General features: G+C 32.4%; 3 protein-coding genes across 8 annotated transcripts; 2 read left to right on the top strand and 1 right to left on the bottom strand.

The window, feature by feature from the left end:
• Window positions 1-10,930: 10,930 nt before the first annotated feature.
• On the bottom strand, window positions 10,931-23,499 carry LOC148601441 (uncharacterized). 2 transcript variants are annotated; one of them, XM_088555382.1, is made up of 4 exons: window positions 23,263-23,499; window positions 21,090-21,182; window positions 15,286-15,378; window positions 10,931-11,195 (listed from the first exon to the last, which is right to left on the bottom strand). In XM_088555382.1, the coding sequence occupies exons 2-4, from the start codon at window positions 21,178-21,180 to the stop codon at window positions 11,002-11,004; spliced, it is 378 nt and encodes a 125-aa protein (XP_088411508.1). In that variant the 5' UTR covers window positions 21,181-21,182; window positions 23,263-23,499; the 3' UTR covers window positions 10,931-11,001. The 2 variants fall into 2 exon arrangements, with proteins under 2 accessions (XP_088411508.1, XP_088411509.1); XM_088555383.1 differs by having other exon boundaries at window positions 23,366-23,498.
• A 2,654-nt stretch (window positions 23,500-26,153) lies between these two features.
• On the top strand, window positions 26,154-32,300 carry LOC148601440 (uncharacterized). The gene is made up of 4 exons (XM_088555825.1): window positions 26,154-26,441; window positions 27,871-27,991; window positions 30,209-30,296; window positions 30,645-32,300. The coding sequence occupies exons 1-4, from the start codon at window positions 26,269-26,271 to the stop codon at window positions 30,662-30,664; spliced, it is 402 nt and encodes a 133-aa protein (XP_088411951.1). The 5' UTR covers window positions 26,154-26,268; the 3' UTR covers window positions 30,665-32,300.
• A 6,104-nt stretch (window positions 32,301-38,404) lies between these two features.
• Window positions 38,405-59,803, top strand: LOC148601439 (uncharacterized). Of its 5 annotated transcripts, none has more exons than XM_088554371.1 (18): window positions 38,422-38,554; window positions 39,645-39,833; window positions 40,158-40,288; window positions 41,082-41,491; window positions 42,707-42,875; window positions 43,661-43,741; window positions 44,554-44,969; window positions 46,192-46,360; window positions 47,160-47,366; window positions 47,747-47,845; window positions 48,310-48,369; window positions 48,624-48,989; window positions 49,284-49,393; window positions 50,548-51,795; window positions 52,859-52,889; window positions 53,432-53,715; window positions 56,232-56,259; window positions 57,181-59,803. In XM_088554371.1, exons 3-18 carry the CDS (start codon window positions 40,255-40,257, stop codon window positions 57,480-57,482), a joined length of 4,014 nt encoding a protein of 1,337 aa, XP_088410497.1. In that variant the 5' UTR covers window positions 38,422-38,554; window positions 39,645-39,833; window positions 40,158-40,254; the 3' UTR covers window positions 57,483-59,803. The 5 variants fall into 5 exon arrangements, with proteins under 5 accessions (XP_088410496.1, XP_088410500.1, XP_088410499.1 ...); XM_088554372.1 differs by having other exon boundaries at window positions 38,429-38,554; window positions 39,651-39,833; XM_088554370.1 differs by lacking the exon at window positions 39,645-39,833 and having other exon boundaries at window positions 38,405-38,554.
• Window positions 59,804-72,089: the final 12,286 nt, after the last annotated feature.

Below are 72,089 nucleotides of genomic sequence, written 5' to 3'. Positions count from 1 at the left end.
TTGAAAAAAAACAACGATATGAATTAATGGCATTGTTAATGGCATTTTGCCTTATACTATACATTTTCTAAATTTAAAAGCCTCACGATTCATTGGCTCATTCATTAATTCTCTTTGAACATTGTGTTTTATTTTAAATATTTAAACGGCTAAAGAAATCAGAATTTTTAAAACTGTTTTATCGAAAATTAATATTACATTTTTACACATTTAATAAAAATGCAAATGTTATTATCCCCTAACGGAAAAAAAATAACATGAAACAATAATAAATGTTTCAAATGTAATAATGACTTTTAGTATAAACAATTTAGCACGTAAACAATAACAGAATAACATAGCAAACTACTCTTTTTTAAATTAAAAAAAGAAATCAAAGAAAGCATCCCGATTTAATATAAAAGTTAGAAGTGCAAGTCCAGTGGCAAATCCAGGGGGAGCCCGGGGTGGGGGGATTTCCCCTTTTGAAAAAAAAAATTGTTGAAAAATTGTGTGTATTAATCATGAAAAACAGTCACTTCGTGATCCTCACCGGTGATCCTGACAAGAATTCCCCCCTCCTTACCTTAAACTCTGGTTCCGCCACTGAAATCAAGTATTCAGAAATCACATAAAATGACAAGAAGTTGTGAATGAAGAAACGAGAAGTTGTTTATAAAATATTTTTAATTAATTAATGACTCCGATTTTGTGTTTGAAGTATATCGAAATAAACCAAACAAATAAACCAAAATTCTCAATATCCCCCATCCCCCAAGAAACCCCCCCCCCAAAAAAAACCCAAACAAACAAACAAATAAACAAAATAAAAAAAATAATAACACAATAAAAACAAAATAAAAACAAAAGCAGTTCGAGTTGTATCAAAACTTTTTAAGTCTGGGATTTTTTTAGCAACACTTTGTTTAAATGGTCGTCGAAAAAAGAAAAAATCCATTTCAACCATTTTTGATTGATTAAATTTTTCTTAGCCGTTATATCTTAAGGGTTAAATGTATTTTATTTTTAGCGAATACTTTTTCGGCTAAAAAGTTTGCTTATTTATTACAGAATATGTTAACTTCAAGTCCGAGATTGTTCTGACGTCCAATGGCTGAATTGCCAGACAAGCAGCGGCCGTGGGTATTGTCAGACAAGCTGGGGCCATGAGACGTCCCATGGTCCTTGTTTGTCTTGCAATTCGGTCGCTGGACGTCAGTGCAATCTAGGACTAGTAAATTTCCAGATTCTTACATGGAGTCGTACGTAAGTAACAAGGTCGATAACCATTTGTGATCTATTGCCTTATTAAAAGAAGAGAAAAAATCCTGTACGATTAATTCAGTAAGCAATGATATTTTCTGACTCGATGGTTTTTTTTTTCTGACTGACTATAAACGAGACAAAGGAATCAAGAATTGTAATGACACTGAATACCAAAGGCAGCCACCATATAATTAATATATATTATTATGATTTTAAAAAAAAAAATTTCTATTACAAATACTTTCCCACTTTACACGACATACAAACATTAAAGAGTAATCAAGGGAAACAAGGTTATAGCGGTAATCAAAAGAATGTATTCCAGGGACAAAGACCAGATATGAAAAACAGACATACACAACAAAGAACACAAAGTAACTAAAATCATACATACAAAGTAACAAAAGTAAATGAGCAACTCGGACTCCACTAAAAACTGAGAGCATGGACCAGGTGCACTGGTAGGGTAAGCGTCCTCTGCTTTTCTAGAAACACCCGCCGAGTTGCTCATAAAAAGTCAAGTCCGGGGTAGAAAAACACTGATATTATGCTACTTGCAATATTCTAGTTTGTTTCTCTTACTAGTATTTCCCCACCATACAATGTACCCGCCAATTTTTAAATTTGCAATTGGCCCTCGTCTTGGATCCGCAAATAAGTCAAAAGGAATAGTCTAAAAGGAAAGTCGGAATAACAAATGACAATATCAAGGCAAAATTAACGGAAAGTTGGAAAATCATCCCAATGGTCCTGACTTGGTACAGGCATTCCAAAACGAAAGGTAGGATAAACCAGGTAATAATTATACTGGTTCATGTGTAAGAGCAAATAGCTATTGATATAATACACATAAAAACGATAAAAAATGGAACGCTCCCAAATCTAATAAAAATAGGAGTATGAACCGATTGTACCGAGCATTAGAAGTATTATCTACTCTGAAATTATTTAACATAAACTGTGTAACTGATTGGTTGGTTCTGTTGTTTTTGTATAACCAGGTTTGAAACAATGACGGCTCTTTTAATTCTTATCGTAACCTCTTTTTGGTCTAGAATCGATTTCCCTTTATTTTATGGATTTAAAAATGACATGAATGAAATTAAAAGGTTGGTATTCATTATTCAAGTGTATACTTCCAGAACTATTGTTAGAGCAACTTTCTCTTGTTAATTATCCACTCCTGATCAATGAACAGTTCCAATGCAAACTTTTTCTCCTTAGATTTCTTTTTCTCCAAAATTGTAAACGAAACGATCCTTGTATATATGATAATGCTACTAATGCATGGTTGGTACTTATCTGTCAAAAACCAGAAAACATGTTCAACATGTTTTTTTTTTCGAGAACGAGGCTACACGTTAAGTTGTCTTTTAAGATTGAAACGAAGATATTCAAGTAGTAAAAATGAGGACTACGTCATATTTACTATGTGTAACGATCAAATTCATATTTAACAGGATGCGTTTGAAATTTATTTGAAGTCTTCAGCATGTGTCAGTTCCGATCTTTCAAACTTTCAAATTGCGTCCAATCAGAAGCTTTCTAGCATTTTTCCCTTAGGAAATCTAAGAGTTAATTACCTCTGCACTTCAAATACACCTGCTCTCAGGAATTGTTGTGTTTATTTCCTATCTTGATTCCTAGAGCTATAATTGCCTAGCACTTTTTGTTGCACTGTTCTCATTGTTATTTTCATCCTTAAACAACATTTGAATGCCATGGAAATTGTACAGCCGAAACTTAACAAGATCAACTTTACAATGTACAAGTATGCTAGAATGTCAAGTGTTATTCCGTTTTCATTCCGTCTTGCAATTTGTATACCCAACCTGTATGCACGATTATTGTTGCTCGTTTTGTGTAAATTAAACAAAATAAAACTTGAAATACCGTGAGACAAAATACAGACCGATTATAAATCCCCGCCTTATGTTGACTCAAATCATCAATCCCTATGGTTTAGATATCTCTTTGTAGGCATCGGGCAATATAAATCTTTTTTTTTTGCATTCATTTCTACATGTATAATCTCCATATATAATCTCTCCTAAATACATTAAGCAGTTTAAAATATATTGTTGCGCTTGCAAAGTATGTGGATAGTCTAAAAGACAGACGGACAGACAAAGACAAACCAATCAACAGACCAACAGACAGACAGACAGACTGTCAACTGTCAACCCCTAAATCTAAGGGTATGTCACTAGAATGACAGTTAATACTAATGATTAGTTAACCAATAATATTTAGCTTGTTATTTCCTTCCGATAGTAGACTCTTCTACGTTTTTACTCGGTATGTGGCCATCAATAGTTTCGATAACTGAACTACTAAGGCACCAACCATTTTATACTGAGAGGCTGCGAGAGGTTTTGTGAGGAACGGGGTAGTTTTTTTTTTTTTTTTTTTTTTTAAATATTCCAAATGTTAGCAAAGAAAGTGTATTCACGCATCCATGGATGGGCAGAAAAAAATATGATTCAATATTTCCCCCCATTAATTAACAATGTAAATCTCCATGCTGCTCCAATAAAAACATTCCAACTAAACATAAAATCTCAGACAACTAATCGTGAATAAAGTGGTATGTACCCAACACATACAAATGTAGAATACTAAGTGCAAAATGTTATACGGATTGTCCATGTATCATTGAACTTTAAGGAGGTAGACCTAGGGTAAGGGACATAACTCATGAAGTCAGTAATATGTTTGTATCATATTCAATATCACCAAAGCTTATCACGCTTTCATTTGACACAGAATGAAATCAATCAAGTTAGTTTGATGATGACATGACATTGATGTAAAATGCTGAATACAAACGTTCTAATGATTTTTAAAGTTGTGTCCCTTCCCCTAGGTCTACCTCCTTAAATGCATTTTGGTTGCTAGTGATACTTTGATTGCAGAATGAATTGCACTACAGAAGTTTTATGGTCGTCATCATGAACTCGTGGATCGTTATGGTGTATCCATCTGCACCATGAAAACTGATTTATTCAACGGGTCATAGTTTTCCTTTCCTTGTTTGTCTACCCCGGATGCCCGTGGAGGTCCGGGTGTTAAAAGAATAGGCCTGCAGCAGCGCTAAGCTTGTCGTATAAGGCGACTAAATAGTGCTCAGAAACCTAGCCGGGGGCTAGGCGCTCTGCCCACAGAGCAACTGGGATGTGTGCCCCAGGTGGTGGAATGGGGTACCCCTGGCGTGTTACATGCTGGGGTTGTCAGGCTATAATACGGAAAACCTGACCGCAAACCATTGTGGTGCACCGTGTTGGGAAGGATGCCACGTTCCTTGCACGTTAAAGAACCCTGCTGTGGTATTCGATAGGAGTAGGAACCTTTGCGCTCGGCCACAGGAGGCTAAATTGCCCGACCTTACCCATCCCCCCTTTTTCCAGTGGCAATCAAAATTTGTCGACCCTATTATTCTTGTGACCCATCCTTTTTATTTTTTCATATCATGTTCATTTTATCATCCATTTAATTGTCTGAATATAGCTGAAATATTGCTGCTCGGACGTTAAACCCCAACAAACAAACAAACAATCTACCCCGGACTTGACTTTTTATGAGCAACTCGGCGGGTGTTTCTAGAAAAGCAGGGGACGCTTACCCTACCGGTGCACCTGGACCATGCTCCCAGTTTTCAATGGAGTCTGAGTTGCTCATTTGCTTTTGTTACTTTGTATGGATGATTTTAGTTACTTTATGTTCTTTGTTGTGTATGTCTGTTTTCCATGTCTGGTCTTTGTCCCTGGATTACATTCTTTTGATTACTGTTATAACCTTAGTTCCCTTGATTACTCTTGCACAATCCAGTATAATTACCATATAACTCCCCATGATCTTACTGCCCACGCAATCAATATAAATCCCGATGAAACAGTTGTGGGATTTGTTAAGCAACAACCAGATGTCTTGTATCTAAATGAATCAAAGAGGACCGTCTTCAGATCAACAGAATTTGATCTTGCATCTGAATGAATACCATGTTTTGTTGCATCTCTACAGATGAAATTTCTAGGCTGTAGTCTGCTCCAGCAATGCTATAAGTAGGCTGGCAAGCTTTTTTCGGACTTGGTTCAATCCCAAAAGCGCGGAGGAACGGAGTTCTAATCCTTTCGTTGTATTGGCAGTCTGTATTTATACATGTTGAGGATGATCTAGCGTCTTTCCATTTAATTGTTGTTTACCCTGTGAATATTTTCTAAGTAAATTTTATTGGTCTTCGCAATACTTACATGTAGCGCATGTATCTGGTTTAATCTATGCGCATATGTCCAGATCCGTGAAATTGCTTAAAATCTTCTACTTTTCAGCAAAGAAAAAAATCCTTTGAATGTATCATATATTATATATATATAATATGTTTACATGCTTTTGAATCAAAATTGATAATTTTGTATACATTACTAATATACATTCAACTTTAATTACATGTATTTTCGAAAGTTCACTGTTTTAAAAAAAAAACCGTCATTTTTCATGTACGTTAATGAAAGGCAAAAACACAATTACCAAACTGATAAACTTCAGGCAATAGTCAAAAGGAACCATTAAGCAAAATATGTTAGCATACTGAAGCTCTAGTCCATGCATATACAATGTCATCCAATTATTTTTTCGTCATATTCGTTTTACAACATGTTTACAATGTAACAACATGACTGTCTCTTTTATGTCTCTTGAGATTCAAAGTATTTCAGATGTCATATCAATGTTTTAGTGGCAGCAATTACAATATCTGTAAACTACATTATCAAAATATAGTTTGTTTTTATAAAGAAAGTGTTCAGTTTATACAGGTTCAAAAGTACTGCAACTGATTTAAATTGACTTCAGACGATGAACAGTGGTTTAGACTGGATACTAGTTTTTCCATGGTTGGGTTTATACATGTTACCAGTTTATCCCATGTTCGTTTTAGACAGGTTATCAGTTATAACACGTTCGGTTCAGACAGGTTATCAGTTTTTCAAAGGTTCGGTTAATACAGGTTACCAGTTTATCCCAGGTTCGGTTTAGACAGGTTACCACTTTATCCATGGTTCGTTTTAGACTGGTTACCATTTTGTTTTCAGTATAAATCCAAAACCAAGGTTTGGTTTAGACAGGTCACCAGTTTATCCAAGGTTTCACTGTAGTGTGTTGTATGATATCTGTAAGATGAAAATTCAATATCGTAACTTCATTAATCTTAAGTCTTTTTGATGTTTTTTTTTTTTTTACACTATAAAAAAATCAGAAAATAAATAGTCGTATAGCTTTTTTGTATTCTCATAAACTCTTTTAATGTTGAAAAAGTTGTCGAAATCCATTTGCAGATGTTCTTATAGTTTTAGTTGACAACTAATATTTCACTGTTAGAATCTTCGTTCTAGAATATTTATTTCAATTATGAACATTCTGACATTCAATTTACTAATGCTCGTGAAATTGAACATTTACAGATAGAAATAAGTGGTTTTGTGCTCAAGATATTCCCCTCTCGATAGAATAATATGACGTCAAAAAATTACTTGCTGTGACTACATAATTTTTCTGCTAGATATATGGCTGCATTCGACAAATATTGAGGCAGATACAACGGGATGTCTTTAAAATAAGTAAAATAAAAGACATGAGCTGGTTTTTTAGGAAAAGACATGTCAAAATCATAAGATTTAGTACTCATAAAATGTAAGACGTTGTAATTTCGTTCGGTCATATGCAAATTGAGAAGGCAGACACTACATGTCAGAAAAAAGGTTGATATTAGCATGGAGTAGGATTGAACTACGTTAGAAAATAGTTTGCCAGCATGATTTAGGATATGGCATCGTGCGCGTGTCAGAAAATAGCTTGCTGCAAGTAGCATGAAGTAGGATTGCACCATATCAGAAAATAGCTGGCCAGAATGGTTTAAAATGTCATAGTCATAAAAAAAACTTGCCAGCCTCAATTAGGACGATACCATGTCAAAAAATAGCTTGGTAGCATGAAGAAGGGTGGTACTATGTCAGAAAATGGTTTGCCAACAAATTTCTTGCTCACCCCAAGCTACATAAACATGACATCTATTCTAGTCCGAAAAAGAAAAAAAGATCAATAAGTGTGCGACCAGAAGGGGGAGTTTTAGCTACCGTCTAGCCTACTATGCATGGGACTAGATACACGCAATGGTCGTAATCAGTGTGTATAATCCAGAACATACGGGCACATTGTTATCAAGAATTATTTGCATTTTACCGCTTTATTTTTAGCTTCTGTCATTACAAAATTATGGGTAGTAAATATTGGGGATTATACGATTATGGTTCAGGTATATTCTGTCGTAGTCCTGATTCCAATGCACAGACCAATTAAAGACCATATAGGTACATGTATTTGGAAGTGATACAGACCATAGACATAAGATACATGGGACCATATTCATTATACTACATTGTAGTACCAATGTAGCTACCAGGCTGAGTGATAGTTTCAATGACAAGCATTGTCGTCTGAGATACAATATCATAATATGAGAAATGATAAGCAGGTAGGCCTAAGGTAAGAGACATATCTCTTTAAATCAGTGATATGTTTGTATCATATTCAATTTTATCGAAGCCTCTCAAGCTTTCATTTGAAACTGAATGAAATCAATCCAAGTTACTTTGATGCTTACATGATATTAATGTAAAATGCTAAATACAAACGTTCCAATGATTTGTAAGAGTTGTTTCCCTTAAAGTAGGTCTACCTCCTTAAGCCCTTGGTGAGAATTGTCGGCAGTGTCCAACGAATCTGTTTTTAGGGTAATTTGTATGGAAATGTTTTTTTTATAGATTAGTTTTCGTTCGGTTATTTTTTTTAAGAAACTTAAGAATGACACGTATCTTAGAACAAATAAGGAACAAAACATTAGACTCCCTCCATATTTTATCAAATGACCAATTAAGTAGCACTCCAGCTAAGAATCATGCAAATTGTGATTCATGGGTAAAAAGCCTACATATTTTCGTTTTTTTGATATTTTGTTTGAATTGCCATAGTAAACAGAAATTAACATTCAGTTTTTCATATAATCCGTGTTCTTAAGTGGTAAAAATTATAAAGAATGCACTGTAGATTTCAAAATTAAGGGAGATAACTCTGTAAATGGCACTCAAATACAATAGAATCTACTAGATTTTCAATGTGGATTATCTCTTAAGAACAGGCAGATTTGAATGAATAATTACACATTTCATAGTATAGACCCATAAAACAACCTAATTACAAAAATAAAAATATGTAGCCTTTTTTGGGGGTGTTCAAATTTTTCAGATTTTGCATGATTCTTACAAAGACAGCTACTTAACTATTATTGTTCACTACTACAACTGTACTGACAGTCAGCCACTTGCAAATTATAATATAAAACCCCTTCAAGTTGTCCGACTATGTTTTTGTTCCGATTCCACTTTATTTTGAAAACATATATTATGCTTGATCTAGCTAGCCGTAATTATAAGGTAATTATCCGATAAAGCATTTTCTATGGAGGGGCATATTATTGATTAAGAACGTACTGACGGTCAGTACTACTTTTTGCAATACTTTTAATACTCTATGTCAAAAAGATGCAGGTGCACCGGTAGAGCAACGTATACTAAACATACAATAATGACGTATTCTGTACTACTTGATTGACTTGATTAGTAGGTCATAACGGGTCACCCTGTGTTGAACTTTAAAACAAGCGAACTTAAATTAAATTACAAATAATTCATGTTAGCTAAAACAGACATCTTATTTCATTTCCAGTACAATGAAACCGATCTTCAGTGAACTTTTTTTTGTACCGAAAGCCGTGTTAAGATAAATGCATGTATGCGCTTATTTTATGGAGGGCGGGGTTGAAATACATAGAGCTAAACAAGGGACTTGGAAAGTGGTCTGATCTAACCTGAAGGATTTCAGAATATGTAAGTTTCATTGTTGATCCTGATGATCGCTTGACAAAAGTACATACAGCCGACAAATATACACTGTTCGGAGTTGGAAAAAAATATATATAGTTCATTTAAGGCACCGAATAAGGTCATTTGTTGACTGAAAATTTTGCTGATTATGTATTATATTATAGTGTATTAACATCTTTATCGGTATCGTTGTACAATCCTTTAGACTTATAAATAAATATATATATTTAACGAAACGTATTTTCAAAATCTGACATCATATTTTCACATATAAAAAAAATCAACTCGAATATGTTTATTTTTAGAGAAAAGAATAAATGGTATTCATCATCTAGACCAAGTGTAAATTGCAACCTGAGCATAAGTATTATCTGCCCTCGAGGTATATTCCTATCTTTTGTAATAGTTTTCAAATGTTTTTAAAATTCGCCTTGTTAAATAGTTTTCTGGACAAATTTTGTATTTTTTGTTTACTATACATGAAGAGCTTAGACTCATCCATCCATGCTGATGGTTTATCTCTCATCTCACGTTATCTACAATTTTTTTCGATTTTTTTATTTCTTTTATCTTAATTTGTGTAGTTTTTCCGGTCAAATTCAAATTCACGAAAAATGTTAAATGCGAATGCACACCAATAATATAAAATTATCCCTTTGTCATGTAATTCCTTGTTAACTTTGTTGAAAGAGAATTTATGTTTTCTGAGTAAATTCTCGCAATATACATTATCGTTCTTTTTAAAACAATGACATTAGGGAAACATCCCAAATTTGGGTTTTCATCAAATTTCGAGCAGTTTGAGCCTCATTTTAGAGAAAAAACATATTTTAGATATTTTAAATCAATAGGGAGCACACTTACCTAGTATGAAACAATATCCAAAATTTACATTTGAATAGGATACAAAGATTTTGAGTTATCATCCATAAACTTAATTTTTACATTTATCTGGTATGTAACAATGTCTAAGAGTTCTGTTTCAATAAGATGTAAACTTTTTAAGTTGGAATCCCAATTTTTATGCAAAAAATGTAAGATTTGTTGGCATACTTGCCCTTATCAAACTTTTCCCATATCAATAGTGTTCCAAGTTACCTGGCAAATAACAATATCCTAATGATTGGTTTGATCAGAAGTAAACTTAAAGAATTATCACCTGGAAACCTCATTTTTTCATAAAAAAATTATGTTTTTTTATGACTGTGACCTTGACCTTGAATGACATTTCCCCAAAACCTAAAGTGATCTAGACTACCTGGTATCCAGAAGTTTGGTTTGAATCAGATGTAAACTTTTCTAGTTATCATCATGAAACCTCAACTTTACAGAAAAATTCAAATTGTTCTACCATTGTGACCTTGACCTTAAAAGAAATTTCCAAGAAATCAAAAAAAGATCTTACTTACCTGGTATGCAACAATATCCCAAAGTTTCATTTGAATCAGTTATAAACTTTTCCAGTTAATGTCCGGAAACCAATGTTGAGTTCAACTTCATATCAACTTGACTAATAAATTTATAAATAGGGGGTCCAATCAATCATTTCCTGACTTTTGCCTTCATTTTGCACAAAATAAACATTTTCAAACAAATGGGAGGGGGGATTCCAATAGTAGGCTCTCCCCCTCCCCCTCTCATGATGATGACCAATCTGAATTCACTGAAGAACATATCAACATACTCTAACAGTACTGTACATGTATATGATGTATGTACTCTCAGTTTTAAAAAAAATACTATAACAATATCATTTTACAAAATTTTATTATAAAATACTTTATTATATACAATTACATTTACAAAATAAAGTCAAAGATTAAGGTTGTAGTAGTTGTACTATTTCTGGGAATCCATTTTCACGTAAAAATTGGGCAAATTTACAAATTTGGGCTAGTCCATTTTCCTGTTTACCTTTCCATTTCAGCAAGCCTGAATACAGAAAATCAGATCTCATTGGTCTATCCCTACTTAACATATAGTCAAGTTTATGTTTTCCATAAATTTCTTCCACTGAAATAGAAAACAAATTCAAATACTTAATATTTTGTGGTATGATTTTTACAGGAAGAGAACACTTTTTAGGATATCAATGTGTACCTGTTACCAATAAATATTCTTAGGGTTGTTCCATTAAAAGATATGAGGTACCCTGGGAAAGCACTTTTAGAAGATCGTTTGATGTTTTGTATTTAACTTTATATTTTGTCAAGAGACCTGAACCCCCAACCATATACAAAAAATAAAAGTGCCTTCCCCGTCCCTCATATGTTTTACTGGAACAGCCCTTAGCTACATGTAAATGCTAGCATGGATATTTTCCATGAATTATATAAAATTCTTTTCAAAAGTTTCAATACCATAACCATTCTTTATAATGTCAGCAGTTTATAACATCCACAGGCCTGTATATATAAATATCCATAGGCCAATTTCCTTAGTCACGTAAAAACTGTGTTTAGCTAGTGCTAATTATTTGGCACTTGGCATGATGACAAGTGATGATTTCCAAACAAGGGCATGTATTCTAAAGCCTTGACAACACAGTTTTATTTATCTTAAATATTCCAATTACAGAATTACACACTGTAATAATTTTTTTTCATATGATTTCCGTGCTCAATGGTGTTGCCATCATGACTTCAAAATGAGTTCTCACAGTTTAACAGCAGATACTGATATATAAATTGGAGATAGAGTAATAAGAAGCGAGTTAAAGAGAAGAAACATTTTTATTTAACATATCATATTACTTTCAAATTAAACGTTATTTAACTTTCCTAGTTGAAAACATAATTTCAGTCGGTACTTTCTTAATTTCCCATGTCCTTTGCCAATTCTTTTTATATTTTGTTTTAAAAGAAGAACTGAAAATTGAAATGAATTACAAAAATGCAGTGATCCTATACTGCAAACCATTTCTTGAAAACCAAGCAATTAATGCAGGAAGATTTGTGTAATAATATATAACAGACAGACGGACAAAAGCCTTTATACAGTCTGAACAACTAATATTTGTTTGTACCAGGTATGATAATTATTTGAAACTGGATTTCCAATTATGACAGCATCATGAAATCCAACTCGACTTGTCACAATGCATGCAAAGAGAAATAACTCTAGTACAAAACAAATTTGAATAAAATATAAAATTTCAAAATTTTGAAAATTGTGTTCTCTTGTTGCTTCAAAACATTTTCTTGCATATTTTAGATTCAATTACATTCAAAGGGCATTTTAATCAATGAATAAGTTATGGTCATGCTTTACACTGAAGTTCTGTTTCAATTTGGCTACTTAATAAGAATTGGCAATAATAAATATTTTGTCCATTGAAAAATAACATAAATTTTCCATGTGCATATTGTTTATTGTGTGAACTGCAATAAACAAAATATGCACATGGAAAATTTGTTATTTTTCAACAGACAAAATTTTTATCATAGCCAATTCTTATAAATTAATTTTTAAACATATTTTTATCTTTAAACATGAGAAAAGTAGCTCTGAATTTAAGTGAATAGGGGCGTGTCAATAATTTTTTTTCCATTGAGATATAACAAAATTATTTTAACCAATCAGATTACAATATTTATCCCAAATTAATTTACATCTTAATAGTTTGGTTTTCTGATAGGACATTTAGATGAGTTGAAATAAAAAAATGAACAATGGAAGTGTTTAGTATTGTTATTTGCTTTTGTTGGTTTATTTAAATGTTAATTTCATTCCAGTTAGACATTCATTATATCTGAGGAACTCAAACAATCACAACAGTCTTATTTCCCATGTTTCTTAAAAATTATGCACATGTAAATAAAAATGTAATGTATTAAAAAGGGTATTCAGTATAATATAATATATATTGCCTGCAGCATAGGGTGATACACAGAGCAATACACTCAGAAAATATATCACCCTTGACAAAGTCTCGGGCAATATATCTACCTTGTGTGTTTCTTCAGTATATCACCCTCTACTGCAGGTAATACATGTATGTGTATAGTATTACTGATGTCTTGAACAACAGGAACATGTGAGATTTCCTATTATACATGTTGTAAGTCTGCATTAAAAATTAAAACAATCACTTCCTAACTGCACTTTAAGATTACATCATTTCTGATAGAATGATTTTGAGCCATTGGCGTTTCAGAGTTTCTACATATATAGGATGCATAAAGGCCAAGAAAACAAGAATGCTACACATAGCCATATGGCCCCCACCACTGTAGAAAGAGTTGAATTACAAATGTTTGACACTTGCATAAACAGCAGATTCAAAACTTATGTGCTTTCATAAGTCCATGTGGCGATTCAAGGTTATTGTATCTTAATGAATCAAATTAAGTTAGGTTAAGAAATCTTCATACAACAACAAAAAATCCGCAACAAAAGAACGTGAAAAATGAACAAAGTCCCATAACTCCCATAAAAATTGACGAATCAAAATGGCAGTTAAGTATAATGAACTACATATGGTGACAAACAATCCTACCAAATTTGGTCAAATTCCGTACAGTGGTTTCAGAGGAGTTGCGTCCACAAGGTGTTCCTATTGCGAATAATGTGAAAAATGAACAAAGTCCCATAACTCCTATAAAAAATGTCGAATCAAAATAGTGGTTAAGTATGGTTAACTACATATGGTGACAAACAATCCTACAAAATTTGGTCGAATTCCGTTCAGCGGTTTCTGAGGAGTTGCATCCAGAAGGTGTTCCTATTGCGAATAATGTGAAAAATGAACAAAGTCCCATAACTCCCATAAAAATTGTCAATTCAAAATAGCAGTTAAGTATGATCAAATACATATGGTGACAAACAATACTACAAAATTTGGTCGAATTCCGTTCAGCGGTTTCTGAGGAGTTGTGTCCAGAAGGGGTTCCTATTGCGAATAATGTGAAAAATTAACAAAGTCCCATAACTCCCATAAAATTGTCGAATTATAATAGTGGTTAATTATGGTGAACTACATATGGTGACAAACAATGCTACAAAATTTGGTCAAATTCCATTCAGCCGTTTCTGAGGAGTTGTGTCCACAAGCTTCGGACACAAAAAATATGTCAGTTTAAGGTTACCCTATCTATGATCTTTTTTCTGCCTACACTAGCACATTTTTCTGGTATTTTTTTAATGAAATAAGCTTTAAGCTAAACTATAATTTTTAATTAAGCACTGGTGAAGTCAAGAAATCTTTCCATAAGTGTCTATATAAAACAATTTAAAAAAATAAAATGATTTTACGTACAAACCTGCCCTATTCTGTCATCCAATGTAACATGAAACAAACATACATTTCACTTGGCCTATTGTAGTGATAAATTTTTATTACTGTTCTTTATTTAAGAATTGGCTATGATAAAAATTTTGTCTATTGAAAAATAACATAAATTTTCCATGTGCATATTGTTTATTGCGCTAAGTGCAATCAACAAAATATGCACATGGAAAATTTATGTTATTTTTCAATAGACAAAATTTTTATCATAGCCAATTCTTACAAATTAATTTCAAAACAAATTTTTATCTTTAAACATGAGAAAAGTAGCTCTGAATTAAAGTGAATAGGGGTATGTCAATATTTTTTTATCCATTGAGATATAACAAAATTATTTTAACCGATTACAGCATTTATATCAAATTTATTTATTTGCCTTTGTAAATAAAAATGGCAAATACAAGATATGTATTTGATGTTTTGAGTGACTAGTAAATTACAAAAGTTATTATATTTTAAAATTTGTTTTCTGTGAAATTTCTAAAATTCAGATGAATTGATTATCAATGGTTTTACATAAAAAATACTGTAATCAGATCAATCATGAGTTCTCGATCCATTAGCAATCAATTTTTTTTACAGTGGTGGATTTAGAGATTTTGAAAAAGGTAGGGAGTGGAGAGGTTGCCCTGGCCTGTTTTTTGCTTATTTATACCAAATTTGTGTGAAAAAATAACCAAATTTACCATCAAACGTGAGGAGAAATTGTTATCCCTCGACCCCTTGTATTCACCACTGTAATAGGTCATCAGTCCATCAAATAATTTGGACAGATTCTGGGACTGTACATGTACTCCCTGATCACCATAAACTTACTTTCTTTCCTAATTTTCCACTGGTTATCTGGCTGTTCTGCAATTTTCCCCGCTACAAAAGCTAATTCCCAGTTTTGAACTTGCCTTGTTGAATCTAAAACAACGGGACAAATATAAATTGTAAAAACACATGATTGAAACTGCCAAAAAAAAAAACTGATAGTTTTAACATCAAACACTGTTATGCCATTTAATAAAACAGAATTGGTTAGGCCATAAATATTTATTTGATATTGTTTTACATATTATGTTCTGTCAACAATTTTAGAGTCACGTTTTCTTCATTAGACCTTAGTTCCGATAGAAACACGAACATTAGCCATTCATACATATCATTGATGGATTTTCTAAAAAGGATTCTTATCCATTGTCAGAAAACAATGGTTGACTAATTATTGAGATAAGTCTAACCTTGTATGTAAAAAATCAATTATCAAAACTACTGAGGTCAAGTCATACTGTTTGTAAGCTTAAGGGATTAACCGTTTATTTTTTATGGTTTGAGGAAGGTAGCAGGAAAAAAAAATATGAAAATTCAGAAAAAGAAATTAGGCAAAACAAGAGGCTCCCAGGAGCCTGAATCGCTCACTTTCTTGACTTTTGCCTTTCAATGGCAATAAATTAAACAAGAAGTTATCCAACAATTTTGACTAAAAAAGTGTTTGGTAGGACTATCACAAGATCTTTTCTACGATTGAAAGTTTCTTTTAATCTATCAGTTTTCAAGATATTGACTGAAAACTATTTAAAAAAAAGTCATTTTTCCCCTTTCAAGGGCAATAACTCTTACAAGGAGTCTGATGACTTTTGTAGTCCTAATAATATGGATCATGTCATCTATTGAAAGAATTTGGATAAACCTAACAGTTTAGGAGATATATGTGAAAAACTACTGTCTGACCCTTATGTTCTATTTTTACCACTATAACCTTGGTTCCCTTCATTACTCTTAGTAATGGTGGCCATGTTTTTGACAAATCAAAAATCCCCACATCAGTTCTATGCAGTATACCCCAAGGAACATTCATACCAAGTTCGGTTTCAATTGGTCAAGTAGTGTCCGAGGAGAAGATTTTGGAAGGAAATAACATTAAAAATAGCAAAAATCGTTGAAAAAGAGCAATAACTCTAACATGGCTTAACAGATTAAAGCCAAAATTTAACTAGAGATAGATCTCATCATGCTGAACACTTTTACTCACTAAGAATTCAGCTAAACTTAACACTTTAGGAGATATATGTGAAAAACTACTGTCTGACCCTTATGTTCTATTTTCACCACTATAACCTTGGTTCCCTTCATTACTCTTAGTAATGGTGGCCATGTTTTTGACAAATCAAAAATCCCCACATCAGTTCTATGCAGTATACCCCAAGGAACATTTATACCAAGTTTGGTTTCCATTGGTCAAGTAGTGTCCGAGGAGATGATTTTGGAAGGAAATAACATTAAAAATAGCAAAAATCGTTGAAAAAGAGCAATAACTCTAACAAGGCTTAACAGATTAAAGCCAAAATTTAACTAGAGATAGATCTCATCATGCTGAACACTTTTACTCACTAAGAATTCAGCTAAACTTAACACTTTAGGAGATATATGTGAAAAACTACTGTCTGACCCTTATGTTCTATTTTCACCACTATAACCTTGGTTCCCTTCATTACTCTTAGTAATGGTGGCCATGTTTTTGACAAATCAAAAATCCCCACATCAGTTCTATGCAGTATACCCCAAGGAACATTCATACCAAGTTTGGTTTCAATTGGTCAAGTAGTGTCCAAGGAGAAGATTTTGGAAGGAAATAACATTAAATATATCAAAAATCGTTGAAAAAGGGCAATAACTCCAACATGGCTTTACGGATTAAAATCAAAATTTGACCAGAGATACCTGTAGATCTCATCATGCTGAACACCTTTACCCATAGCAGAATTCAGCTATACATAATGGTTTAGGAGATATATGCAAAAAACTACTGTCTGACTCCTATGATCTATTTTTAGTAACGGTGGCCATGATTTTTGACAAATCAAAAATCCCCACACCAGTTCTATGCAGGATACCCCAAGGAACATTCATACCAAGTTTGGTTCTAATTAGTCAAGCAGTTTCAGAGGAGAAGAGTTTTGTATTATTGTTAACGACGACGACGGACACCAAGTGATGGCAATAGCTCACATGGCCTTTGGCCAGGTGAGCTAAAAATCAGGATGGAAAGTGATTCAAAAATTCAGGAACAAACCAAGTGAAAAATAAAAAAATAGCCAGGAAGAATTTTGATTATTATTACAGCTTTTTTTCTTTTGAATGATATACCCTTAATTTTTACTGTAACATTCCCATTCCAAGTCAGAACAATCTTTAAAAAAGGCCAAATCTGTTCAATTTCAGCAGTGCTCACCTTTACCAACTAGCCCGAAGCCCGGGGCTAGTAAAAACTGATTCAAGCTAGTGAAATGATGCGTACATTTGTTATTTCTGACTAGTTGAATCATAAACAGTCCTCTATTATTTGGGCTAGTCATTGAGGATTGTCCTGGCTAACCATACAGTAGAGAAATTAGAACTGACTCTAATTAATTTGTGTATCAAAATATGTACAGTTCATCAACCATTCTATGCATTCAATTGGTGAATTGAAGTTGACTTCTGACCAATCAGATCATGGATTTATAAGGTGAAATGACAGATTGAAAATTCATGACAAAAACAAATTAATGTAATTTTTACTTAACTTGAAATTCAAAATTCAAACTAGACCAATATATGTTGGGACCTGCCTCACTGTCATATACATGTATAATGTACTTTTCAACACATAAATGTCTTGAATATGTACGAAAACGCTATGCAAGATAGAAAACTACAGTGTGTTATGTCCTATTGATAGCATATACTACTGAAAAAAAAAAGGCTATGATCAACTAAAAATGTTGGAATTAAAAATTAAACTTCTCCATGATAAGAGGTGCACGTCTTCAATATGTGTATATTATATAATCACTTTGAAAAGTTTGATTAATATACAGAAAACACAAACTAGGTACTGGTAACCCTAAACATGCAGGTGGACAGATGGGTGGATTTAAAAATACTACTAAATCTACTTTTACTGCAGATAACACACGTAAAAATCAGGGTTTGATTTATATATACAAAAGCAAATTATACAGAAGAAATGTTCTTAAAATATTTGTTTCTAACTTGAGTAAAGCTGAAAATGAAGCAATATTCTGTAATCTGTACTGTTTTCCTTTGATCTTTGATATTTTTTTCTATCTCTCGTAAATGACAAGATATTAAAAAATTTCCGTAAAAAGTTGGGAGTGATTGTGATGTCATCATCTTTTGAAAGAATGAAAATGATGTCACACAACAGTGTGTATGTACTCTCATTTTTTGCTTGACAACATGCTACATTTGAAAAAAGGACTAAAAATGCAATAATTGTATTTATACCAATAAACAGAACAATAGTTACTTTTGATTTTAATACTGACAATATCATGTGAAATATCTCAACTGGTGCTCACACACTCTCATGCTCTCATCAAGATATTCTATTTCTATTTAATACTGACAATATCATGTGAAATATCTCAACTGGTGCTCACACACTCTCATGCTCTCATCAAGATATTCTATTTCTATTTAATACTGACAATATCATGCGAAATATCTCAACTGGTGCTCACACACTCTCATCAAGATATTCTATTTCTATTTAATACTGACAATATCATGTGAAATATCTCAACTGGTGCTCACACACTCTCATCAAGATATTCTATTTCTATTTAATACTGACAATATCATGTGAAATATCTCAACTGGTGCTCACACACTCTCATGCTCTCATCAAGATATTCTATTTCTATTTAATACTGACAATATCATGTGAAATATCTCAACTGGCGCTCACACACTCTCATGCTCTCATCAAGATATTCTATTTCTATTTAATACTGACAATATCATGTGAAATATCTCAACTGGCGCTCACACACTCTCATCAAGATATTCTATTTCTATTTAATACTGACAATATCATGTGAAATATCTCAACTAGTGCTCACACACTCTCATCAAGATATTCTATTTCTATTTACAATATCCTGTGAAATATCTCAACTGGTGCTCACACACTCTCATGCTCTCATCAAGATATTCTATTTCTATTTAATACTGACAATATCATGTGAAATATCTCAACTGGTGCTCACACACTCTCATGCTCTCATCAAGATATTCTATTTCTATTTAATACTGACAATATCATGTGAAATATCTCAACTGGCACTCACACACTCTCATGAAGATATTCTATTTCTATTAAATACTGACAATATCATGTGAAATATCTCAACTGGTGCTCACACACTCTCATGCTCTCATCAAGATATTCTATTTCTATTTAATACTGACAATATCATGTGAAATATCTCAACTGGCGCTCACACACTCTCATGCTCTCATCAAGATATTCTATTTCTATTAAATACTGACAATATCATGCGAAATATCTCAACTGGCGCTCACACACTCTCATGCTCTCACCAAGATATTCTATTTCTATTTAATACTGACAATATCATGCGAAATATCTCAACTGGCGCTCACACACTCTCATGCTCTCATCAAGATATTCTATTTCTATTTAATACTGACAATATCATGCGAAATATCTCAACTGGTGCTCACACACTCTCATCAAGATATTCTATTTCTATTTACAATATCATGTGAAATATCTCAACTGGTGCTCACACACTCTCATGCTCTCATCAAGATATTCTATTTCTATTTAATACTGACAATATCATGTGAAATATCTCAACTGGTGCTCACACACTCTCATGCTCTCATCAAGATATTCTATTTCTATTTAATACTGACAATATCATGTGAAATATCTCAACTGGTGCTCACACACTCTCATGCTCTCATCAAGATATTCTATTTCTATTTAATACTGACAATATCATGTGAAATATCTCAACTGGCGCTCACACACTCTCATGCTCTCATCAAGATATTCTATTTCTATTTAATACTGACAATATCATGCGAAATATCTCAACTGGTGCTCACACACTCTCATCAAGATATTCTATTTCTATTTACAATATCATGTGAAATATCTCAACTGGTGCTCACACACTCTCATGCTCTCATCAAGATATTCTATTTCTATTTAATACTGACAATATCATGTGAAATATCTCAACTGGTGCTCACACACTCTCATGCTCTCATCAAGATATTCTATTTCTATTTAATACTGACAATATCATGTGAAATATCTCAACTGGCGCTCACACACTCTCATGCTCTCATGAAGATATTCTATTTCTATTAAATACTGACAATATCATGTGAAATATCTCAACTGGTGCTCACACACTCTCATCAAGATATTCTATTTCTATTTACAATATCATGTGAAATATCTCAACTGGTGCTCACACACTCTCATGCTCTCATCAAGATATTCTATTTCTATTTAATACTGACAATATCATGTGAAATATCTCAACTGGCGCTCACACACTCTCATGCTCTCATCAAGATATTCTATTTCTACATGATATTGTCAACATCTAAATTGAAAGTAACTATCACTCTATTATATCATTTTGTAAATCTGTCATTTAATGTAATCTGTCACCTGTCATGTAAATTAAAAAGCAAAAGATCACTGGTTTAATGAAACTGTTTGAAATATTGATGATTGTACATGTAACTGATCAACAATCCATGACGTATTATAATCAAAGCTGCATGGATCAGTACTTATAACATACCCCAAATGACAATATTAGGAACTTGTACATCCTCTGGTCTAAAAGAGGACCCTGTTCTACCATCTCCTAAAGTTTTTGTCTCCCTGACCATATCTGCAAGAAATAATATATTCAAACATATACACACAGTTTATTATACAACAAAAGCCATAACATATTTAATATCAATGTTCAGAAAAAGTCAATAAAGTGTTTTTTCGTGCATTTCTGATATGCTCCCATGCTGAAGGGACTTTTTAATTATCAACTGGCTCCACTTTACTTATATCTACATACTACAAAAATTATCAATATCCAGTTTTCACCTTCATTCAAGAGCAAAAAAAATGCATGAAAATAACTCAGTGTTTGTATACTGCTAGGGATTACTGTGTATGCTATTGAGAGCCAAACCAATTATATTAGGAAACTGTCAATTGAATATTCAGCTTTAGCATTGTTTCTTTAATAACCAAAGATGTCAATGCATCACAGCCACAAACACTTACCTAACATGTTGTCTAAGACAGGTGTAGAAACAAGATTTAAGGATTGACTGGCCCAATTCAAACTTAAACTTTACTTATCCTTTCCTATTACTTGCAGTCCAACAAATGTGGACGGCAAAGCCATATGTGTTGACCCTCCTGTTTTTTGCAGGAGTATACTGTAATTTTACCTTTTGATCTGCAATAAAAAAGTCTCCCATGTGGGAGGCATTGATCTCCTGGTTTCAAGAATTCCTCCCGTAAAAACCTCCCGTAAAAACCTCCCGTAATTCAATTTACAAAAAATTTTCGTCAATTTTGGTCCGCCCGCCATTTTTGTTTGTCAACAACCGTTTGTGTTGCGAAAAGGCTTTATTTTCAAAATACATTGAACAGCTGATGGACATACGAGGGAGTCTCTCTAGAATTATCTTCGTTCATATCGACAAATAGCATGATTTACAATTTTGAATGGATAGTTATGTCAAGATTTTATGACCTTAGACTTTGTGGCCGTACACAACTTGTTGTTTCGTGTGTCAATCATTTTACTGTCTGTGAGAGAGAAAAAAAACATTCCGTGACAATAAAATTGCAGTAAAATTTTAATGTTAAAGAACTAAATGCACCCAAGTCATAAAGCAGGTTATCGTACCAAGTCTTGAGGCTACAAACGTAGTGATTGAAAACTGTGAACATTTAGTATTTTATGTGATGAAAGCAATGGTAGGGGTGCCAAAAAGTTCTTTGCTACTCTTGTTCGCATTTTTAAAAGATGGAAGAAGGTCTATTAAAACCATATTCATTGACATGCCAGTGATGAACATTGGAACAGGGCAAAATCCATTTTATGACATACACATGTACCAAGCATCACTTCTGTGAATAAATGCATAATTCATTTTGTTGATTCATTTGTATATATCATGTATTTATGGTTTTGAAAAATATATTTAAAATCATCTGTTTCATTTAATTTATAACATAATTAAATATGTTGATAATGTGATCACACAAAATCTCCAGCAATTTTATGGACTGCAGGAGATCTCCCACAATTAGGTTTAACTAGGTAGATAGGAATGGGCAAAGCCCCAAATGGCCAGGGTCTGAATGATAATTAAGTTGCTAAAATCTCAAAGCAGAAAAGGTCTGAAAAGAAAGCACCCATTGGCATATTTGTATGATTTGACCAATTAAATTAACTAAGAGAAAGCATGATTGGAAAGAACATGTCAACATTCAGTTATTCACAAAAATATAAACAAAATGTAAACAAATATTCACTAGTCTGGCGGACAAAGTAGCCATGATATTGACTTGTCTTGAGCATATTTCACTTGTCTTAGCTGAGCGGCCTATGACTTCTTAAAAAAAAACCTAAATCTCATATTTTTTCTCTCAAACAAGTGCCTATGCAATGTGTTATAGTAATAAGATAAAGAAACCATGGGCAAATCCCAGGAGGGAGGCTGGGTGGGAGTCAGCAGTCTCCCCTTTAATGAAAAAATAGTAAAATTTGAAAAAAAAATTCTTGTCCAAAGTATAGTGATCCACCCCACTCGTTGGATTACAGGATCAGCACACTTTTTGCCATTCCCTGTACAGCTTTAAAACTCTCATTATATCGTATCGATCGCGTCGGTCCTTACACCAACATATTTGTAAACCAAGAGATTTTAATCTAACAATTGCAATTAACTTACTATTAAATTTCTTAGTTAATATAAGAACGCTAGCTTGTAGTTTTTTTTTACATATACTCTGCGACTCTGACGAGATAAAGCAGCATAACCATCAAATACACACCAAATATAATAACGGAGACCTGAAAACGAATAAATGTGCACAGAAAATTCGATCAGTTCATAAATTAACTTTCAATTTTAAAGGAATTATCCTTTTTTAAAAATAGAATTGTGCATACCGGAAATATTGTAATAAACAGTACAATGGAGGAAACGACTTTAGATGAATTCCGATTTTTTGGTGATGAGACAGATCGTGTTGGTGTATACTTAGGACGTAATTATAAAACTGTAATTCTTATACCTTTCATATGCAAACTACTGATGTATTGAGTTGAGAAGCTAATCAATTTTGCTGCCCTGGGTTAAATGACAGTAAAGCTGGTTGTCGTTCTATTTCTATTTTTTTTTTTAAATATGTCCATTATATTCGTTAAATTTAAATATGTTTTTTTTTCTGAACAGTAGGTTATTAATAGTTTCACCTCATTTATTTTGAGGCCTTTTACAACTTGCTTTATGGTATGGGGTTTGCTTACAATAGGCTTTTGGTGGGTGGCTGTCTCTTTCGCAATCCTATCACATCTCCTATGTTTGTATATTTTCATAGGTTAAAAAGCTCTCTGTATAACTATGCGGATGATAGTACACATTTTTGGGCAGCCCAGATTATGATAAACTTTTTTCCCGGGAGTCTAACCCAAACCAACTTAAAGAATGGTTCAAAATTAACGCTGGGTTATTTTGACAATTTCCAAGTTTTGGCTGTGGGTAGTAAAACTCATGATAAACATCCCTTAATAAAAATTAAACTTACCTGCAAAGACAGTATTAAATTATTGGGCATTGAGATTGACTTCAAATATCCACTAGACATTATATCATTTGAATTACGAGAAAAAGCAGAAAATAGTTTCCATATAATGTTATAGTGGCCTATTACAAATAAAAAATAAATAAATAAAATTTAAAAAAAGTGCAAGAAAGACCGCTTCGGTTTTTTGTTTGAGGAGTACGGGAGCACATACGAAAATTTATTTCTTAAAGCAAAGATGCCTTCATTGCAGATTCCTAGAATGAGAAATATAATAAAATCCTGGACATTCCATAGTTGAAAACACCAAGGTATGAAACAAGCCGTTCAAATTTGCAGCAGCTACATTGTGGAAAGCCTTCCAGACCATTTCAGGACAGACAATAGCTTCTCTCAGTTCAAGAGCTCAATGCAGTCTTGAAATGGTGCGGACTCTCGCTGTTCAGCATGTAGTTGATTATTTTTCTGCTTCTGATTCTGCTGTTTATTGGTTGCATTTGGCTTTAGATATTGTTTTGCTCTGCTTTTATGATATATTTGGCTGTGCTATTAGGATATACTTGGCTCTGCTTTTAGAATATATCTGCATGGCTCTGCTTTTAGTATTTATATTTATAATCTTTTGCTTTTTGTGCTGGTTGTATGTAAATGTGTATATGTGACAGCCCAAAGTCGCGCTTGGGCCCCTACCCTCATCAATATACAGCACCTCATACATATAGTTGATAACTTTGCAGGTTTTACCAATTTGTTTAATTTATTGGTACAGTGTTTTGATAACGAAAAAATATCCAGCGAGGCGTTGCCATCTGAATGGCCGTCGTCATTAAATACAAATTATTTGCTTTATTTGCTAAGCTTTGCTATATCCTGATATGCATGTGTTTTTGTATGCATTGTCTCTTGTCTTAAATGTTAATCGTGTATGTTTTATATACTGATATTGCATGTTCAAATCTGGCTCACATACGGTATCAACCCGAGACTCCTATATTACCCAAGGGCCAAAGGTCCGCGGGGTGATATATATCGACGATTATTATAGATTTGGACACGCCATGTTCATTATATCATATGTATTTACATTACTTCCAGTATGGTCCGTCAAAGGGTTTAATATATGGTATGCGATATGGGTCTACAAGTGTGATATAGGGTATGCGATATAGGGTAAACAATATAGGGTTTAAGCAAACACTCATAAAACATATACTAAAAAGGTATATTTTAATACAAATACAGTCCTTGAGACATCCACGTTACCTAAAGGCACGATAAACGCTCACCAAACGCACGATAAACGAACGCTCCGCTCCCATCGTGCGCTCTCTCTCTTTTATATTTAAAGAAACCCAAAAAAGTGGTGTAGTGCTACATGTTTCTTCGATACATGCGTGCCTTTATTGGAAAACAACATATTGTTATAATATTTCTTATCATTTTGACATAACGGAAATTTACGCTCACAGAATTTGCGTCTTGTAGATATTCTAGTTTACTTCATTCATGTATACATATATAATCAAGTCAATCGATGCTCAACGGTTACATGTACATGTAAATTGCAATGGTAATGCATTTATATATATATTATCCAATAAATAGGCATGGTCTACATAATATAGGTAATAAAATAAACCCCATTTAACAGTCCTTTTCTCGTTGCTTTTGAATAAAAAGTACCAATTATAGTACATGTTTTTTTTCTTATTTCACATTAATTGCGCCTGGAATTTCCATCCGCAGTAATTGATTTCTTTGAAAAAAAACAAAGAAAAACAAAACAAAACATAACAGCTCCAATAATTCTGTTGAACTAAAAAATAACAACCCCTCCCCCTAAAAGAAACGTGTATTTCCATCCTCTGCTATTGATTTATGTTTTGTCATTTATTTTTTTCTTGTTCAGAAAATAAAACTAAATGCTACAATAACTCTGTTGAATTATAAAGCAACGTTGAATATCGATACATAAGTAATAACTAGGAATTAAAAATAAACATCTTTAGTTTCGATCAGGAGTCAGCTAATTTCGTTTCCAATGGTATTACCTGCATCACTTAAAGCGATCGATATACCTGCCATATCAAAACCATTTTATTAGTTTATTCAACATATTGAAATTCAGTATACGAGGACAGGAAAATAAAATGGCTGTTGAGAAACAGTTTTTGCTTTCCTTGGTATTTATGGTGCTTATGGAGAACATTTTTTGTGGTGTTACTATCCCTAACGACAAGCGACTGGATGGAAATGTTTTCTTTACAGTCACAAACATCAAGACATCGACACTATGCGGACGTATTTGTTTACTAGCCTCAAGGTGAGTAGGGTCACAAAGAATGACAGATATTGAAAGTTTTTTCATTAATAAATTATTTCTTCGAATTAGCGGGGTGATTGAAAAGTGTATTGCCCATTTCCTTAAATATTGATCCCTTTTTGTGCTTCTATGTAAACTTCATATGTTTTCAAGCCAAAAGGTGAATTGTATAAAATGGAAAAATGAGATTATATGTTGAATTCCTCTAATTATATATTTCTTCAAACATTTGTTTAATGCACCAGGGTGAATAGTATTGTAATATTCTCAAGATGACTGGTGTCGGAAAAGGTAATAGACTGAGTGTTGTTTTGTTAATATTACTACCAGTCAATATAAAATTCAGACATTGCCTATGGTGGAGGTGAAATATGGTGTAGACAAACCCACTGAACTAATGGTGTTTTTTTTCTCGGTCTACATGTTATATTTTAGTAACGATAATCTTTTCTAAATTCAGATCATGTTTTTTTTTTTTAGAAAACCTTCATTTCCCACTACAAATCAACGAAATCGAAGAAATCGAACCAAATCAAGAAGGATAACATTTTCATACACAATCTAAACATTTCAACAACGAAATGAAAAAAATATGACTGCTATTGTAATTTCCGTGTTTTTTTTTTTACCTGAACGAATCACCTCCTGTTTGATTGTTACAAAGAGTGTTATTTTTGAATTAGTGGGATACAAATCACTAATTGCGATTGTAGTTTAAACCTTTCCTTTATTGTGTAAGACCAGTCCGGATACTTTCTCTATTTGAAAAGACCATTATTTAATCTCTGCATCGCTGGCTTTGTGCAGAATTTTTTCAATAAAATCTTACTAGAAAAATGAGGTTTATGACAGAGTTATCTGCCCTTCAGATGTTATTTTAAGTGCATTTCAATGAAATTGTAACTCAATTGTCCAGCATGATATGAAAAATCCTGTCTGTTTTCCTTGATTCTGATAGTGCAAATAGTCAAATACACTTTTGAAATGATGGGTTGTTTTCATACCATGTTTCACCGACTCCCTGATCCTTAGGGGACTGACACTAAAGTGGTCCATTAAATAAGATATCACATGCACTGAGCTGTCAGAATATTGTATGATGGGCAACATATATAGCTTTGTAAATTAAAAAGTTTATTGTCCTCAATATTCTTCTTAGTTTCAGATCACATTATTTTATGCTTAGTACACGCGAATTTCACATGAAACACGAATCATATGTCAAGTGAATGGCATTATCTGTATGTATATGTTATTACTTGTTAAAATGGTAGAACTTAATCTGTCTCAATTGTTTATTCCATGTTTGAAAAATGGGTGAGATCACAATGAACAACAACCGAATAAACAGAGGAGTGGTGACAATGAGAAATGCCGGATTTTGAAGCACTTTTCTTAATTTTTTTTATTGCCTTTAATTTCTTTTCAGATGTGAAGCCTTTAATTACCTATCAGTAAACACGACTTGTTCCCTGGTTGACCAGAGGATAAACAGTACCGTGATGGTCGACGCGGGATATGTTTATTCAGACATTAATCAGTGGGACACAGTAAGATATTTAAAAGCAAATAGTCCATGATAATGAGGGTCATATTGCAATACACTGATAGTTTGGTCGCCTCCAAATAATGATATGAACCGAAGCGTAATTGGGGTCCATTGAATTTTTGGGGTCGACCAACCGGTCTATACATTGAACTTTGACCCGAAGAATCATGGACTATTTACTATACTTTTCAAACGTAGTTAACGCTTGATCATTCTTTGCGTTGAAGAAAAGAGAAACACATTCAACAATTTTGGCGAATCCTACGTTATTTTTGAAATTTCGAAAAGTTTATTATCAATTTACAGGTTTTGAACAATAATGCCGACTGCTTGCTAAATGTGACACGTCAAACGCATTGCATTAACTCTTATTAAAATTATTTATCTACACGTTATTTATCTTTACATAATAAATTCTATTAGTTGTCGTTGTCTTTCAACTTCTGTTGCAGACAATGCTTGACGTTTAATCAGTACAGATATAAGTTATTGCAATTAAATGTCAATCTATATACATGTACATGTAAGTCAGATGATGACAGTCTACATAAGCCAGTTGATGGCAGTCTATATATATATCAGTTGATGACAATTTGCATATGTTAGTTGATGACAATATGTGTATGTCAAATGATGACATTATATATATAGTGATGACAGTCTACATAGGTCAGTTGATGATAGTCTACATAGGTCAGTTGATGACAGTCTACATATGTAAATTGATGACATTCTATATATGGTAAATGATGACATACTTCATAGGTCAGTTGATGACAGTCTATATAATTATGTCAATTGATAACATCCTATATTTGTCAAATAATGACAGTCTACATATTTCAGTTTATGACAGTCTATATATGTCAGTTGATGACAGTCTACATATGTCAGATGATGACATCCTATACATGTCAAATGATGACAGTCTACAGATGTCAGTTGATGACAGTCTACACATGTCATTTGATGGCAGTCTGCAATTGTCAGTCAATGACAGTCTACATATGTCATATGATGACATCCTATATATGTCATATGTCATATGATGACATCCTATATATGTGAAGTGATGACAGTCTACATAGGTCAGTTGATGACAGTCTACATATGTAAATTGATGACATTCTATATATGGTAAATGATGACATACTTCATAGGTCAGTTGATGACAGTCTATATAACTATGTCAATTGATGACATCCTATATTTGTCAAATGATGACAGTCTTCATAGGTCAGTTGCTGACAGTCTCGTTAGTGTCAGTTGATGGCAGCCTTTATATATCAGTTGATTACAGTTTGCATAAGTCAAGTGATGACAGACTATATATATATATGCCGGTTAATGACAGTGTATTTATGTCGGTTAATGACAGTCTTCATATGTCAGTTGATGACAGTCTACATAGGTAAGTTGATAACAACTTGTATACATATATCAGTTGATAAAAGTCTACATATACCATTTGATGACCGTGTACATAAGTCAGATGATGGCAGTCTACATAGGGTAGTTGGTGACTGTCTGTATATATTAGTCAGTTGAGGACCGTCTGTGTATGTCAGTTGACTACAGTCGACACATATCAAATGTTTACAGTCTACAATGTCATTTGATGACAATCGGTGCAAGTAAGTAGATGACGGTTTTTGTATGTCAGATAATGACAGTCTACATATGTCATATGTCAGATGACAGCAGTCTACAAATGTCCATTGATGTCTATAAATGTCAGTTAATTATCTGTCTCCCTCTATAAGTAGTTATTCTGGTTCATTACCATTACAAAGAATTATTAATATTACGTATATCCGAGCATAATGTTTGTGGAAATGCACTCAAGTTAAGCTTTTTACATTTACTTTTATAACCTCGCAGGTAATAAGTGTCTTAACTTGTAGAATCTCAAATGGATAATTACCATAGACAATATGTGCATTTGAATGCAGCACTGTTTAAATGTCTGATGATTCCTTATCATAAATATTAATTGCATCATTTACAACACATTTTATAGCAAAAAATAACTGGTAATCAATACTGTTCTGGGATGGTACCGTCTTTAAGGTACTGCTAAATTTGCACCTCCGTGAAATTTGTTTCCCCTGAATACAATTTTCGATGCAACGGATTTTTATTTTTTACAACTACCGTCTACTCAACACATTAAATAGATCTTTCATAGAGTCTTAAGTCTTAACACATTAATTTTTAGACGATGGCCGGTCAGTGTAATGCAAAGCCATGCGACTCCAACTCTTTCTGTGTTCCGAAGACTACAACCCATACCTGCATAAATGCACGTAAGATACTGTTACGGAGTGAATAGCATGTGTTATATTTATTAGATGAAAACAGTAAAACAAAGACAACAAACAAACGAAGCGACTCAAAACACTACAAAGAAGACATAATAATAATAATAACAATAATAATAATAATAATAAAACAAGCAAACATACAAACCAAAGCAAACAGAAAAAAAGATAATATCACTAATCCATGAGACAAATCCGTTAACTTCGTATGTTTAAATGCATATACTTGTATGGTAATACACCCAGTAAAGTTTAAATGTTTATACTTATATGGTATAACATCTGGTAGACTTGGCTCTTATTATGGAACAAACTAATTTTAATATTTTCCAGTTTGGGGATTGTCAATGTAGAGAATACAAGCAAAGCAGCGTATCCTTAATATTGACAGATGGAGTCAGTGTATTGATGCAAGGTGCAAATAATGTCCCTTTGTTAGTAGAGATGAAGATAGATCAATTTGTTAGTTTTTACTAAGTAAATAGGTTTACGTGAATGAATAATTAATAGTTTAAGTGTTATATACATAAAAAGTTACTTTTTCTTGAAACATTATCGAGTTTTTTTAAAATTTTTATACGTGAAGATCATTATCGTTCTGTTTAGATTCTGTCTTTTACATGTACATATAGACGTTTCGATCTTTTATTTTTATGTACCAGTCCACATAAAATTCAGACACTGTCAATGTTAAAGTGATTCATGATATAGAAAAAAATCACCAAACAAGCGATGCTTTATATATGTTATTTTTTCACATGACGATAATCATTTCTGCATTCAGATCTACACATTTTAGAAAATCATAAATTCGTCCTCCTTTAAACTTAACCAAATGATACCGAAGAAAGAACGATAACTCTTGCAAAGTGCCAATTTCATGTACAATCTATATATTTTATTTTTGTTTTGTGATCAGTAACTGTTTCTGAACAAGAAATAAAACTGATTTCGTTGGGATTTTGACATGCATGAATCACCTTCTGTCTGAAAGACTGCTACTTAAGTATTTAAGTTGAGTTCTATTCATCTTTTCAATTTTGATTGATATCTAATACACTATTTAATGTTGGTTACTTGTTTACATGTATTTGAATGCTAAAGTTTAATCCACTACATCCAATAGATTAATGTAGTAATTAGTTAGCTTTCAGCCTCGTTTGTATTCCGCCATTTGTTTGGCATATTTGACCAAGTTTGACTTGCTTTTCTCAGTTAACTCCGTCCAGGGATAAATATAATCAATTAATCAAATAAACGTGCACACATTAATCGACTTGGTCCGAAGTTGAATACAGGAAATGAATAGGATAGCTTTCCAGCATCAAAGCCACTTTGCTTTTTGTTTAGCCTATTTGTTAAAACTCAGTCAACTTAGTCCAAGGACAAATGTAAGTTATTCGCATGTTGGCCTTCCAGGCTTCTATATACAACTGTAGTTGGCCTTATGTTTGGCCTATAAATTAAAACTTTATCCACTCCATCCAACGATCAATAAAGGTAATTCACGTGTTTGCCTTCCAGTCTCTTTTGGCCGTTTGTTTAACCTTTTTGTTAAAATGTAACTTACTCAAATTAGTCCACTTAATCCAAGTATTTATTATGGGTGTTAACTAGCCTTCAGCGCGTTCTGTAATCGGCCATTTCTTAGATATATCGTTCTATGTCACGAGATTTTGCTGAGATATAATCTCCACTGGATTCTTGTATTTTTAATATCAATTTTTAGTTTTAAAATAAAGACTGATTAATGTTAGATCTGCTGTAAGCTGATTTACATTTTTATTACTGGTTATATTGAAAAAATGTTATTATGTAAAGAATTTTGGCATGTTTTATTTTCTTCAAATGGCAAACTGATATTCTGTTTAAATACTGGTTAGACATTTTTAAGTCTTTAAAAATACAAAACTGATGTTTCAGGAAGTAGTTGTTACCTTGGAAAGGCATGAAACATGCTCACAAGTCCGATTGAATGTTTCATGAACCCTCCCCCCCCTCCCCCCCAAAAAAAAAAAAAAAAAAAATGGTGAGCGTACAAATAGATAAAACGTCCAAAGATGATTCGCATTTTAACCAGGTTATTGTCTAAAAAACGTAAAATAAAATAAATAAATAGATAAAACACGCCATTGAAACAGCTGTTGTTTTTGTGTTGTACTGCATTGTTGTTTTTATATAGTATCTGTAAATACATTTTTATATCATGTTATATTTTCCATTGCCGTAGTGTTTAATAAATATTTACTTTAAAATTGTTTGCTTGAGTATTTATTGTATCAAAATAATACTATTTTTGTAATATTAAATATAAATGCACAAAGTTAAAATAAATATAGTTACGACATTTCTACATGCAATATTACTATACTTGCCTGAGGACCAGTGTCTGTAAAATTCAGGGTGAGTGCACAATGTTAGTCAGAGTGTCTGAACAATCAAAAACTTTGACGGTACATTCTCATTTTTAACCATCAGAATTAAGGAATAAAGACCAGATATGTAGTACCACAAAATTTTAAAGCGCTAAACCACTGAGGCTGTATTCATTGTATTGGACTTGGAAAAAAGTACTGGATTTGGCTATTGGCTATTCATTTTGATATTTTGGGGGTTTAAGTACTTTTTGCATACATTTATTTGTTTTTTGTATGATATCCCTATGCATACTGCTGATACAAGACTCCTCATTGAAAAACGGTAATATCAGAGGTATATTTGTATTAAATATATATATATATATATATATATATATATATATATATATATATATATATACTAATTATCTTTTTTTGATAAGCGGATTGTAATTATATTTAGCAACTATTCGGTATCAAAAGCTCCAAATATTATGAGTGCCAGGTTTCATTAATAGTTCTTTGATACGATCGAATATTTATGTTATTGTTTTTGTTATTGTTATATTCTGAAAATTTAAAATACATATGTAGTAATGTCGATACAAGAAGAGAATTAACCAAAACAAAGCAGTGAAAAATCGTTTTTGTTTTTTTAATATAACGAATACACCGTCAAAAATAATCTTTCTTCCCTTTAAATTGAAGATCTGGAGTGGTAAAGAAAGATGTGTTTTCAATGCATTTCTTAACTGTTAATAAAACAAAAGTTTACACGTGTCATGTTTCCATGTTGACAAGTACATGCATTTAATTTGGTTTTATTAATATGCATATTTTAAGATTGCTACACTATTTCATTTTATATTGCGTTGTTGTATCAATTTGTCTTGCAACATTTCAAGGTAGTATTTTTTGTCAATAAAATCATTTTATTATGATGACATTATTCTTATGTCCTTTCCCATACAATAGCAGTATCGATCATTGAACAGAAGGTGATCTCATAGTTTGCAACCCAAAGTGAAAACCTTGTAAAGCTTTGTAATAGTGTCTTTAAAATCAGCAATCTAACTGAAGATGTTCGACACAGGCAAAATTGTTTCACATGATTTTCAGACGAATTTCATATGATTTTCACCTGAATTGAGCAAATAAACTGAGTGATAGAGTTCACGTGAAATTCGGGTGAATGGAGCCTTCACGTGAAATTTACACGCAATGTTCACATGAAATTCATGTTAGTGAATTTCACATGAAAATCATTTTAATTTCATGTGAATTTTACATGAATTGCATGTGCATTCGATTAACATGAATTTCACGTGAAAAATATTTGCCTGTGTATTGTTAAAATCCAAATCTAAAATTTTTTCTAAGAGGATAGACAGTTAAATAAGCAGTAGTTATACAATTAGACTGGAAATGATCCATGAATATAACAAATATCAGACCTAACACACCCAATTAACTTTAATTTCTACGTCAGAAATAGTTACAAACCACACAGTTGTATTTCAGCGAAATATAAGACTAAGTCTTAATAACAGTTTTTTTTTATTTTCTATTTAAACATTTTTTGTGTTGATATTAACAACTAAAGTTAATGATATTTCAGATTTTACAATTACTAAGAATGTGATGCTTTAATGCTTATAAAGGGCGTGAGGTCTTTAACTTTGAAACAAATGAAAGTTTTAAAAAGATGGTACACCTTGATACAAATATATAGTTTTGGGTAGAGATTTCTCATACTTTGTAAGAAAAAATTCCAAATCATCTTCCAAATATACAGAGGAAGATGTTTAGAAAATGCTGAAATTTTTAATCGACAACATATTTGTCCAGTGTGTTGGACGTGTTTTTTCAACAATGGGAATAAATTGTACTTCTTTATTTGCTGACCTATTCATTCACTCTTATGAGGCTGACTTTATAGCTGATCAGATCCGAAAGAAAGAATATCGTTTCGCTAGATCCTTTAATCTCAGTTTCCGCTATATACATGACGTATTATCTTTAAGATTGATTGTTGGGGTTTAACGTCCGAGCAGCAATATTTCAGCTATATTCAGACGATGAAAATAAAATGGATGATATAATGAACATGAATGATGATGAAAAGAAACAAGGGATGGGACACAATGACAATAGGGTGGACAAATTTCGGTTGCCACTAGAAAAAGGGGGATGGGTAGGGTCGGGCAATTTAACCTCCTTTGGCGGAGTGCAAAGTTTCCTACTCCTATCGAATATCACAGCAGTGTTCTTTAACGTGCGAGGAACATGGCATCTTTCCCAACACGGTGCACCACTATGGTTTGCGGTCAGGTTTTCCGTATTATAGCCTGACAACCCCAGCATGTAACACGCCAGGGGTACCCCATTCCACCACCTGGGGCACACATCCCAGTTGCTCTGTGGGCAGAGCGCCTAGCCCCCGGCTACTTTTTCTGAGCACTATTTAGTCGCTTTTTACGACAAGCTTAGCGCTGCTGCAGGTCTATTCTTTTGACACCCGGACCTGCACAGGGCTATTATCTTTAAGCAATCCTAATTTCTGGGACTTTATACATCGCATTTACCCCAAAGAACTTGAGATAAAGGATACTACAGACACTGTGAAGTCAGCCTCATATCTTGACCTACACTAAGAAATCGATGGTAAAGGAAAACTATTGACCAAACTTTACGACAAACATGATGACCTTTCATTCAGAATTGTCAACTTTCCTTTAATCTGTTCCAACATCCCTTCGGCACCTGTGTATAAAGTGTTCATATCACAACTCATACGTTATGCCAGAGCTTGCCGAAACTACGCAGACTTTTTGTATCGTTCTAGATCTCTAACAAATAGGCTTCTAGAACAGAGTTATATTGCTACAAGATTGAAGTCATCACTATAGAAGTTTTACACTACAGTATCTATCTGCTCCATGAAGACTGATTTATTCATTGGGTCATAGTTTTCCTTTCCTCGTTTGTCTACCCCGGACTTGACTTTTTATGAGCAACTCGGCGGGTGTTTCTAGAAAAGCAGAGGACTCTTACCCTACCGGTGCACTTTGTCCATGCTCCCAGTTTTTTAGTGGAGTCCGAGTTGCTCATTTTCTTTTTGTTACTTTTTTATGTATGATTTTAGTTATATTATGTTCTTTGTTGTGTATGTCTGTTTTCCATGTCTGGTCTTTGTCCCTGGAATACATTATTTTGATTACTGCTATAACACTGGTTCCCTTGTTTACTCTAAGAATTTTACCGACAACCCTTAATGTTTGTTGTTTTGATGAAGATGCTTTCATTTGAAATTGTTAAAAAATAAGAGTACATGATGAATACTGCTAATGTATTAATTTGTTGGAAGATCAGTGATTATCAAATTCATATTTCTTTGATTTCATGAAAACTGACGTTTCATTTCTGGTTTCAAAATGAACATATTTGAATGGCAGAAACCCTGTTTTTGGTGCAAATGATAATACCTTGACATAAGATAAATGGTTATCCTATAGTATTTTGAATTTCATTGCAAACTATATGTCACCTTTATTGAAACAGTGTTACAGATCATCTTTTTAATTTTTAAACTTAACATCATTCACATTACATATCACAACAGTATAAAGCGCCTCGTGCAGAATATACATGAATGGATGCGGTAAAATGTTAAGAAGACAACCCTTCTCGTTTGAAAAAAATGTCTACTCAAGGCTACCCATTGAACTTCAATAAACAATGAGGAAATCCTCACACACAAGGACATGCTGTGCATGGCCCAAAACAATATGATATACTGGAACACAGCAATATTAACCCCTATAGACATATATAAGCCAGCAATTTCTGACGGGACAGACGCAAAAAATGTGACGTAGTTAATATATTTTGGTGTGATCACAACCCTTCTTTTTAAATCTGGTCAATGTAAAATACACCTAAACTTTAAAAACAGAAATAAGGTACACACATGCATAAAGAAAGCACTACAAGCAGTTAACCGACATGACAGCTCCACACCAGTTTACAACCTGCAAAAAGTTATGTGCTCATCGTATGCAAAATTAATCACAGTTCTTCCAATGCGGGGTTGAGAACTACGGTACGTTATGGGGACATAGCCATTTCAAAAACTGGTTTTAAATATAGTTTGTTAGTTCCTATGTAAAGATCCTGTAAGGTGGACATACACTTGCACAAACTTCCTTTGTAATAGTATGACTTCTTTTTTAAAAAAGTCATATGTGTAAAATAAGCCGTAAGGTATGACTAAATAGTAGTTCAAAATTTTATGACGTCATAACTTATGACTAATTGTAATTTATACTTACGACTTTTTGTGAGAAGGACTGCTGGATAACAGACAACTGAAAAAATAATATTGGAAAATTCCTATCATAGTTGTGCGGAGATGCTTAAGAAATTTTAAACAGTCGGATTATATTGGGATAATCTAAAGTTTATATTCTAGACAACTAACTCGTGTAATTAAAGAAGACATTAAGAGACTAGAAACTGATATTTATCAGACATTGTTTACAGTGAAATCTTTAATTCATGTTATCTTTGTACAATATATTTGTGATATTTTTATTTATTGCTTTTGTCAAAATACTATAAAAACGGTCACCAAATTCAAGAGGATTGACGATCCAATATTTAAATAATGTCGAAAACTGATCATTGTGGACATAATAAGAAAGGGTATGTGAACTGATGTACTGGTGTTCTGAAATCAAGACATGTTCTTTGTACTTGTAAAACTATAGCTGGCTAAATCATGCATGATTCAAAAATAAAAGATAAGGATTATGCAATGCTTTTAACTTAATGCATACACAAATATTCTATGTCATGCTAGTTCGTTGGTGGTTTTTCACCACAGGGTAGTGCATAACTGTTTGACTACTACTACCGCTGGCTAGATTATTTATAGGTAAAAGGGAAATGTTACCAAGGCAGAACAACGCCTTGTACTACCAATACTTCTTCAATGCTCCCCATGGCAATCGAAGATCCAATATATTATGCTCAATTGATGGGGATCTCGGGATATGAAGGACACCAAAAATGCAGTGTATAGGTCCACTGGTGTTTTGATATGCCTTAGCACTTATTAACCTTGCCTATGCTATGTGTCAAAAAGCCCCGCTGGTTTGTGGATACTCATATATTGGAAAGGCTTCGGGAGAATAACCCAATGATAAAATTTGTAAAGCCCTTTCTGTGCTTATATGAGAGGTTTTATATGGGAAATGTAATCCTAATTAGAAACATCGAGTCTTGAAGTATTAGGTGGTGATAACTGGTAAACTTTAACAAACCACGACACCATGCACTAACAGCCAATAGAACACTATGTCACTACTACATGTAGTGATTACTGGTAATAACATATCGTTTCAGGAAAAAAGAAAATGAACAAATAAATGACCATTTTGCATTTAAATAGAACTACCCAAACTTTGTAATCACAAATAGTAACGGTGTCATTTTTTCTGTCACGGCTAAACATCAATAACAAACATCTGAAGAAAGCTTCTATCCGTATTACTCCTTTGACTAAAAGTAACTATAGTTTACTTTAATTTTTATATAGATGTATTGTTATGCTAATGTACTTCCGGTATGTCGATATACAGATATATCTAATCCGCGTCGAAAAATAATTCATAATTTCTCAAAATCATGCTGGTATAGTTGCTTAATTTACGTTCATTTTCACACATGTTTTTAGTAGAAATTAAAAGATCCTTAATTGGTTACAGGTGTTTCTTGAATATAACTGGTATGCGGATTGATTTCGTACTATTTTTAAGTGTTAAGAAGAAAGATGGCAGGCGAAGCAACAGTGTATACAGATAATGTAGCAAGAAGTTTAAATTGGTAAGATATTCATTTCTTGTTTCAATTGATTTCATTGTCTATAAAAGAAAATGTGTTACTACTGTTTAATCAGGCTATTTGTAAAATGTTAAAATAGGTCATCATATTGAGTGAACGAAATTTTTATCTGATGTATTCCCCTTTAAAAATATCAATGGCTGGTATTTAATATTCGATGATTAAGATCGATGATAAAGCGATAAAGGGCGGACTGAATCACTGTAAATGTTATGTCCTCTTCAAATATTTATTTTTTTCAGTGCATTTTAATCAAATCAGCAGAAAGTGCAGAAGTGTATTTAGATCAGGTCATATTTTGTAATATACTCATTCATAACAGGTGAACTGTATTGAAATTGAGGTGCTGTTAAAAATAGGAATACAAAAGTCACCTATACACAGTAGGTGATTTAAACTGTGTAAATGATTGGATATATCTATTAAAGCCTTGTGTTGTTTATTTTGTTATTACCTGTATATTGATTCTTAGGTTTATGCTCATGCTCACAACAGCAAATAAACCAATCATAAGTACATTTGTTAACCTCCTGAACACTGCATAGAACGTACATTGAAACAGAAATGTACTTCGGTTATTTACGTTTTGCATCTGTTTGAAAGCTATTTTCAAGCATTGTTAATATAATGAGTTAAGTTATTTATATGTATAGTTTGTCCATTCATTTAAATTGACGAATTCGACATTATGTGGCGAAATGCTGAAATTACGCGCATTAAACATATTATTCTTGTGATGATTTTATAATCAATGACGAAATGATACTTCTTGATATATAAATAGAACGAAGTAAACAAATCAATGGTTAAACAGACAATTCAATGAAGACTATTGAACATACTGGTTTACATCAGAATAGAATTATACTTTTCCAAAGCTTTGAAGATAAAGCCATGTGGAAAAATTCATTTTCTTTTCGGAATAAAATATACATTTGATAAATTATATAATATGATGTAGGTATAACCTGTAAGATGACGTAGATACACAGGTTTGCCTTTTTAAGAATAGATATGCCTTTAACACTTTTATGTTTATTACGAGTTACTTTTCTTCATACATTCATAAAAGGTTAAGGTGTGAGCTGTACTAAAGCTTCTGGAACTGGGTAATGTTGCTACAAGATCAAAGACATGGTGTATTCGTCTACACAAATGAAACTGAATTTGTCACCGTGTCATACTTTTCCTTTCCTCTTTCGTCGACTACAGACGTGAAAATCGGTGGGTGATAGAAAAGCAGAGGACGCCTACCCTACAGGTACACCATGTCAATTCCTTCCACTGTTTAATGGACTCCAGATTCTTCATTTTCATTTGTTTCTTTATGCTTTTTATATTGGTTATTCCAAGCTCGTTGTTGTGTTGTTTTCCTCTACTTTTTTATCCTAAAAATACATTTTTTCGACTCGATTTCCTTGATTACTTCTTGGAACAGATAATATGTTAAATTGTATGGGGATTAAAATAGTGATGTGACCTTGCCTTTGTTTTTGTGTTTTTTCCTCAACCAATTCTTTGCCTTACCTCTAAGCTTAGAGAACGAATGCAAAGTTATATCATATTTCGTATCATTTCCCTTCAGATTGACATCTACATGACGCAATTGACAATAAAATTGGAGTAGTTTTAAAAAAAAAAAGAAAATAAGCACCCATCAGGAATGTAAATAACCCTGCACTATGGAAGACCCTGAAGTTCGAGTCGACGTCGAAGGTAATGTTTATGTACTTTGTGTCAGTTGCTTTTGGATTTTGAACTAACTTACAGAAACAGTGAGTACTCTGTCGAGGTAGGTACAGCTTGTTGTATGTTGTCCGATTTGCTAAGGCGTTTGTATTCTGTACGGGATAAGGTTAAGCGCTTATAAACATGTTTAAGCCCGCCACATAATGTATGTGTCTGTCCCAAGCTAGGAACCGAAAGTCAAGTGGTTGTCGTTTTTTTTATGTTCATTGTTGATCGTTTAGATAAGGTCGATTTTGTCTTATATGAATAGCAAAACATCATTTATTTTAGGCCCTTTTATAGCCTGTTTTATGGTTTGGGCTCTATCCATCGTTGAAGACTGTCTGGTTACTTGTATAAGTTCAAGTGTTCGTTGCTTGGCATTTTGTGGATGTCTTTTTCATTGACATTCATACAATGTCGTCAATATTTATATACGTTCTTCAAATGTTCCTATTGTAACAGATGCTCCAATAATCAGCTTTTACGGCTCTGTGATTTACTTCCAAATATGTTTTTAATTGTCGACCGATGGCCATCTTATAACGGCGGCAAACTTTTACATTTCAACTTAGCCATGTTAAGTTTTGTTATATGGATTGTTGCAAATTTGTGTTTCATTCCATCAATCTGTTTCTGAAATCCTTTGCTGACAAACTTAGGATGGAAATAACATTATTAATAGAAAGAAACCGATCAAAAACAATATGTGACCTCACTGTGTTGGTGGGAGCATGACTAAGAATCCCTGTATAATCTAAACTCATAATTATATTTACAGACACCTCTGAACCAGTGTTATGCAAAAATGAAAAAAGATGGCTTATTATAGGGATTATAGTACACACTATATTAGCTCCTGTATTAAGGAAAAAAGTAGCTACACATCTTGACGACCTCTGGCTAACTCTAAAACAAGAATGTCACATTGATAGACAAAGCCATCCTGATCAATTAAAGTCGTATATGATGACGGATCTTAACTACGAGGCCATCAATAACAACAAACATGGACGGAGACAGCAGGATAGATATGATTACACGGTCAAAGACTCAGTCGATTTGTCTAAATTGTTTCTCAGGACAAATATGACACACTACATAGCTTTTGATGAAACCTGTGACCTTGCATCATTACTAGAAATACTCATTTGCACATTTCCACCACAAGTCCGTGACTTAGCTGCGAAAGTATGTAAATACAGTAAAAAATGTGATAATGGGTTCCAGAAAAGTAAAATATGTTCGACTATTTATACTGTCAAAATGTTACTCTTTAAGCTATCAATTATTTATGCTTTACAATATTACTTCATAACGATGTCAAATAAAAAAAAAAAAATAAGCGTTTGTCAAATGCATTTGAAAGGGAAAATGTGCAGTAATAGCAACACAATCTCACAGATTAGTGTTTTTCAGTCGCAGTAGTGTGATAACATTCAAACAGATTATCACAGAAGCATGTTCATATTTGGTATCATGTATATTTAAAAATGTATGATATACACGCAAAGATTTTGTTTACCTGAACGTGGGTATAAATAAAAAAAATCAAATTACCGGGTTTTATCAAATTGAAATTGAAAAAAATACGTTTTTGTGTGTTCTTTGACAGATACATCTAGGAAAATGTTGATGTTTTGTTAATATTAGACTTAAAGTTTGTGCATTTAAAAAAAAAAACTTCAACACCCCCTCCCCACACACACACATCATTTAATTAACACACAGAAACGAATGCGACGAGAGATAAATTCAAACTGGAGGTGGACTCAGGTGTTTTGAACAAATGACAAGTGCCATTCCTGTACAAAAACTGTTAAGTAAGAAGACTGGCAACATAAGCTTATCACAATACCTTTTTTATGCTGAATCCTTTTTTTGCAAAAGCAGCGTGGAAATCGCAATGGGTGTTCGCTGAAAAGAAATATTTCGTACGCTGGAACATCTGATGCATTAAATAAAATAGATTTTGTTTTTGTTTTAACTGACTTCAAATTAGTTCCTTTTTGCAAAGTTATATTGATCAAAGAACGAACGTATTTAACTTTTATCTCGATAAAGAACCATGATATAGCTATGTTAATTATTCAAAAAAAAGTGTTATATGGTCTAACGTATTTACCCTTTGGATTGCCAGTCCTAGTGCTGTGTTGATATTAATGATTTCGGCTTATTGAAGCATTTGATATGATCAATGTAATAATATAGAGTGTATTTGTTTCAACAATCTATGTTTGTTGCAAATGCGATTGATAAAGAACGAAAAATACACGACTATTCACATCCACGCATGCAATTTTGAGCAAGTTATTTATAAAATATTTAATATGTTTACCCTCACACTATACAAAAAATGATCAAGAACATTGACGAAATGATATGTGCATTCTTCATATATTGAAGATAAGGTCAGAAGTACGAATACCGTTGGCGCACTGCAACTTTAAAGAGTGGGATGAAACCAAATACGAAGAGTGTAAAAGCCTCCTGGATCAGTTTATCAGGAACCTCGGATTATCAAAAGAAGATGAAAACAAAGTGGTTGTTCAACTTACAAAATTGTATCGAAACGGTAAATACTTCTTGGTTCTCCTAATTACTCTTTCAAAACATATTAATTGAATATGTAAATTCAATTAATTGAAACCAAGGTACAAACCTGAGACCAGGCAAAGGGAGAAAAATAAAAATAGATTTACAAATAATAAAAAAAAAGCTTTAAAAATCTATATAATACTAAAAGTAGACAGCAAATCAGATTCAACGTAGCGTCAACGGATGCACTGTTAAACTATGTGTCCCTGTCTAGAATCAAGAATGAATGAAAAATTTCTACTTGTAATAGGTATGTCAGAAAGGCTTGTTTATATATACACACGAAAAGTTTTTTGTGTTTAGTTTTTAATGTTCTGTATAAAACGTCAATTAAAACCGACATTTATTCAAAGCGGTTGACAACTGCATTGGTTATGAGGCGTATCCTATATTGCAGTAATCGTGGCAGCGTTTGTCGTGTTGCAGATAAATCTAGATGGATGATGTTTCTAATACCTTGCGATATAAAAAAATGATATCGCTATGTTCACACATTTCTACTACCACAAAATAATTGTATTGAAATGTTAAAATAAGAACCCAAATCCAGCACCGAGAGGATCTTCCTTGTATATAACAAGAAATAAACTTCAGTGTTTTATTAGAAGTTATTGAAATTTGTAATTATACAATGTGCTGAGTCCTTTTTTGAAAAAAAATCAGCGATTGAAGACGTGTTTTGTATTCTTTCATTTATTTGTTTATTTATTTATTATTATTATTACTATTATTATTATTATCATTATTATTTGGTATTTGTAGGCAAAATGTTCATAGAAGGAAATGCCCATATTGAAAATATTGACATGCTTTTAAAGAAGGCAGACATTGGCACAACTGAAGGTAAAAACAGCTATCCCATTTTCTTATCACTGACAAAATATAATTCATATGCAGTTATTCTTTTGATTTTATTCAGAAAAAATCAACATGGAATAGAAGACTGGAGTACATCAAATGATTCATTACCTGATAAAATTATATATTTTTGTTGTAAATGCAAATAATTTAAGTTTAGAAATCACAGTACAAAATGTCCTCCATTTCATACACAATTTTTTAAATGTGACTTTGACGTCATCAACCTTTTAGAATAATGTACTAGTTGAATTTTGATATAAAAATTAAATCATAAGGAAACACTGCTATGTTTTTTCGTTTTTTTTTAAATAACTTCAATGCTCGTAGCAGGTTATCTTCAAGTGTGAGGTTATTTCTTTATAGACCAAAAATATAACAGTTATTTTTTTAAATAATATTCAAAAGTTATTACCCTAAGTAATCGTTTTGATGTTGATATTTTCAAGAAATTTGAAATTATATAAAGTAGTTTAGGATTTTATGTGACTATACTTTGGACTTGCTGTAAAATAGGCATGAGATTCATTTTATGTCTTATAATACATATTAAATAGCACGACAGACGGGATTGACGTATAAGAAAACATACATATCTAGTATCAGTTTTTCATTTCCCCATTTTTAATACTTCTTAGGTATAACAATCTAACACAAGAATTGGTGTTTTGTAGATGTTCTTGTGTCAGATGGTACATATCATTTTTTTTATAATACAGTACACCTTACTGGGGCCTGTAACGTTGGAAAATCTATCCTGGCCAGTGTATAATCTTAATTCATAATTATATTTACAGACACCTCTGAACAAGTTTTATGGGACGAAAACGTAAACAGATGGACTATTATAGGGATTATACTAAATATGATATTAGCTCCTGTATTAAGGAAAAATGTAGCTACACATCTTGCCAGCCTCTGGATAACTCTAAAACAAGAATGTCACATTGATAGACAAAGCCATCCTGATCAATTAAAGTCGTATATGATGACGGATCTTAACTACGAGGCCATCAATAACAACAAACAACATGGACAGAAACTGCAGCATAGATATGATTACACGGTCAAAGACTCAGTCGATTTGTCTAAATTGTTTCTCAGGACACATATGACACACTACATAGCTTTTGATGAAACCTGTGCCCTTGCATCATTACTAGAAATACTCATTCGCACATTTCCACCACAAGTCTGTGACTTAGCTGCGAAAGTATGTAAATACAGTAAAAAATGTGATAATGGGTTCCAGAAAAGTAAAATATGTTCGACTATTTATACTGCCAAAATGTTACTCTTTAAGCTATCAATTATTCATGCTTTACAATATTACTTCATAACGATGTCAAAAAAAAAAAAAACAAAAACAAAAACAAAACAAAACCAAAAATAAAACAAATAAGCGTTTGTTAAATGCATTTGAAAGGGACAATTTGCAGTAATAGCAACACAATCTCAAAGATGAGTGTTAACATCATATCACAGAAGCATGTTCATATTTGGTTTCATGTCTCTTTAAAACTATATGATACACCCGCAAAAAAAAATGTTTTACTGAACACGGGTATAAATACAAAAGAATCAAATTACTGGGATTTATCAAATTGAAATTGAAAAAAAATACGTTTTTGTGTGTTCTTTGACAGATACATCTAGGGCAATGTTGATGTTTTGTTTATATTAGACTTAAAGTTTGTACAGTTAAATAAAAACAAATATACAAACTCCACACCCACTCCCCACACACATATAATTAAAATAACACACAGAAACAAAACGACGAGAGATAAATTCAAACTGGAGGTGGACTCAGGTGTTTTGAACAAATGACAAGTGCCATTCCCGTACAAAAACTGTTAAAGAAGAAGACTGGCAACATAAGGTTATCACATACTTTTTTTTGTGCTGAGTCCTTTTTTTTGCAAAAGCAGCGTGGAAATCGCAATGGGTGTTCGCTGAAAAGAAATATTTCGTACACTGGAACAATTGATACATTAAATAAAATAAATTTGTTTTTTTAACTTACTTCCAATTAGTTCCTTTCTGCAAAGTTATATTGATCAAAGAACGAACATATTTAACTTTTATCTCGATAAAGAACCATAATATATGTCAATTATTAAAAAACACATGTTATATGTTGTAACGTATTTACCGTTTGGATTGCCAGTCCTAGTGCTGTGTTGATATTAATGATTTCGATTATTTAAGCATTTGATATGATCAATGTAATGATATAGAGTGTATTTGTTTCAACAATCTATGTTTGTTGCAAATGCGATTGATACAGAACGAAAAATACACGACTATTCACATCCACGCATGCAATTTTGAGCAAGTTATTTATAAAATATTTAATATGTTAACCCTCACACTATACAAACAATGATCAAGAACACTGAAGAAATGATATGTGCATTCTTCATATATTGTAGATAAGGTCAAAAGTACGAAACCCGTGGGTGCACTGCAACTTTAAAGAGTGGGATGAAACCAAATACGAACAGTGTAAAAGCCTCCTCGTTCAGTTTATTAGGAACCTCGAATTATCAAAAGAAGATGAAAACAAAGTGTTTTTTCAACGTATAAAATTGTATCTAAACGGTAAATACTTCTTGGTTCTCCTAATTACTCTTTCAAAACATATTAATTGAATATGTAAATTCAATCAATTGAAACAAGGTACAAACCTGAGACCAGGCAAAGGGAGAAAAATAAAAATAGATTTACAAATTATAAAAAAAAGCTATAAAAATCTATATAATACCTAAAGTAGACAGCAAATCAGATTCAACGTAGTGTCAACGGATGCACGGTTAAACTATGTGTCCATGTCTAGAATCAAGAATGAATGAAAAATGTCGATGAATTTCTACTTGTAATAGGTATGTCAGAAAGGCTTGTTTATATATATACACACGAAAATTTTTTCGTGTTTAGTTTTTAATATTCTATATAAAACGTCAATTAAAACCGACATTTATTCAAAACGGTTGACAACTGTATTGTTTATGAGGCGTATCCTATATTGCAGTAATCGTGGCAGCGTTTGTCGTGTTGCAGGTTATCTTCAAGTGTGAGGTCATTTCTTTATAGACCAAAAATATAACAGTTTTTTTTTTAAATAATATTCAAAAGTTATTATCCTAAGTCATCGTTTTGATGTTGATATTTTCAAGAAATTTCAAATTATATGAAGTAGTTTAGGATTTTATGTGTCTATACTTTGGACTTGCTGTAAAATAGGCATGAGATTCATTTTATGTCCCATAATACATATTAAATAGCATGACAGACGACGTATCTGGCAACATACATATCTAGTATAAGTTTTTTCATTTTCCTGTTTTTTTTTAATATTTCTTAGGTATAACAATCTAACACAAGAATTGGTGTTTTGTAGATGTTCTTGTGTCATATGGTACATATCAGTCGTATGATAATACAGTACACCTTACTGGGGCCTGCAACGTTGGAAAATCTACCCTGGCCAGCGTATTTATTGGAAATGAAGTTCCACTTAAATGGAACTCTACTGATGGTCTAGTAATATACTTCGGACAAAATGGAATTAACTTAAAAACTAAGGAAATGGAACCATTACACGAAGGTTCGAAAATGTATTTTAGAATACATGTCTTTTTAGAATCACTCAGGTGACTTAAGAATATTGAAGATTTGTTCTTTTTTCGAAATACATTACCCTACCGGTGCATCTTGTCCATGCTCCCAGTTTTTAGTGGAGTCCGAGTTGCTCATTTGCTTTTGTTACTTTGTATGTATGATTTTAGTTACTTTACACGTACACGTGTTTCGAGGAATAATCGTTCATCAGCTGCATTTATACCGAAATACTTAGGAAGTTCAATATTCAAAAGTAAATTGTAAACAAGAAGTCTTCAAAACCAAAATATATCGGAAAAGGAAGTAAAATCAAACATCAATAAGTTTTCTTGTTCGGTCTACAATTTTACATCATATGTTTTACAGACTTCAACCTGTTTGCCAAAGTTTTACGTGGTGAACCGGAAGTGTCAGATATTAAGGATGTCAATCCAGTTAGTGTTCAAAGAAAGTTCAAAAAGTGTAGTAAGTGTTGAGAAAGATAACAACATTATGACATTTCGAACATGTGTGTTGAACTGTATTGTTCAATAGAAAGAATTACTAACAAAACTGAAGTTACATGCGATGTTACAAAAGTCCAGTGACGTAACAAATGACAGACTTATTCCATTTTTGCCACGTAACACGTAACTGCATTAAAATGAATAAGCAGAAAATTAGTAAACTTCCAATTCCACCAGTCATCAATAAGGACTGTTTTTAATACTATGGCCATTCCGTTTAGGAAAAAAATCACAGCCCCTTTTAATGTCGGGGGGTTACTTTTCATGGTGCCAAAAATAAAAACGTAGAAAAAACCTACTTCAGCGTGCCAAATTCTAGAGGATGCTCCATTTTAGATTTGGATACAAAAGGAAACCATAGACTAAATGTGAATTTGTGCAAATCAAAATAAAAAGCCACGAAAGTTTATTTTAATTTTATAGGATCCAACGAAAACACATATCCTCTTACAGAGAGAGCCTATGTGGAGGAACTGCTTAACGGTAAGTCTTTGTTTCTAATATCAAAATGTTTTAATGTTTGTCATTAACTAAGCAGTATTGACTTATTCGTGCATTTTAGACGCATTACACCCAATCGTTAATAGATAGCTGTATCTAATTCTTCAGAGATATTGATAAACACGTACCACATTTGTATTTATAATTTCTTTTAAATAGTCCCAATTTTTAAAATAAAACTTTGTCGTATTTAAACCTTGCAAGTAATTCAAGTGAACGCAAAATTATAATTATAGATTCAATAACGCCATCTAGTCAGCATATAAGTTCAGACGAGGAAAGTTATTATGAGTCGTCAGTGTTTCCAAGTGAAGAAAATCCTGTCACAATGGAAGATGATGTACAAATACATTTACCGGAAGCTACAAATGCTCAACAAGAATGTTACAGGTTACGAGAAGAGTTTCTTGAAGGAGTAAGGAATGGTACATATAGAGTAAAGATAGCACCATCAGATGTGGTTGATTTTGGAGGACAAAGATCTTTTGACATGACGCACCAGTTGTTTGTTCGCCAAAAAGGGACATTTGTTGTAATGTTCGACGGATACTACGGATTATATGATAATCTTCCAAATTATCGAATACCAACAACAAACAAAGGCAAGTTTCGTTTGTCGGTTGCTATTTTTATTACAAAGTTTTAAAGTAGATATGCGAAAAAAGTGCCTCATACAATTAAAAATTGAAAATAAACAAAACATGTCGAGGAAACCAGACAAAATTTTTAACTTTTATTATAAAATATTCCGATGACGCTTTCAATAGACGATGTTTAACTTTTTGTGTTCTACTGATTCATCAATCTTTGACAGTGAACATGATTTTGGTTGTATTTTGGATAATTCAATTTTTTATCTAGTGGAGAAAACTTATTTATCTCATTGTTCATTTCAGAAATTATCATACACTGGGTCAATTCTATTCTGACATATTGCGTGGACGACGGAATTATGCCAATGATATTATTTGCTGCTACACACAAAGATCATTTCAACAATGACGACGTAAGTTGAACGAATTTTAATTCAAGTACGTACGTTAATTTTTCTTCTTTTTGTTTTGCTTTTTGAGATTGTTAAAATTCACATTTCACTTTTATCGTCATTTCATATTTCTATAAAGCGTGACAATAATAAGTCAAATTGTCACAACATATTCTAACCAAATCACATTTTACTTAGTGAAGTACCAAAACGGGTCTGTGTGAAAAAAAAGAATGTCAATACTTTTGAACCATAAAACATTACTGGTGCTTGACAAAAGAAAGTAATATTCTTGAAAAGTATATAAAACAACCTGTTCATTTGTACAATTTTTTTTCAAAATGTAAGAACACTTGGTCAACAAAAAATTTATCTAGAGTTGACATTTTGTTAAACAGACAGCCAGTAGAAACAACAACGAGAACTAAGTGTGCCCCATCTTGACTGTCTGTCTCTGTACTCTTATAAGACAAACGTGATATTCTGTTCTAAAGAAGGAATGCCAGTTGATAACGTCCTTTATCCTTTGGTTTTTGCTACACAGATAATGTTTTGGCACTCCACTTCCAAAGGAACTTGTGAGAAAAGCACAATGAACCCTGTATTTTGTCATTCTAGTATTTCCTTCCGATATGACATTGATTAGTCAGTGTTTCTAAAGTAGCAGAGATGTATTATCCTTCCCGCGCAAAGGGTTAATGCATCCTAGTGTCCGGGTTTCTAATTTATTCTTTAGTTTGCAAGTGTTTTCTTTGAATTCAAATGTATGTGCTATTTATTGTTGTATGTCATTTGTCTTGGTCTAGTTTTATTCATAGATAATGGATAGTGTATACCTCTTTCGTATCATAGTGAATGTGCTTGTTTTCAAGATTTTTTGCGACATAAACAGAGAACCAAACCAAACAAAAACAGTAACAAATTCAAAGTTTGTTTCCTGCCAATTATCAAAAACGTATTCAAATACACTTATCGTAATCGTAATTGAAAGTTATCAGGTAGAGGATTTTTTGTATAATGCTGATACTAAAATCTAGAGCTAACAATTTAGAATTGATCGTTAAAAATATTGAAATGTAGCGTTATGATTGTTATATTTGAGTCTATGTCTTTTCCTTCCAACTAACAGCTAACGTAACCTTGACTCAATATACAATTATAAATGTTTATTTCAGGAGCTTATCCGCACCAAGAAAGTGGAATTTAAGAGGTCCCTTGAACAAATTTTCGACAAAAATGAAATGAAGAACCACATTGATCTGAACGAAGTCTTTTTCATGGATACCAGAGATCCAAAAGATACTGATATAGATTTACTGAAACAGCGCCTTGTAGATATTGCAATGCGCCAGCCATCATGGGGGGAAAGGAGGCCTGTTCGCTGGGTCCCCCTTGAGATCCAAATTGCACAAATGAAGAAAAATCAGTTCATAATCACAAAAAATGAACTTATGATGGCAAATGGTATGAATGGAGACCTGGCACTTTTAGAGAATGGAGTAAATGAGTTCTTAGAGTTCCAACATTCAGTTGGAAAGCTCATGTATTTCAACCGACCCTGGCTTGATGGTTTTATTATTCTTCACCCTCCGTCTTTGGTTAACATTCTTAAATCATTTATCACTGATGAAATGTTCTGGGAACAATATGGCGACCAGATTCGCACAATACTTCAATGTGTACACACCACAGGCGAAATAACGAATACACAGCTAGAGACACTATGGCAACAAGAACAATTACAAATAACTTCTCCAGAAATGAGAATCTTCATCAGGAACCTTCTTGTTTATTTGGATATTCTGATCATTCCACGGCAGTACAGACCTAGCGACAGTACTTCCCACTGGAACTCCGAGTATTACATGGTTCCATGTGTCATTAGGGAAAGGCTTCCGATGTCATTCTTAGATGAAATATCATTTCAATACAATACCATAGCACTACAAATATCCTTCAGAATATCATCAATACCTACTGCTCTATCATTCAAATTGATAGGGGCGATAGCTAGTATCTGGCCCATAAAGAACATATCCAACAAGTTGCAGCTCTTCCTTTCTGCAGCTGTCTTAAGCATCGATGAGGAAAATGATCTACGCGTTATGATAGAAAACGATCGCGTTATTGCCTACTTGACAAACACGAAATGCAGATACCGTATATCACCAGATTTGGCCGCATGCATTCGTGAATGCATAGTTAATGCATTGAATTATGCAATGAACTTTTATAACACCAGCTTAGGCAGTGTCACTAAAAACTTTAATCCTACGGAATGCTATGAAATCCTGATCGGTGAAGTATGCTGTAAGCAGCCATGTGTTATAACGGCTGCTGAAGCAAGAGAAAAATCAGAGTGGATATGCGCTCAAGGTCACTGTCACAAAACTGATCTTGCATCAAAGTGGTTGTTTGACAAGGTAAAACAGGTTTCAATTGAAAATCTGTATCATGCCAGTTTCTTTTAATCAGTTAAGAACTTTATTCTAAATCCGGTGTGCAACATGGTGTAAATCTCTGTCCATAAATATACACAAAGTAAGTTAATTGTAAGAAATAAATTAAATTATGTTTCTGAAAACTATTTAAAAACTCTTCTGTAATGCAAACTAGACGACACAAATGGTTATTCCTTGTTATAATATGTTATTAATTTTGTAAGATTCTAACCACAACGTATGCAGTCCATGACCTGATTCGAACAACTACTCGACGAATTGAAAACCAATTGCTCCTGTTACGCAACAACACGATGAGCAAAGACCAATGCCTAAAACAAACTTACTTTATATTATGAACATAATGGATGATCGATGCATATAGATTTGGCATTGCTAATAGATACGACGGAGTTGTAGATTAAGTTTTTTTGCCATTCTTATTAACTTTCTTTGTTTTGAGAAAACACTTAAATAAAAATAGTAGAGATATACAATTAAATGAGTATCTTTTAAATTAAATATTGCTGTTCATAAAACACGAAACAAACCATTCAGTAAACTATATGAATCGGTTAAAGATTGTGTGATAATACATTCCTCCGATGGTTTCGAATATTCATTCTATGGTATATTGTGGATATTTATGCGGGAATGTAGATTTTAAATATGGACGAGGGGGTTTTCTCAATTAAAATTATTTCCAATTATTGTTAAATGTAGTTAAACCAATGGACCAAATCAGAAATTCAACTTCCGTCCTCATAAACAACGTTGCGTTGTCACAGCGTCCTCATAAACAATGCCAATATCAGAATGCAATACTGGTTCTACATCGGTCAATATCAAAATATGATAAAAAATACAAGACATATTATTAGTGAATATTAGCATTACATGTATATATTTTCATATGGTTTAAAACTTTAATCCTTTATCAATTAAAAGTAAAAACATCACAACTTGTTTATACATATTATGGTCTTTAGTGATATTTGACTGAGTATAAGTTATTAAAGTCATATCTTTGTTTTACTTTTTATAGAATCTTAAGACGTGCCCACAAGGATGTGGAGGTAAATACAAAGGATAAGTACTGCTTAAGATTTCTATCAAATAAAGTAAATAAGTTATTAGTAAAACCTTCTGGATTACAATAAACACAATTAATGGCACCTATAAGGTTTAATACATCACTGGAATGGTTTGATTCCAATTATGAGAGATTGATAAAAAAAAAAATCAAAGGATTTTGGTGCAAGGAAAACAGTCACATTTATCCAACTTTTTTGTTAGAGTGACAGTTGTTCTACAAATAAAAATGGCACAACGTTGTAAAAGTATGTTAATATACTGAATAAACCTTTTCATTTAAGATAAACGAAATTTATGGTTTGTTATCAAATAAAGTAATCATATAATCAATTACATTGTAAAAAACCTACATCAGACAACAAATAATACTGTTGCTGGAAAATGCGGTTATTGTTTAAATATACATGTACTTGATACTAGTTTGTATTTTTTTCGCGGTTTTCTTCTTTTTTTTTACTTTCATGTTATATATTTTTCACTTTTTGTTAACCATATCTTTTGATACTTTACTTTCTGCTGAAAGGTCTTAATAAAGACTTATTGGAGCAGCGTGTTGAAGATTTACACATTATTCGTCTTTCTGAACAACTTGGAAGAGAAGCATTCAGAAACCTGATCCTTAATCTCGGTATAACTTGTAATGAATTAGAAAACCTAGAGCACGAGCATAGAGATTCCATGGTGGTTATGGTTTTGGGTTTCAAAAAGTGGATTGATAAAAGTGCAAGACCTGAATTTGTGCCGTCATTGGAAAAAATTCAAAATGCTCTGTTTAGCATTGGGATTAAAGAACACTATCTTTGCAAGGTACGTATTATGTAATTATGATTCTGAACAAATTCCAGCCAATCGTAATAAGGGGCTTAGGTTACCCCCTTCCCCATGCACCCCCACCCATCAACCAAGATATGAATTTGAGGTGTCCTTATACCTCCCACAAAATAAACTGTAGCATTATTGTATCATTTTGTCACTTTTTGTACTTTGTTGAGGCAAAACTTAAATTTTTGTTTGTTTTTTTTTTAATCTTCTAATTCCTTCTTTCTACAAAACGAAGTAAACGGACATATATATGTATCACCAGACAGCCAAATGTATTAGCTTTCAAATCGTCTCAAAAGGGTAATCAAGGGAACCAAGGTTATAGCGGTAATCAAAAGAATGTAATCCATGGACAAAGACCAGACATGGAAAACAGACATACACAACAAAGAATATAAAGTAACTAAAATCATACATACAAAGTAACAAAAGCAAATGAGCAACTCGGACTCCACTAAAAACCGGGAGCATGGACCAGGTGCACCGGTAGTGTAAGCGTCCTCTGCTTTTCTGGAAACATAGTTGCGATAATACTTGGAGAAAATCGCTTAAATTGTCTTTTTTTTTCAAAGTAAAAAAAAAGTATTTATGCCGCCGGGAAAAAAAGATTTATTTGATTATTTCATTTTGATACTTTCTTTTTTGCATCATCTCATCGATATTTTCGGGGTTCTTTTGATGACTTATGGCGATTTTCATGGTCAAATGTTATCAAAAATGAAATAAAAAAGGGTTTCCGTTTTTCTCATAAACAAATCGCATAAATTCAACTGTACAAGTTATTGCTCTATCAAGGAATCTCCAATTTGGTAACATTCGATTCATAATTTGATTTGCAAAATACTAAAACCACCAAAACCTTTTCTCTTGAACGTATTTATAAAAAATAGTTTAAAATAGTACCCCTCCCCCTAGACAAGTGGTCTCAGTTAAAAACAAAATAATCGTTAACAGTATACCGATAATGTAAAAATTATATTTCAGGCATTCATAACTAAGATGATGATATGGTTACCATATCAGATCAACTATTATAAAATCTTAAACAGGGCAATTTCCGGAATTTCCTATTTTCTTCTATATCACTCATTATTGTCATTTTTTTAAAATAATTTTGTTTAAAAAGCTTTTGTATGATACAATACATTGATATGGTATTCAAGCTTTCATGGGTCCAAGTATATATATATTTAAAGTCCAATACGGTGAAAAATTGCCACCCCTACTTTAGAATAAGTTACCTCAACATTATCCAAAATGTCAATATTTGGCATATAAGCGATGTTAATAAGACATGCCATGTACTGTTATTTTAACTATTGATGTATTCAATATATTTGCTGATTTCAGGCGATTATTTCTCAAGTTCAATGTGAAAATAATAACCTTTTAATAAAAAAGGGAATTTTCAGGTTTTCATATTTTCTTCCATTTCAACTGTAATGGGCAATTCCTTTTACAATACCGTACTTCAAGCAAGTGTTTGTATATTTAAATATATTTATTAAGCTTTTTAGAATTCTTATGAGCCAAAGTAATGCGTAAGCTTAGATGTTTTATGAGTCAAAGTAATGCGTAATTAGACTTATTCGATGCCATTTAGGCGAGAGAAAGGTACCCTTATCGTTGTGATATTCTGTAAGGTTTCAAAAAAGCAACTACGATAAATGATCGACACACCTATACCCCACATCGTTTCAGAAATGATAACCTAACACATAGAAATTATGGATTTTGAAACAAATTATGATTATTTTCTCATTCAGTCAATGAAAAAAGCACATATGTTAGATGTTTAAGTTGATTGAGAACTTTCAGTTGTCTTAAATCAAATTGTTTTAATAAGATTAGACTTTTAGTTGACATAATTGAATTATATTTTTATTTGTTTTCCTGTTTTAGGAATTTCAGAGTTATTAAACTTTTGATATCTTAGACCTTCAATTTTGTATTTTTGCCTGTAAGACTTAGTTCCATGCTGCAAAAAAACGTCACTGTCATTTATCGATCAAAGAGGGACAGCTTTCGTTACAAATAATTAGCACAGTTATTTTTTATAATGCTTCATGTATGACATAGCGTGAGATTAGATTTCAGACTCCAACTTGCTATTGCGATTTTGCTTATATTTTGGACATATGATTTCTTGGGAGTGGACTTAAGATATCCTTTAGTGGTGTAGATTTCACTTTTTCTATTGATACTTATTACTTCACAACACCTGATTAAAGACATACGAGCTGTTCTTCAGTTTTCACAGCTCAAAGGATAAATGAATTATAAAATAAAAACTTTAAAAAATGTTTACACTGAGTCCTTGAGCATGTTTAACGGTACGTTTACATCGACCGCTTCAGTTTCAGTTTCAGGTAACTGATTCCCTCTGAAAGTCGATCACGTTGCTTTAATCATTAGACCTAATAGTTAAACTTTTGAAAAGGTTTTGCGGTGGCAACATTTGATTTTATATTGATAATTGTAAAATGTGTATATAATTTCAGGTATTCAGAACTGCTTCAAATTTACAAGGTGAGTAACTGAAAGAGTAATCAAGGGAACCAAGGTTATAGCGGTAATCAAAAGAATGCAATCCAGGGACAAAGACCAGACATGGAAAACAGACATACACAACAAAGAACATAAAGTAACTAAAATCATACATACAAAGTAACAAATGATGCCATTCTCAAGGTATGGTAAGTATTTTATTTCTGATTATTTCTTGGTGTTTTTTTTACAAAAGTTTTAGTGTTAAATCAAATAAAAAAAACCCACTAAAATTCAACCCACAGACTCTGTGCATCAAGATGCAATGCTACTCCGAATAACGTAATACTGACGCCAGTGCCGTATGTATATTGTCTGCATACACTGGTATCGTAATATTTAATTTGAAAGATTATGTTTGCTGCATTGGCAATTTTAATCTTTGAAGCAAATTCACCTACCATTACAGGACGTCTGTATGAATCGTACTTATAATACCCTAATTGCGCTCCTTTAAACTTTGAAAGTGGTTGTGTTATTGATTTAAAAATTAGTACATGTGTATAACAATTAGTACGAGCGTTTTTACAATTTATGTGTAATGTTTGGCGCGTCCGTTGGCATGATAAGGCATCCACGTCATTTTGAATAGTTTGGGCAGCTGTTTTTTTAAGACACTTCTTTAAATAACTAATTATTTAAAAGCACAAAACCACAAAATCATCGAAAAAAGATAAACAATGCAGAGACATAGAATGGAAAAACATGGATACATCACGGAAACAGGAAGCAAAGCAATATACTCAATGTAGGAAACCAAATAAAATGCAATTACAAATCAAGACAGTACATACAAAACTAAAACACTTGTGCTATATGATAGTCAAAGTACTTCTCCAAAACTTATATAAGAAAAAACATATTTTGAGTTGTACTGGTATGTAAATTAGTTGTTCTTTACAGATATTGCCAGTATTGAGCTTCAGCAACGCGTAGAAGATCAAATTTTAAGCAAACTTGCCAAACACATGGGTTACTGCACGGTACCTCTTGGCATTGAACTGGGTCTTAGTATTCCTACAATAGAAAATGTTATTTACAGCAACCCGAAAAATATATTTGATCAGACTTATGAGATTTTGAGAACATGGAAACAAAGCTGCACAGTCGTCGAACCAACAATATTTAGACTGATGCAAGCTGTAGAAAAGGTACAAAAGGGAGGACTTCAGTTCTTGTTAGATATGTATACGAATATCGTGTAAGATGCTATGAACATTAGGTTCACGATCGAATCCAAATGATGTCCATTGGTCATGAATTAGAAACCAGATGATTACGCAACCATTTATTCATTTTGTTATATCTTGTGTATTACTGAAATGTGTAGACATGTTTTGTATTTCTTTAAAGGAAATATGCATCATTGTTCAGACATGGTGAAATATTGTTTTCTAATATTTTAACAGTGTAAAACAAGTAAATTTATATAGCCATGTACCATATGAAGAGATATTGCTGGTATGAGATACTATTTCATTTTGAATAAAGCTAATATTAAGGTTAAGGGATAACTAAAATCCGCATCCGAAGATGTATCTTAAATATTTGATATTTATGTTCAATATTTGTATTTGCTGACATTACCATGACCCGTCATGTTGCTTTAGCCATTATTACATTAAAATTTGTTATTTTATAACTAAAAATATATTTTTATATTTTGAGTATTTTTATTCACATTTTTATTTACAACAAAACTGCTATTCAGTCAGAAAGTTCCTTACTATTGGTTTTATTTTGATCATTTTTTTTTTATTATTATGAATCGTATTTATTGTTGCTGTCTGCTTTAAAACAAATACCTTCCCTACTATATATACATGTAAGTGTCTGTGTTGTTTGTTTTGTGTAGAATAACAAGGGCATATTCATTGCATTTAACAGGCTTATTTGTAACTTCTGATTTGTTTATTTTAGAAAGGTTTGTTGTAGCTTTACAAAAAAATAATGTTCACATTGAGAGCTGGTGAAGTTCTTAATTACAATGAATTATTCGATTCCTTTATGAACTGCTCAATGGGGTCTGGTGATTTTGTTAAAAGAGAGTCAGATTTATGTGTACATTCGATCTTTCGTCGAATCGCTCAATGTGAGTTGTGCATTATATGTTGAAAATCTTGAAAAGAAATGACAAATTTCAGATTCTAGTTATTAGATATATTGTAATATTATGTAATTTGTAAACTCAAAGTGATTGGGATATTATCTAGTTGCAGATCTCTTTACAATATACATTTTTACGCAATATATATATTTGTTTGGAGCCTAAATTAATGATGTATATACAATATTGGTAAAGATTGATATGTCTACGTTTGTCTCTCTATCATTTCGCTTGTCGCTTGTTTATTTTTCCGAATGATGCGTCCAATAACCTAAATAAAACAAAGTTTTAACATCATGTTTTTGGGTATAAATACAGAATAAGTCTTAAACAATCTACTGTTTACTGGTTTATCAAGATAGATATGTTTTGTAGACTTCTGTACTTGTTTGTGCTTTTTGGACTTTTTCATATCAATTAATTTCAATTAAAGTTTAGCGTATTTTGTGCCCTCTTCTTATCGTAAAGCATTTTTGGAATACCATCCTTTGCATTAACATAGTCACGATAAAGGCTCTAACAGATATACATGTATGTATATAATTATTATTTAATGACACTCATGGCTTATAACTAAAATTCTGAAAAAAAATAATAATGCTTTCACTATTTTATCAATAAAAATGCCTTCCAAATTCAAAAATAACATAGACATAATCGCCGTATCTAACATGAATCCGTATGAAGCTTTTGTTCCATTTTGATTTACAATTCAATTAGAAAAAAGTAATAAGAACAATGACACTAAAGGCGTACATTAACATTTTAGTACAAAGATTATTCGCCTGTTTTAAAAATTTTATAGTATATAACGTGTAGATATTAATGTAATGTCATTCTGTAAAAAAAAAAGGCATTCATAATAACATGCCTTTTAAAAAAAAAAGCATTTGACATTTTTCATCTCAGTGGAATTGTTTTTTTTTTCTTTTACACACTATGTCATGTATGTGTCAAGTGAACTGATAATGTATTTCTGAAATATCTTTAGTGTTTAGAGGAGACAGTGATTACTGTATTAAGCGTATAGAGAAATGAAACTCAAGGTTCGGTAGAAGATATATTGTGACTTGACTTTCAATATACAGTAAAACCGGTCTACATTGAATCCTGAAAAATCCAAAAATCTTTCTAACCAACCAGAAAAAGTCCCTTTACATTAGTTTAAATTAGTTTGAACCTTGATGAACCGAACATCCCTCTAAACCGAACATAACGTAAAAGGAGTCAAACACGACTTTGTATTTATTAGATACATTTTATTATTTTATCAGATTATTTTGTTTGATTGGTTTCTATTTTCTTATGTCTTGTTAATGCTTTTTTTTCATATGTTTAATAAGTTTGTACATATTTTTTAGTAAATAGAAAATAATATTCCGGATATATTTCAGAAATAAAATAATGATTATTTCCAATTGTCAGTCGTAGATATATTTTATACCAATACCATGTAAGGGTAACTGTACAAAAAGAACATATTAATATACTTTCACAGCAAAATTGATAAAATACCCCTCATTGCTGTTCTTGATCTACATGTATATTGAATATTACCTGTCAAAATCTGTATCATATGCTCTATCAACGTGTGGGCTTTGGGGTGATATAGAAGTCTCGGGTTGAAACGTCATGTGAGTAAACCGATAATTCATTTTGAATCGTTATCTATGATTGGCTGATATCTTAAGACGGCATATTTTGGGCCATTTGCCACTTTCTCGTACAATGTTTATGTTCATTTTACAATAATGGCTGAACCAGCTGCTCTGAGCAGCAGTAAAGGGCATAAAGTAATTAGATGTTTTACCGAAAACGACAATGATACAAATGTAACATTTACTAACTATACCTTAACGTCAAAAGTACTAGATAGGTGGCTGATTTCCTTGTGCTGATTTTTATCTGCAATTTGAGTTATTTACATTATGAATTAAGGTAAAGACTGACGATCATTCTAGAAAAAGTTCAGATTTAATCGTTACAGCATTTTCTGTTATGTATTCGTTACAATTTAATATAGAAGGACTATGTCTGCAGATCATTCTTGGTAAAATTGAATAAATTTTCAAAGCTGGAGGCCCCAACGACTTGATGAATAACTGTTGATCTCGGGGATAGAGAAACAAAGGGAAACGTAAATTCAATGAGGTCCCAAAGGACTCCTAACTTTGTTCTGTTGTCATTATAAGTTAAGATTACAAAGCCGCCATATGTTTTTCCTCTTCTGTGTTTTTTTTTTGTCACCCAACAGATCGTAATCTCATTTCTATCATCACTATTGTTTGTCTGCTGAAGTTAAAGTCTTAAGTTTAAAAGCATGTAATTTACATCTCCCGATTTTATATTTTACCGGTATGTGTTCCCTCCTATGCAAAAACTGTTCGACCGAATGTGATGAAATTATTGAAAGCCAAATAATTATCAGTTGTTTTCGTAGGACATTTTGTAAACAGACACCTTGTCAAAGATGATTGATTTAAATGTACGAATAAATTGTTTTGTCGCATGTAGAACTTATGAAAAGGATATTGGCTCATTTAGGCCACTGGGCGGCAATGCTTTTAATTCGAAAGTAATGACTAAACAAGTTGCATTATGTGCGCAAAATTTTTTTTTCTTACTAATGGGCTCACAAGTTAGTTTTCATATCTATATACTTAGTGTTTATAAATTCTATTGATGCAGTAGCATACAATTAATTACTTACAAATTGTTCATGTATCAGTTGCAATATGCAATATAGTACTTTACTTTTGGATGTTGATTTTTTTTAATATCAAGTTTGCAAAATAATAATAAAAATATGAAGTTAGGCGATAAAACATAGAGGCTTCACTTCGTGTTATACACTTGATAACTATTTCCGATGCTTGATTTGATTTCCGATTCAATATTTTTATCTTATATATATATATATATATATATATATATATATATATATATATATATATATATATATATATTTATATATATATATATATATATATATATATATATATATATTATTTTGTATACTCTCAGGTTTTGGATCTTGAACTTATAAATACAAAATAAAATGGTTGTAGTGCTGGGAATGACAAGTAATTCCTTAAATTTCGTGTACAGCAAACTGCAATTTTCAATGTATCTATGAGTGGTATCGTTTTTATTTTGAGAGGCACATTAATACACAATCTCTTAAATTGATAAATGTTGTAAGATAAATCAAGGGAACAAGGATTCTAGCGGAAATCAGACGAATGAAAAGCAGCGAAAAAGACCAGACATGGAAAACAGACACACACAACAAAGAATAAAAACTACCAAAATAACATGCATAAAGCAACTCCACTAAAACAAGGAGCATGGACCAGGTGCAACGGTAGGGTAGAAGTCTTCTGCTGCTTTTGATAGAATCACCCGCCAGATAGCTCATAACAAGTCAAATCCGGTGTAGAAGAAAGAACAACTATGACACGTTGAACTAATCTCGTGGTGCAGATGGACACAACGTAACGATCTACTAGTTCTTAATGACAACGATAAAACTGTAGTGATGACTTCAATCTTATAGCAACATTTCCCGGTTCCACAAGCCTAATGGTAAGTCTAGCGTGAAATAAAACTCCATACGCAGGTGCTGAATGGATGTCTGACGTTTCCTAAATCTTAAGTTCTTTGGAAAGGAGAAGAGGTTGTATAAAATCTCCAAAAACTAGAACTGTTTAATGGTATTCCGTCATCTATTTAGCGAAAACCGAAATCAAAGGATCTAATGACACGTTGTTTCTTCCTTTGGATTAGAACCGCTATGAAGTAAACCTCATAAGAGTGAAATAATATTTCAGTGCATAGGGGAGCATACTTTGTTCCTATTGGAATGCTGACCATTTGTGAAAATAGCGTTCAACATACTGGACAGATATGTTGTTGATAAATAATTCCAGCATTTAAAAAAATCTGTTACAGTATATATGGAAGATGATTTGTTTGTTTGTTTTTTTTCAAACTATGAAGAAGATCTACCAATTACTAAATATCTGTATCTACTTGTAAAATATGTGATTTGTACTGCTAAAAATTAATTACTGTCGACAGCAGAAATAAATTTTAAGGCAAATCTTTTTTTTTACAATGATAATTATTTCTCGTTGATCGTTTCATCAATTGAAAGTTTCTTTACATCTATTTCAGTTAAAAATTATAAATATAGAACCAGAATTAACTAGTTAGGGCATTTTAAGAACATAACCCTTATAAGAGTTTGCTGTTCGTCTTGAACCCTTAAACACGTTTGTTTTCGACACAAAAAATTAGCTTCGACTGCAAATAATGTTTTCCAATTGATAAACTAACAAGACAAATTACATGCCTTGACCTTCGTCACCATCACGAACGTTTGCAACATATGTTTTAAAAATATGCATGAGTAACATACAAAGTTATAATTACGAATGTTCATTTTTTTAATTTAGGTTACACAAACAAGGTTATATTTAAAGCATGTATCGACGACAAAAAGGTATAACATGCTACAAATTTTCGAGCACATCCTTTATATAAATGTAAACACTTTGTACATTTGAATGACGTTGGTTCTTTAACATCTGGATTAAAGTTTACACAAAATGTCATCAAGAACAAAACAAAAATGAGGTAAGAGGTGTAGCTATAAGAGTTGCCTCACACAAAAAGAATACTAAAGACAGTGAGGGAAACGAGTAACTTAAAAAAAAATTACACCAAGAACGCACAAAAATGAAAGTCAAGAAACTAGACACAACACTGAAAAGTACGAAAAAGAATTGCTTAATCTGCGTGAAGAAAAGATCAAGGCCTAATGACAAAGTCGAATAAGGCAAAATGGCAGGTAGAAGGTGAACATAATACAAGATTCATCTGCAATCCGAAAAAGAAGAACTACACTGATAAAGTAGTTGCAAATTTGGTTACTGAAAACAGGCTTATCTTTCAAGATACAAAAGCTATTTTGAATGAATAAAAAAAACTTTTACAAAAGCTACAACACAATTATGGCTGGTTAGTATGAAATTATTTTTTAAACTCTGAGATTCCATACATTAATACTTCTGAAATCACATTAAGTTAATATTTGACCGAGAAATGTCAAGTCACTTGGACTAGTTCTACAAATTCTTTTGAAATGAAATATAACATCCACTGCCAAACAGTCTTACCAAAGGTATCATTTCAGCTAGACAAAGGTTTGTTTGCATAAGGAAGTCAAGGAAAGGCATTTCATTAAAAACTTCACTCTACTTTGTGTGGACTGTAAACTTCAACGTGCATAGCTAATAGTTTGAAACCGGTCTTAACCAAATCGTTAGTGAAGCACAGAATGGGTTTCTAAAAGGAAAGTAAATGGCAGAATGTATTAGACTAGCTAATGATTTGTTAAAGGAGGAAAGCATATCTAGACTTCTCTTATTGGTACATCTTGAAAGAGTATTGGACACGGTTGAATGGCCATTCATCGAACAAACATTAATCTTTTTTGGCTTTGGTCAATAATTGTGCCAATGGATTAAACGATTCTATTTAGAGATATCGAGTTTTGTGGTAAATAATGGTCACATGTAAGAGTTTTTTTTTTTACATTAGAAAGATGGATTGGGCAAGGAGACAGTTATCCCCTTACTTTTTATGATAGCCCAAAGTCATTAGAAAGGGCGTTTCACATATTCGATTGCGTTTTTTAATTTGTGTTGGTGTAAGAATTAACTTGGTTGGTAAAACTTGAAGCAATTTAGGATGGGTTAGAAAAAAAGGAGCGTTCAAAACAACCTTCCTAGTAAACCTCTAGTTTAGAATAAAAATAATTTGAATTTATTTTGATATTATGACAGATGATGACAAGACTTGTCAAAGGTTTGATAAATTGAAAAAAAGTGGAAAATATTTTGAATGGTTTGGTGTAGAAGGGACATTACATATGTTCGAAGGAGAACTGTCATCAAGACGTTAGCCCTCCAAATATAAGTCTAAGTTTTCACTGCTGTACCAAACCCACCATTGGCGAGAGATAATAAAAGCAATTGAAAAAACATTTTTTAATTCCTTTTGGGATGGAAAACCAGATAAAATCAGGAGAAATATATTATTAATGATTATTAAAATTGTAGATTAAAATTGCCAGATGTTAACTTCTTTCTCAAATCCTTGAAGATATTCTCTGCTACAGAAACTTTTTAATCCACTTAATCACTCCTCTTTAGAAGAATTATTATTAAGCGATATCGAAAAGTATTGGACTAAATTGTTTTCTTTAAAACCGAGGGGTGTAGAGAACATATCGAGGAGACGTTTTTGAGCGGACGTTTTCGACAATTTGAAAGAGGTACTAGCAATCCTCCAAACATGATGAAGATGAATGTGAACAAATCATGAGTCAGTGTATTTGTACTATTTCAAATATTAAGATGAATTGCACTTTTTGTTTGAAACGATAGTATTGTCATAAAGATATATTTTTATAAACGATTTGATGTCAGGTAATAGACAACTCACCGATGAAGGGTTTCGGAGCAATACTATAGTAAAGCAATAAATTGTGTAGAATATTATGGTATCATCTTTGTAATTTGAACATTGGAAAAACCAGTACAAGGAAAAGCAAAAAAAAAAAAGCAAAACGATATCGTAGAAAAGTTCGTAAATATTTTAATGAATTATTAATTTATACAATTTCATTAAATATCATCATTTCTAAAACACTAAGTTCAAATTTGTACATATGATTTCAGTAACAAACTCTTTATTGTGTAAGTGTGGGATTAAAGTACTGAAATGTGCTCTCTTTGTCATGAACCTATAGAGAGCCTATTCCACCTGTCTTGTGAATGCAGGCTTAGTAATAATATCTGGCTACCTGTAAAAGACCTGTTACAAAAATGTGGATATGAAATCCACCAAATGACATATAATGACACACTTTCTCTAAAAGTATGTTTTTATACGTAAAAGTTGATGAAAAAAAATTGATGATCCAAATAATATTGTTGATTATACCTTTTTTCATTAAATGGTTTACATATATGTAAATGTACTGGCAATATGCCTTGTATGAAAAATGCTTTAGAACATTTGAATTTAAATACGCTATCTCTGTTGCCCGACAAGTATAATTTTAGGAGAGAATAACAAAAGATGTAACTATAATTAAAGGAGTCAATGTTAAGAAGAACAACACAATACAGTCACTGGAGCATATAAATCGATCTGAATACACTTGTAGGGTCATTAAACAATTAACGGAGCTTGTCATTTAAGTTCAATGAACGGAGAAACATTTCTACTTGAAATTACAGTTTTTAGCGTTTCGCAACACAAGTGTTTTATGAGAAAAACCTAAAGACAAAACCAAAAAAAAAGGAGAAACAGAAAATGAATTAGTCACATTTAGCAAAACAAATAAAAGGTAAGTAAAAGGCCAAATTTTATACAGGTGTGACCTAGCATGCTCTAGACAAGTCACTTGTAGTTCCTCACATATCAACATGGAATGAAATATTTGACTGGTTTAAACTATTTTTCATCTCGCATATATACCCTTACATCGGTTATTTAATTCATTAATTAGTTCAAGGCTAATCGGATTTCGAAACCATTGTCATTAATGTAGCTTAATGGTTCCTGTTTTTAGTTTTAAAAAATATTTTTAAACAAGGAAATGTATCCAATGCATCAAACTTCATTCCATGTTTATGGTAAAAGGCAGATGGGATATACATGGGATATATATATATAACTGAATTTTACTTAGTTACATATGTTAGATAGGCACAGGCATTTATTTGAAAAAAACTCATACATCTATTACATTTATCACTCAAATTTCTTAAATTAATAACTAAAGTTAATTATATTATGTACGACAATCTGAATTTTTATACTAAAAATAACTTTGTAATTCTAGAAACAATACCAAATAGAGGAATCGAATTGCCAAATGACATAACATACATATAAATACATTACAAATTTCTCCATCAATTCCTTATATATATATATATATATATATATATATATATATATATATATATATATATATATATATATATATATATATATATATTTCTTTTGTATTTTAGATTAAATCAGATTGTCGTGTTTTGAAAGAAATATTCTCCTTACTTGAACAAGGTTCAGTCATTTATACCTAGAAATCGTGCATGATTAACTTCCTTTTGTTTGCCTTAGTTATTTACAAGTTGGTCTTTTTTGGAATATTTCAATATTTTGTATTTGATTTATAAAAACACACTTTCAACGAAATAGGTAAACAAATAAATACTTGACTATAACAGAAAATGCAATGATATAATTTAGCCATGACTTTTCTTCTTTGTTAAATTGAGTTTCGAAATACACGTCATATTTAATGCTCCAGGTAAAATTACATATGCCATAAATGTTTCAGAAAAATGAGACAAATTTGTCACATTTCTGTTGGTGATGTTGATTATTTCTAGTATGTTTTATAATAATTCTATTTTGATAACACCTATTACAGATATGCGATGTTGCAGTATTAACTACATTAAATCTCTACAAATTTTGTATACAGTTTTTGTCATATAAACGGAAACCATAATAAATTGATTAAGAATCTAAGGTTTGTTTAATTTTCATTCCACTTGATGCTTTTTTATTTTTAATTTTATATGAAAGAATTTCTACACTGTTTGATTAAGCTGCTTCAGAAGAAAGATAAGAATGAAAATTTCAATCCAATCTAGAATCAAAACAAACACACATATAATACAAAGTTATTTAAGCATTTCAGAATATATATTTCAGGATGTAGTGGATTGTGTGAGGATAAATCAGTCAAAGCCGAAATGGGAACAAATGCGACACTTAATTTTGTTTTTGATAACCTCTGTTACGGGATGGTTTATGTAAATTTCTTCACCCCTCTCGAAATTAGGTCAGTCATCTATTTAGACGTTGTTAAAAATATCACACACAATAACAAAGAGGAAAAATATAATGTGTCCAGGGTGGTTTTTGTGGACGAGATACACTTTTCATTAGACATATTTAATTTAAATATAGGAGATGTCGGTTTATACAGTGCCACTTGTTATCCAAACGCAACCTCACCTTTCGTTATCAGATTGTCTGGTAAGTACTTAAATTACTAGATAACAAATGTCATATGTATGTCACACGTGTATTATCTGTATTTGACCTTTTTGACAATACAAAACAAAACAACATAAAATAAATACAAAAACCAAACAACCGAAACAAACAAATAAACAAACAAACAAAATCAAAACAAAACAAAAAATCAGAACAAAACCATACCGCAAAAAAGTGCCTGAATTAGTTTATACGGATACCAATTGCAAATTGATTAATTGGAATAAGTGTGTTCACAAGGTACACATAGCATTCTTAAAATTATATACTGAGCTATTGCAACATTTTAGTAAGTTGCAAATCAATAAACTTAATATATGGATTAGAATACAACTTATGTGGTCTAATATATGCCGGTGAAACACAAGAACGATTAAATAAAATAATGTGCGGTCATCTTTCGGGAATAAATACCACCGAATTCCCGACAGTTTGTCAACATTTTAATCAAAAAAATCTTGCAATCCTCTCTATGAAAGTTAGTATTTTAGAACAAAAATACCATACTACGAAAAGTCCCGTTCTAAGTAAAAACTATCGTAGGGAAAGAGAGGAGTACTGGATACGCAGACTAGGTACTGCAATACCTTGCGGTTGCCATGACAACATCAAAAGTATAGGAAACCTTCCAAACCAATATAACAATAGCATAAATGTGATGAATTTATTTGACAAACCTCCAAGACGTGAAAGGAGTCATGGCCATTGTCACTATACGTCAACTAAGTTAAATGATGTTTCCATAGATGGTATCCTTCCTTTCGTACAAAAACCTCTTGGACTTCATCACATAAGAACCAAACCCTATTCCATACCTTTCACTCTACTACACTCCCTTTACAAAACAAGTCTTGACACTCTTGTTTCTGACCCCACCCATCATTATACAGACTTGTTGCCATCATTTTAGATATTGGTTTCCATAGACTCCTTAAACCAGTTTCGTGAAAAGTCAAGATGAAGAAAAACGATCATTTCTTCCACTACCGTTTGTCAACAAAGGTATAGATGCAATTAATTTGGTTAACATCTTCCATCACAAAAACGTTACCAACAAAATTCCCCTATATTTCAAAAACAAATCAATACCAATTATTTCATATTCCTATACTTCATCCATTGCATCCACAATTTTCAATTATAAAATTGCAGAACATCGAGATTGAGGACTTCAAGGTTAAATCACCTGACGGTTCTTGCAAAACCTCTCCATTCAAATATGGTCCTTCTGGTCACGTCACGTCGTTACGGGAGATTTGTCCTTCAAAACGAAAACGAATCTCTGCGTGAAATCCTTTCTAAAGGTCCCAAGTACCGTGAACCGCGCTCCATAAATTGAAATTATAACTTTAAGTTCTTATGGGTACCGTGGAGGACTACGCAAGAAAATGGATAAAACAAGAACAAGAAGACATTGATTCTCTGTCAGAGTGGTTAAAAGCCGTGAAGTCTTTAATTTTGAAACGAATGAAAGTTTTAAGTAGGTCAATGAGTGCCAAAGCTACATCAGTTTTCAAAGACCCCGATGTAGCAAAAACATTGTCTACTATACATAACAAATATGTTGTAGTACCAGCAGACAAAGCCCAAAACAACATTGTTTTTCTCTGCAAAACATTTTATATTCAATGTTTATTATCAGAGGTAGACGTAGAAAATAATAGCAGTGATAAGACTCATACTGCAACCACAACATCTAAAGAAAGAAAGTGTGGAAAGCGCTTAATCTGTGCTATCCTCTTTTGGTCCCTCTACCGAGGACAAAGACTGATTTACGTCTATGTACTGGATTCTTAAGCTCCACAAGAATCCATACAAAAACGTTACAAAGCTGGATCTGCCAAATGTACCACAAAACCTCTTTTAAAACTTTTAACTTCTATACTCACAACTGTCAAAGAGGGTTTGCAGTCCTCCCACAACACTTGCAACTCCCGTAGTGATATTAATTCAATGTGGATCCTGAAAAATTCGAAAGATCTTTTGGAGACAATCAGTTCAAGACTATAATCAGAATATAATATCATTAAGACCAATGCTTTTTCAACACTGTATACTTTTATTCCACATACTCAGTTAAAATCCCGACTTACAAACATTATACATCGCTGTTTTTCCAAAAAAAGATGGTACACCTAGATACATATATATAGTTCTTGGTAGGGATTCCACATACTTTGTAAGAAATAATTCCAAATCATCTTCCAAAAATACAGAAGAAGATGTTTACAAAATGCTGGAATTTTTAATCGACATTATATAATTTCCCAGTGCGGTGGGCGCGGTTTTCAACAAACGGTCGTTATTCAAATGGGAATAAATTGTGCTCCTCTACTTGCTGACCTATTCCTTCAGTCTTATGAGGTTAACTTTATAGCTGATCTGATCCAAAGGAAAGAACATCGTTTAGTTAGATCCTTTAATCTAAGTATTAGCTATATAGATGTCGTATTATCTTTAAACAATCAAATTTTGGGGATTTGATACATTGCATCTACCCCCAAAGAACTTGAGATAAAGGATACAACAGACACTGTGAAGTCAGCCTCATATCTTGATCTACACTAAGAAATTTTACCACAAACGTAATGACTTTTCATTCTTAATTGTAAATTTTTCTTCATCTGTGGCAACATTCCTTCTGCACCTGCGTATGGAGCGTTCATATCACAACTCATACGTTATGCCAGAGTTTTCCGAAACTACACAGACTTTTTGTATCGCGCTAAAATTTTAACAAATAGGCTTCTAGAGCAGGGTTATGTGGCTACAAGATTGAAGTCATCACTACAAAACTTTTATGGTCGTCATCATGAACTCGTGGATTGTTACAGTGTATCCATCTGCGCCATAAAAACTGATTTGTTCAACGTGTCATAGTTTTCCTTTCCTCTTTCGTCTACACCAGACTTGACTTTTTACGAGCAACTCGGCGGGTGTTTTTAGAAAAGCAAAAGACGCTTACCCTACCGGTGCACCTGATCCAAGTTTATATTGGAGTCCGAGTTGCTCATATGCTTTTGTTGCTTTGTGTGTATGATTTTATTTACTTTATGTTCTTATGTCTGTTTTCCATATGTGGTCTCTGTCCCTGGATTACATTCTTTTGATTACCGCTATAACCTTGGTTCCATTGATTATTCATTAATAACACAAGAACACAATTACATATCTTAGGACTCAGAAGCATTTCCAATTTCAACAACTTGTCCGATAATACGTCACATACTCTGAAACAAACGTAGACTTCGTTGGAATTATTTAGCTACCAATCGTAAATAAATGACGTCAGATGTTTAGACAGTGAGGCGGTCTAGTGTTTTGACGACAGCACAACGTTTTTCAGTGAGGGCTGTTTAACATTCATTTTTTTCTATGTAGGTTTTGCTTGTTGTTTGTTGTTTCTTTTTTTTCTTTTTGGTTTTGTTTGTTTGTAAATCTATTATTTTGAGACTAAGTTATCACAGAAGACAAAATAATGGTTCATTATATGTGTCTTTATAATTTAGCAAAATCTGTTTTAAATTAGAGAGGAAAAAAAGTAAGCCAGATGACATATCCTGAGATGGGTTCTAAGAGCATGGACCAATCAACAAGCATACGAAATACCAAAATTCAAGCGCCTAATTTCTTTCCATTGATCAGTATCAACAAGTATATATGTATAGGTGTCTGGAGATTGTTGAATTAAGTTTTTTTGTGAGGTCGATAATTAAGAAAAACACTTTCCAAATCTTGTACATATACAATTCAAAGTCGCCAGACATGCAGCAACGAAAAAAAAATGTCAAACAGAAGTCTTGAAGACAAACTTTGTTTTTTTTTAATTTTAATATCAACCCTTCTGTAATCGTTTATGTTTCTGTTATGGGCACAACAAATGATAACATCTATTTTCTCCGTTTTAGCAAGGACCTATACAAATTCAGATCCTCACCCTTGTCGTAGTATGGTATTTTGATATTACTAGAATATCGAACTAGCTCAATACATTCACAAGACAAACATATACTTTTTTTACATTTGTAAATTTGACTTGTTTTGCGATTAAATTGAACACGTTTTATATTCAAATAGACATTTTTTAACAAAATTTCAGGAATTAACTCATGTAGGTTTTTTAATGCTTAAATCACCTTGTGGCAAGTGATTGGAAAACTTTCTGCTTTTGCAGTCAAATTTATTGTTCAACTCTTCTAAATATTGACTAAGGTAAACATATATCAAACTATGACGACTTATATTGAAGAAAATGTATTGCCAGGAACAGCATGATGCAACTAATGTTGCAAAATAATGTCATATGAATTTCAAATTCGTTCGTGATCAGACGAATGTATATGGAGCGTCAGTAGTCAAAAACCTAGGCGTGTTTTTTCAATAAGACACTGAGCATGGAAAACATATTAGTACAGTGTCAAAGTCTTGCTTTCTACAAATACGCAACATAGGATGTATGAGACAATATATAACAGACGATGCTTGCAAAGCCTTAGTAAATTCTTTAGTGACATCACGTCTAGACTACGGCCATGCTCTGCTGTATGGAATAAAC

This window comes from Perna viridis, chromosome 12, assembly GCF_037379345.1.
Source record: "Perna viridis isolate PV_CMFRI_1.1 ecotype Kerala chromosome 12, ASM3737934v1, whole genome shotgun sequence".
NCBI classification, from domain to species: domain Eukaryota; kingdom Metazoa; phylum Mollusca; class Bivalvia; order Mytilida; family Mytilidae; genus Perna; species Perna viridis.
Note: the sequence above shows the minus strand (reverse complement) of the source record. Positions and strands in the feature narration are given on the sequence as shown.

Excerpts from the sequence above, each read along its gene's own strand:
- LOC148601440 (XM_088555825.1), top strand. The coding sequence starts at position 26,269 with ATGGCTGTTGAGAAACAGTTTTTGCTTTCCTTGGTATTTATGGTGCTT. Across the intron at positions 27,992-30,208 it reads ACATTAATCAGTGGGACACA|ACGATGGCCGGTCAGTGTAA; the intron begins GTAAGATATTTA and ends ATTAATTTTTAG. Across the intron at positions 30,297-30,644 it reads CCATACCTGCATAAATGCAC|TTTGGGGATTGTCAATGTAG; the intron begins GTAAGATACTGT and ends AATATTTTCCAG.
- LOC148601441 (XM_088555382.1), bottom strand. The coding sequence starts at position 21,180 with ATGGTCAGGGAGACAAAAACTTTAGGAGATGGTAGAACAGGGTCCTCT. Across the intron at positions 15,379-21,089 it reads TCCTAATATTGTCATTTGGG|ATTCAACAAGGCAAGTTCAA; the intron begins GTATGTTATAAG and ends CCGTTGTTTTAG. Across the intron at positions 11,196-15,285 it reads GTGGAAAATTAGGAAAGAAA|TGGAAGAAATTTATGGAAAA; the intron begins GTAAGTTTATGG and ends TTTCTATTTCAG.
- LOC148601439 (XM_088554370.1), top strand. The coding sequence starts at position 40,255 with ATGGAAGACCCTGAAGTTCGAGTCGACGTCGAAG. Across the intron at positions 40,289-41,081 it reads AGTTCGAGTCGACGTCGAAG|ACACCTCTGAACCAGTGTTA; the intron begins GTAATGTTTATG and ends TTATATTTACAG. Across the intron at positions 42,876-43,660 it reads TACAAAATTGTATCGAAACG|GCAAAATGTTCATAGAAGGA; the intron begins GTAAATACTTCT and ends TGGTATTTGTAG.